The sequence below is a fragment of the Zea mays genome, chromosome 1 (assembly GCF_902167145.1).
Source record: "Zea mays cultivar B73 chromosome 1, Zm-B73-REFERENCE-NAM-5.0, whole genome shotgun sequence".
NCBI classification, from domain to species: Eukaryota; Viridiplantae; Streptophyta; class Magnoliopsida; order Poales; family Poaceae; genus Zea; species Zea mays.
Window position 1 is genome coordinate 212,895,986 of NC_050096.1, and position 72,089 is coordinate 212,968,074.

A 72,089-nucleotide genomic window follows, 5' to 3' on the forward strand; every position below is an offset into this window, starting at 1 on the left:
GATTGTTGAACTTAATCCTTGCAAACCCTCTACATCTGCCATTGAGCATGTCACTATTTGCACTAGATGTAGAGATATTAACATTGATGCTATTCATGATCATATGGCTTTAATTAAACAACAAAATGATCATATAGCAAAATTAGATGCTAAAATTAATGAGCATGACTTAGAATATGAAAAATTTAAATTTGCTAGAAGCATGCTCTATAGTGGGAGACGCCCTGGCATCAAGGATGACACTGGCTTCCAAAAGGGGGACAATGTCAAACTTAATGCCCCACCTAAAAGATTGTCCAACTTTGTTAAGGGCAAGGCTCCCATGCCTCAGGATAACGAGGGTTACATTTTATACCCCGCCGGTTATCCCGAAAGCAAAATTAGGAGAATTCATTCTAGGAAGTCTCACTCTGGCCCTAATCATGCTTTTATGTATAAGGGTGAGACATCTAATTCTAGGCAATCAACCCGTGCAAAATTGCCTGAGAAGAAAACTCCTACTGCATCAAATGATCATAACATTTCATTTAAAACTTTTGATGTGTCTTATGTTTTAACTAACAAATCCGGCAAGATAGTTGCCAAGTATGTTGAGGGCAAACACAAGGGATCAAAGACTTGTGTTTGGGTACCCAAAGTTCTTGTATCTAATGTCAAAGGACCTGTTGGGGGCCTTCGGCTTCCGAAGGTCCTCAAAAATATAATTTGACAATGTTCTCCAAGTATGCGAGCAGGTATCTTCGGAATCAGGTTGCGGGTATACAAGAGCATGGTCAAGACGAAGCTTGACTGAAATGGAAGACGATCATGACGAAGGATGAAACGATCACGAAGCTATGTGCAGAAAAGCTTTGACATGACAGCAGAAAAGGGGAACCGACTTAAAGATGAAAAGCCAAATTAGACCTCGAAGAATTACTATAGAGTTATTGATAAAAGCAAAGGGCATTAATGTAATTTTACATGGGCTGCGTCCCGTGCCTATAAATAGATGAACAGTACTCCCGTACTATTCACGCGGACTTAGCATTGGCATCACGCTTGTACCCTTACTTTCCTTCAAGCCGAAGGTACATGTGTAATTTGTTGTTGTTTATATAAGTAAAATAAATGAAAATAAACTAATAATATTGTTCAGAAGTAATCATGTTATTTTCCTGGTTTTATGTATAAATCTCTCTTATCTTTTATTATAGTTATGAAGGGGTGACCTTCATAACCTTCGTCCGAGATCCATTATATCCAAAGGGAAATAATGCTTCGAAGGACGAAGAGCTTTGATATTTAACATTTTATGTTGCCTTGTTCTTAATTCATAGCATTTGAGAACAAGTCCCCAACATTGGCACCCACCTCCGGTGAACTCACTTCCATTTCTTGAGCTTTGAACACCTTCGTAAGGCATCACCTTCGTCATGCCGCCGAAAAAAGATTCAGCGACAGGGGCTGCCACTCTGCAGCCGCTGGACCCCAATCAAGACGTCCTTTCTCTTAGGGAGGCCCGAAGCCAGAAGAGGAAGGCCATCAGTCCAACGCTTCCGGAGGACGACTTGGACCAGGAAATCCAAAACATGGAGATGCTCCATCAACAGGTGCAACGAAAAAAGGAGAAGATGGCTCGTCTAGCTGACCTTCAGAGACAGATAGATGAAGCTTCGGAAGAGGTTCGTCATCTTGCTCAGGATGACCAGAACCGAAGGCCTCCACACAGAGAGCTTCATCAGGAGGGCTTCTACAATGAGGACGACTGGTATGAAGATTTCCATCATGGAAATTTTGCTTTTGATGATGCTTCTCCTCTATCAACAGAATTGCAGGCTACACCATGGCCCCAGTCTTACAAGCCACCCCAGCTTCCCATGTACAACGGTCATTCAGATCCGAAGCAATTCTTGATGAGCTATGAAGCAACCATATCTTCGTATGGTGGCAATACTGCAGTCATGGCAAAGTCTTTTGTCATGGCCGTCAAGAGTGTCGCTCAAACCTGGTACTCCTCTCTTCGGCCAGGGACAATCACCTCATGGAAGAAGCTGAAGGATATGTTGATAACCAGCTTTTCAAGGGTTTCAGACGAAGCCAGTTACTGCTCAAGCTCTATTCCATTGTACCCAGGACCACGAAGAATACCTTCAGGCGTATGTCCGAAGGTTTCTGCGTCTGAGGGCACAGGCGCCAATAGTGCCCAATGAAATTGTCATTGAGGCCATGATTAAGGGACTTCGGCCGGGACCTTCAGCGCAATACTTTGCCAGGAAGCCACCACAAACTTTGGAGAAGCTGCTCCAGAAGATGGACGAGTATATCCGAGCTGACAATGACTTCCGCCAAAGAAGGGAGGAAGCATTCAGGTTCTCTAAAATGACCAGGGGCTTCGAAGGAAGATTTCATCCGAGGCACGTTAGGTCAATTCATAATTCCACTCAGAATGATGATAGAGGAGGCCAACAGCAAAGGCCACAATACTCCTCACAAGCTTCGGGGTAGCAGCAAAGCTCTTTTCGGCCGCCAGCGCCAAGGGGCAGAGGCGCTAGGGGCTTTGGGGGAAGATTTGGGGATCAGCCAAGAAAAATCTACTGCCTATTCTGTGGTGAAGACAAGGGCCATACCACCAGGATGTGCCATGTTACCATCCAGAAGCAAAAGGAGATAGCAGAAGCTGCAGCACAACAGAGTCAGCCGAAGCAGGTCATGCATACTGCTTCGTACCATTCGCCTTACATTCCAGAATATATAGGCAATCACTCTGCAGCTTCTGTTGCTTCGGCAAGCCAACCCCAAGCATCTTGGCAGCAGCCTCCACCGCCACCACCAACACAACGAGGTCAACAGCCAGAAGGGAGTCAGCATGCTCACCTTCAGCGGGACTTCAGAGAGGAGTCCGAAGCTCGCACAGTCAATAGCACTGTGCCAGAGTCGAAGCACATTTACTGACAGATATCCTACCTCGACAGCAGTTTTTTCGCATTTTCACATTCAGTATTACTTTTTTGTTAATAAGGAACAATTATGGAAAGTCTAAGTGTCTTTTATCGTTTTTCAATTTCTTGTAACAGTTTCGCCTTTTGCCATAATGAAAATATATCTTCTCCATAGGCTTGAGTTGCCGAAGCATAAGAATTTATGGTGGCATGAAGGACCTTTGAATTATCAAAAATTTGTTCTAAGGGACACAGTGCAATTTATTCGAAGCAGTAAAAAGTCGTTCCTAAGGGAACGCAGTGTAAGTTTTCTGAGCCTACAGCGAAAAATAAGCGCTGATTCCGCTGAAAGTAAAAGGCGAAGAAGCTCCTAAGGGAGGCTTACAGTGAAAAATAAACACTGATTCCGCTGAAAGTAAAAGGCGAAGAAGCTCCTAAGGGAGGCTTACAGCGAAAAATAAACGCTGATTCCGCTAAAGTAAAAGGCGAAGAAGCTCCTAAGGGAGGCTTACAGCGAAAAGTCAGCGCTGATATAAAAAGATTGTGTGCTCTATTGCAGGGATGTGTGTATCTTCGGCACAAATATCATTTTGCATAACATAACATCATCACATCATTTTGCATAACATAAGCATCATACAACATATTGCATGTGGAACAAGAAGGGGACACAGTATTGATCTTCGGAGAATGTTTTGGAAAAGAGAAAATCGTGCTAAGGCACAAGATAAATTAAGAAGAAGTGTAGCTTCATTAGAGAGACAACATAAAACTTTTTTATAGCTTCGGAGAATGTTTTCACGAAGCTTGGATATTCTCCATCAGAGAAGTATGGAAATTCTTGTGATATATAAAAGATTTTCTTCACGAAGCATGAAAAGAAGGGAAGGTGTTTTTTTGCCGAAGGCTCAAAAAATGGTATGTATGCAAAATTTCATGCATCGTAAAGAATTGAACCATAAATAGATTATATATTACATTCAAAGTTACAAAGTATTACACATGTTACATTTCAAATGTTTTTACAATAGCATTTAATCTTCCTTAAGAACTACTTCTGCAGCTTCGTTCAGTAGCTGATAGACAACTTTGTCCATGATGGCTTCGGCCATTTTTCTAATTTCGTCGTCCCCCTTTGGGTGGGGGCCTAGAGATGCCTCAGCAGGTTCTGAGGGAGGAGAAGATACGGCTATATTACTATTACAAACCGCGAACAAAGTTTGAAATCAAAAATTACAACAGAATAAAAACCACTAGTTAATACCTATTTGCTTTTCGGGCTCTGCGCTTTTCTCAGCAGCCTCCGCTATCTTCCTAGCATCATGGATGCCTTTTTCGCTTTTTTGAATGATTTCTTGAGCCATTTCTCGGCCGCCATTGTCCCAGATGTCGGTGAAAAATTTTCCACCGACCAGGCTTGCTTCGGTTGAGGGGTCTTTAATATCTTCAGAGGATAAAGCAGCTTCGGATTGTGCTAAAGATTTCACATGCTCGCACTCTTTCCTCTCCAAAATAGTAACAATCCCCCTAGCGCCCGAAAAAGCACAAATGTCTCCGCGACTATTCAAGATTTCCTCGAAGGCCTCAGCTTCGTGACTGATCCATTCAATCGGGCCTTCTGGATTACCCCTTGTGAAATTTTCTTCGCTAGAGAATGCGCCAACGCTGGCGAAGCTGGATTTTATTTTCTTAGTACATTCTATGGATTTGTCATAGCACCTTTTCTTGGATGCATGAAGCTCTTTAACACTTATTTCCAAATGATTTGCCCATTGATCACTAAGTTCTCGTTTTGCCTCTTCAAGTATGTGTTCTTCTTTAGCTCTGGCTAGCTGTTTCCGAAGATCTTCAATTTCGCGCTTTTGGGTTTCAGCTTGAGCCTTAGAGGTAGCTTCGTCTTCCTTTATTTTATCCACCAATGTAAGCAGAATTTTATCTTTTTCCAAAGCTTCGTTCCTCAGCTTAATAACCTCTGTTCGTAGGTTGTTGAAAGCAATATTGTAGCTCTCGTCTTCGGCATTCTTTTGCGCTCTCAAAGCGTTGCTCAGTATTAAACCCTATATGAAAAAGAATTAGTATAAGAATAAAAGAATGGTTCAAAAATTATAAATTTCCAAATATACAATTCTCACACCTTTAGACTATTATATGCAAGGCTATCCGCAAGATCGTCCTTCGTCATAGCGCAGAGTCCAGCTTCAAGCTTCGAAAACCCCATACTTCTAGCCATCTCCCGGCAGACAAATAATTCTTTGTTGTCTGGGAGACAATATAGGAAGTCATCTTCGTCTGTCCCATTGAACACTAGGGCCCCCTTCGGATACTTCAGTTCTCGGGCATAGTGATTAGCTTCAAAAATATCTTCTTCAGATAATTTCTTCCCCGAAGCATGTCGCACAATATAATCATGGATTTTGGAAGATGCTTCGGGGGCGGCAGTGTCAATTTCTTCAACCAAAATTGGCTCTGTCATTTTTGTTTTTTCGGCTTCCAAAGTTGCCTTTGTAATTTTTGTTTCTTCGGCTTCCAAAGGTTTTACCTTGGTGGGCTCTGAAGGCCCAGCTTCAGTTTCAAATTGTTGCTTCGAAGCTTCAGCAACAAAGGCTTCAGTAGACACTTCAGAAGTTTCAACAGCTTTCTTTGGAGTTATGCTTGAAGATTTAATTGTCTCCAAAACATCTAACACATTAACCATCCTTTTTCTTTTCGGGGTCACTGTTGGACCCTTCTGGTTTTTTCCTGTCTCAATTTTTGCTGAAGGACTTAAAACTTCTAATGTTTTTGCTTCTTCAGTCCTCGGTTCTTCTATCTTTTCTGTTGCTGGCACTTCGGCCAGCTCTTCGATTTTTGGTAGCAGAGTTGATTCTTTAGCTTCGGTGGCCGAAGAGGTCTCACCGGCGAACTCAGGCACTGTGGCCAGTTCAATATAACGTGGCCGGTGTGTGAGAACCTTTACCCTTTTCCTCTTCGGCGCCGGCTCACTAGGAGCGGCTGAAGTAGTTTCCTTCGCAGAGGAAGTATTCTTTCTTTTTTGTCCCCGCACTAGATAACGGTAGTCGGGGTAGACAAACCCAATTGCGTCAAATACTCGGTTGAGCCTCTTTTTCTTTCGACCTCCGAAGGCCGCTGATAATGCAGTATCTTCGACCTTTGAGTATACCCCAAGCAATTCATCACTTACAGTTTCAATGCTCTTTAGCCAGTCATTATCTGGCTCAACGAATTTATCTCCGTACTTGAATGTGTATTTTAGCCTGACTAGTCCATCTTCGTTAGGTTCTTTAACGGTTTCCTTCGGCATTTCCCAGTTATCTGCAAGTGGCCATACTCTGAAGGCAATATGTTCTTGCATTAAATCCCTTGTCCCAATAAAAGAGCACACTGCGTCGAAGGCTCTTTGGCATTCTTCGGCCGTTTCATCCATCTCCACCTTCGGCCTCCGAAGGCCGAAGCGTTGCCAAACAGGGCGCATAATGATACCTTTAATATCTTCCCGGATTTTTAAATCATTCTTCACATAAAACCATTCTGTCATCCAGTTGTCGGGCCATCTTTTCCGAAAGGTTGGCACGGGGCAACTTGACCCAGATCGGGCGCCGAAGCTGTAGCAGCCAAAATTGTTGTGATACTGCTCTTTACCCCAAGGTTTCGTCTCGTACAATAACTCATGTATGTTGCAAAAACTTTTAGCATTTGGTTCTAAACCTTGGCTCCTCACGGCCCAGACGAAGATGCCCATCCTTATGATCGATTCGGGAGTGAGTTGGTGAAGATAGACTTCAAAAACCTTCAGTACTTCCACAACAAAACTGCTTAAGGGAAATCGTAGTCCAGCTTTCAAGAAGCTTCGGAATACCACGACTTCATTTTCTTCGGGAGTAGGCACAGTTTTCTCCCCAATATCCGCCCTCACAATAGACATGTCTCGAAAATACCTTCCTTTCATGGTATCAAGATGACTCTGCTTAATGCTCGATTTGCCGAAGACTGTGTGACTTGGTCACCACGGTCGATCTTCGGAGTCTTCGCCCCCACTTTCTACATCATAACTGTCACTGTCACCAGTATCTTCAGACAAACCCTCCAAAATTTCTTTAGTAATCTTCTCTGTATTAGTCTTCGACATTGATTGAAGAAAGCCCAGATGCATCTCCTCAGAAAGACTTAGCTTCGAATCATCAACAGCTTTCTTATCTTCAGACATCCTTGTAAACACTGAGAAAGTGCTCTCGAAACCGAAGCTTAAAAATCTAAAAAGCCAAGCAAGTGTTGTTGTGCACAGGCTAAAAGTTGGGTGAGTAAAAGCAATTGGCAAGAGAGCGTGCCAAATAAACTCGTGATGAGTTCTTATTTATACACCAGTGCGTTGAAAACTAGACGGTCCCGCTTGTCAAAGACTGTTGCTATTCTAGCAAAGAGAAGGTGTTTTTTCGGACCTTCGGCTTAAGGCCTTCGTCCATATCGCAATATGAATTTATCATTACAGCAAATTAATATTGCGAGGGGCTACTGTTGGGGGCCTTCGGCTTCCGAAGGTCCTCAAAAATATAATTTGACAATGGTCTCCAAGTATGCGAGCAGGTATCTTCGGAATCAGGTTGCGGGTATACAAGAGCATGGTCAAGACGAAGCTTGACTGAAATGGAAGACGATCATGATGAAGGATGAAACGATCACAAAGCTATGTGCAGAAAAGCTTCGACATGACAGCAGAAAAGGGGAACCGACTTAAAGATGAAAAGCCAAATTAGACCTCGAAGAATTACTATAGAGTTATTGATAAAAGCAAAGGGCATTAATGTAATTTTACATGGGCTGCGTCCCGTGCCTATAAATAGATGAACAGTACTCCCGTACTATTCACGCGGACTTGGCATTGGCATCACGCTTGTACCCTTACTTTCCTTCAAGCCGAAGGTACATGTGTAATTTGTTGTTGTTTATATAAGTAAAATAAATGAAAATAAACTAATAATATTGTTCAGAAGTAATCATGTTATTTTCCTGGTTTTATGTATAAATCTCTCTTATCTTTTATTATAGTTATGAAGGGGTGACCTTCATAACCTTCGTCCGAGATCCATTATATCCAAAGGGAAATAATGCTTCGAAGGACGAAGAGCTTTGATATTTAACATTTTATGTTGCCTTGTTCTTAATTCATAGCATTTGAGAACAAGTCCCCAACAGGACCCAAAACCATTTGGGTACCTAAAGTCAAGAACTAAACTTGTTTTGTAGGTTTATGCATCCGGGGGCTCGAGTTGGATCATCGATAGCTGGTGCACAAACCATATGACAGGGGAGAAGAAAATGTTCTCCTCCTATGAGAAAAACCAAGATCCCCAAAGAGCAATCACATTCGGGGATGGAAACCAAGGTTTGGTTAAAGGATTGGGTAAAATTGCTATATCACCTGACCTTTCCATTTCCAATGTTTTTCTTGTAGATTCTTTAGATTACAACTTGCTTTCAGTTTCGCAATTATGTAAAATAGGCTACAACTGTCTTTTTACAGATGTAGGTGTTACTGTCTTTAGAAGATGTGATGATTCAATAGCATTTAAGGGAGTGTTAGAGGGTCAGCTATACTTGGTAGACTTTGATAGAGCTGAACTCGACACTTGCTTAATCGCTAAGACTAACATGGGCTGGCTCTGGCATCGTCGACTAGCACATGTTGGAATGATATTAAGGCTGCAAGAGTAGTCTGCCATTCCCGTGTTCTGCCACCATTCATGTTCTGCCATTCCCGTTCTGCCACCATTCCCATTCCCATGTCTGTCATTCTCATTCTTTGTTCTCTCTTTCTCATTCCCCCTCCCCGCAAAGCCCATTCCCATTCTCATTCCCTCGTACAGCCCACGTCTAGCTAAAATTAAAAAAACACACATGTCCTCAAGGGGATTTGAACCCGTGACCTCTCAAGCAAAGGCCAAGAGTAGCCACCGCTACACCACATGTGTGTTTATGTCTATATCTATGACAGGAAACACATCTACTACATCTCTCACCAAGCTCACTCGCTACCCTTGCACAATGCATAGTAGTAGATAAGTATCACCGAGATTCTTGAATTATATTTTTAGATGGAGGTAATATTATTTAAAAAAGAGCTTTGCATGCAATTTCTTTTTTTGAATAATGTATTATACTTAAATTCCCTTTTTTGCATGCGTGACATTTTTTCGTAATATTTTTTCCATGGATCAAACTTGTGAGTCATTTTTATAAACCAACGCCAAACATGAATCCATGTTTCTTACTTGAAACCCCGAACAAACACCATTAGCAGGAGGCACTCGCATTGGCGTCGCTCATCGATGACGAGAAGAAGCTTGGCGACTGTCAGTTCGACCACTAGAAGCAGTCCTACATGGCCGCATGTGTCGCTGTGTACGACAAGCTCCCGCGAAGCTGCCGCTTGGACGCGGTCCAGAGCAGCTACATCGTGCTATCCATCGTTAAGCAGGGGGGCCTCATGGTTGTCGCCAACATCGACGACTCTTGGGTTGTTCTGAACACCGCATCCGACGACGACGCCATCACGCCATCCAGCTCATCGTCCACCTGAAGCCCAACCTGCCACGTAAGTCGCTACTGACCGGACATGAATTCTTGTGCGCTGGGACGATGGACGTTGCTGACGTTGTGTGAGTGTCCTTGAACATGATGTATGTAGTGGAGTAGCGCATCCGGTGGTGCAACGGCCAGGGGTACTACCTCGCTGATGGGCCCAAGGTGCACTTCGTTTGGTAGCCCAACCAAGAGTCATTGGTACTCGTCATGTCGCGCGCGTTCAACGACTACTATATCGAGGATTGTGGTGTCATCTTGGCACCGTAGGTGACGTAGAGGAGGATCGACAACAGTGACCAGTTTGTCATCCTCGCCACCATCAGGGTAGCTTTTGTGTCGGTCTGCCTTTAATTCTCTTCGCAAATACACACTTATCTTTTTGTTTAAGCAAGAGCGTATGGTGATGCGTGTCTGATGACTAACGATGTACGAGAAAAATTCTTCCGGTATGTGTGGAACGTGCTCTCTAATGATGAGACCATACAAATCATGGCATATATTGAAGTCTGCATGATACTGATGGTTGCAATATATTGGTGAAACATCTCTACTACTCCCCGTACAACCCACGTCTAGCTAAAATTAAAAAAACACACATGTCCTTAAGGGGATTTGAACCCATGACCTCTCAAGCAAAGGCCAAGAGTAGCCACCGCTACACCACATGTGTGTTTATGTCTATATCTATGACAGGAAACACATCTACTACATCTCTCACCAAGCTCACTTGCTACCCTTGCACAATGCATAGTAGTAGATAAGTATCACCGAGATTCTTGAATTATATTTTTGGATGGAGGTAATATTATTTAAAAAAGAGCTTTGCATGCAATTTCTTTTGTTTGAATAATGTATTATACTTAAATTCCCTTTTTTGCATGTGTGACATTTTTTTCGTAATATTTTTTCCATGGATCAAACTTGTGAGTCATTTTCATAAACCAACGCCAAAACATGAATCCATGTTTCTTACTTGAAACCCCGAACAAACACCATTAGCAGGAGGCACTCGCGTTGGCGTCGCTCATCGATGACGAGAAGAAGCTTGGCGACTGTCTGTTCGACCACTAGAAGCAGTCCTACGTGGCCGCATGTGTCGCTGTGTACGACAAGCTCCCATGAAGCTGCCGCTTGGACACGGTCCAGAGCAGCTGCACCATGCTGTCCATCGTTAAGCAGGGGAGCCTCATGGTTGTCGCCAACATCGACGACTCTCGGGTTGTTCTGAACACCGCATCCGACGACGACGCCATCACACCATCCAGCTCATTGTCCACCTGAAGCCCAACCTGCCACGTAAGTCGCTACTGACCGGACATGAATTCTTGTGCGCTGGGACGATGGACGTTGCTGACGTTGTGTGAGTGTCCTTGAACATGATGTATGTAGTGGAGTAGCGCATCCGGTGGTGCAACGGCCAGGGGTACTACCTCGCTGATGGGCCCGGGGTGCACTTCGTTTGGCAGCCCAACCAAGAGTCATTGGTACTCGTCATGTCGCGCGCGTTCAATGACTACTATATCGAGGATTGTGGTGTCATCTTGGCACCGGAGGTGACGTAGAGGAGGATCAACAATAGTGACCAGTTTTTCATCCTCGCCACCATTAGGGTAGCTTTTGTGTCGGTCTGCCTTTAATTCTCTTTGCAAATACACACTTATCTTTTTGTTTAAGCAAGAGCGTATGGTGATGCGTGTCTGATGACTAACGATGTACGAGGAAAATTCTTCCGGTATGTGTGGAACGTGCTCTCCAATGATGAGACCATACAAATCATGGCATATATCGAAGTCTGCATGATACTGATGATTGCAATATATTGGTGAAACAACTAGATTAAAATAACAAAATTTATGTATGACTAGAATCATAAATTGATTATGAAACATTTTCTCATAACAATATAACACACATTTTGTATATAAGTTATCGTAGTATACTGTTATTATATATTTCCGTTGCAACGCACGGGCACTCAGCTAGTGTTGGAATGAAGAATCTTCACAAGCTTCTAAAGGGAGAACACATTTTGGGACTAACAAATGTTCATTTTGAGAAAGACAGGATTTGTAGCCATGTCAGGCAGGGAAGCAAGTTGGTGTTCATCATCCACACAAGAACATCATGATGACTAACAGGCCACTCGAGCTCCTACATATGGACCTATTCGGCCCGATAGCTTACATAAGCATCGGCGGGAGTAAGTACTGTCTAGTTATTGTGGATGACTATTCTCGCTTCACTTGGGTGTTCTTTTTGCAGGAAAAATCTCATACCCAAGAGACCTTAAAGGGATTCTTGAGACGGGCTCAAAATGAGTTCGGCTTAAGGATCAAGAAAATTAGAAGAGACAACGGGACGGAGTTCAAGAATCCTCAAATCGAAAGCTTCCTTGAGGAGGAGGGCATCAAGCATGAGTTCTCTTCTCCCTACACGCCACAACAAAATGGTATAGTGGAGAGGAATAATAAAACTCTATTGGACATGGCAAGAACCATGCTTTTGGGCCGAGGCGGTCAACACCGCCTGCTACGCCATCAACCGGTTATATCTACACTGAATCCTCAATAAGACATCTTATGAGCTCCTAACCGGTAAAAAGCCCAATGTTTCATATTTTAGAGTCTTTGGTAGCAAATGCTTTATTCTTGTTAAAATAGGTAGAAAATCTAAATTTGCTCCTAAGGCTGTAGAAGGCTTTTTACTAGGATATGATTCAAACACAAGGGCATATAGAGTCTTTAACAAGTCCTCTGGACTAGTTGAAGTTTCTTGTGACATTGTGTTTGATGAGACTAACAGCTCTCAAGTAGAGCAAGTTGATCTTGATGAGATAGGTGATGAAGAGGCTCCGTGCGTCGCACTAAGGAACATGTCCATTGGGGATGTGTGTCCTAAGGAATCCGAAGAGCCACCACATGCACAAGATCAACCATCTTCCTCCACACAAGCATCTCCACCAACTCAAGATGAGGATGGGGCTCAAAATGATGAAGGAGAAGATCAAGGAGTTGAGCCAACTCAAGAAGAGAGCAATGATCAAGGGGGAGATGCCCATGATCAAGATGAGGAAGATGAACAAGTTCCAAGGCCGCAACACCCAAGAGTCCACCAAGCAATCCAACGAGATCACCCAGTGAACACCATCCTAGGCGATATTGAAAAGGGGGTAACTACTCGATCTCGTGTTGCTCATTTTTGTGAACATTACTCTTTTGTTTCCTCTATTGAGGCACACAGGGTAGAGGAAGCACTACAAGATTCGGATTGGGTGGTGGCGATGCAAGAGGAGCTCAACAACTTCACTAGGAACGAGGTATGGCATCTAGTTCCACGTCCTAACCAAAATGTTGTAGGAACCAAGTGGGTCTTCCGCAACAAGCAAGATGAGCATGGTGTGGTGACAAGGAACAAAGCCCGACTTGTGGCCAAGGGGTATTCACAAGTCGAAGGTTTGGATTTCGGTGAAACCTATGCACCCGTAGCTAGGCTAGAATCAATTCGCATTTTACTTGCCTATGCTACTTACCATGGCTTTAAGCTTTACCAAATGGACGTGAAAAGTGCCTTCCTCAATGGACCAATCAAGGAGGAGGTCTATGTTGAGCAACCTCCCGGCTTTGAAGATAGTGAGTACCCTAACCATGTTTACAAACTCTCTAAGGCGCTTTATGGGCTCAAGCAAGCCCCAAGAGCATGGTATGAATGCCTAAGAGATTTTCTTATCACTAATGGCTTCAAAGTCGGAAAGGTCGATCCTACTTTATTTACTAAAACTCTTGACAATGATTTGTTTGTATGCCAAATTTATGTTGATGATATTATATTTGGGTCTACTAACGAATCTACATGTGAGGAATTTAGTAGGATCATGACACAAAAATTCGAGATGTCTATGATGGGGGAGTTGAAATACTTCTTAGGATTTCAAGTGAAGCAACTCCAAGAGGGCACCTTCATTAGCCAAACGAAGTATATTCAAGACATTCTAAACAAGTTTGGAATGAAGGATGCCAAGCCCATCAAGACACCCATGGGAACCAATGGGCATCTCGACCTCTATACGGGAGGTAAATCCGTAGATCAAAAGGTATACCGGTCGATGATAGGCTCTTTACTCTATTTATGTGCATCTCGACCGGATATAATGCTTTCCGTATGTATGTGTGCAAGATTCCAAGCCGACCCTAAGGAAGCTCACCTTACGGTCGTAAAACGAATCTTGAGATATTTAGTTCATACTCCTAAGTTTGGGCTTTGGTATCCTAGGGGATCCACATTTGATTTAATTGGTTATTCGAATGCCGATTGGGTGGGGTGTAAAATTAATAGAAAGAGTACATCGGGGACTTGCCAGTTCTTGGGAAGGTCCCTGGTGTCTTGGGCTTCAAAGAAGACCGTAGCTCTTTCTACCGCCGAAGCCGAGTATATTGCCGCAGGTCATTGTTGCGTGCAACTACTTTGGATGAGGCAAACCCTTAGGGACTATGGTTACAAATTAACCAAAGTTCCTCTTCTATGTGATAATGAGAGTGCAACCCGCATGGCGGATAATCCCGTTGAGCATAGCCGCACTAAACACGTAGCCATTCGGTATCATTTTCTAAGGGATCACCAACAAAAGGGAGATATCAAGATTGCATATATTAACACCAAGGAACAATTAGCCGATATCTTTACCAAGCCACTAGATGAACAAACTTTTAACAAACTTAGGCATGAGCTAAATATTCTTGATTCTAGGAATTTCTTCTGATGTTTTGCACACATAGCTCAGTAATATACCTTTGATCATATCTCTTTCATGTGCTATGACTAATGTGTTCTCAAGTATATTTCAAACCAAGTCATAGGTGTATTGAAAGGGAATTGGAGTCTTCGGCAAAGACAAAGGCTTCCACTCCACTCCATAACTCATCCTTCGCCGTCGCTCCGAGCAACTCTCCAACTTTGGTATAATCTTCACTCATATTGTGTTCGCCAAAGGGGGAGAAAGTAGTTAAAAGGGCTTATATTTCACTCAAGTATCCGTTTTTGGCGATTCATGCCAAAGGGGGAGAAAGTATTAGCCCAAAGCAAAAGGACCGCACCACCACCCATTTTCAAAAGGTTTTAAAATGATGAATTTTTCAATTGATATCTTATTATATTCAAAAGGGGGAGAAAGTAGCATTTTCAAAATTGGTATCTTAAAATCCTCTTGAACATTAAGAGGAGGATTTTATTGAGGGGGAGTTTTGTTTAAGTCAAAGGAAAAGCATTTTAAACAGGGGGAGAAAATTTCAAATCTTGTAAATGCTTCCCAAAATCTTATTCATATACCTTTGACTATTTGCAAAAGGACTTTGAAAAGAATTTACAAAAGAATTTGCAAAAATAAAACGTGTGGTGCAAGCATGGTCCAAAATGTTAAATATAAAGAAACAATCCATGCATATCTTATGAAAATATTTATTGGCTCAATTCTAAGTAACCTTTGCACTTACAATTATGCAAACTAGTTCAATTATGCACTTCTATATTTGCTTTGGTTTGTGTTGGCATCAATCACCAAAAAGGGGGAGATTGAAAGGGAATTAGGCTTACACCTTTTCCTAATTGATTTTGGTGGTTGAATTGCCCAACACAAATAATTGGACTAACTAGTTTGCTCTAGTCTATAAGTTCTACAGGTGCCAAAGGTTCACAATAAGCCAATAAAAAGACCAAGAAAGGGTTCAAACAAAGAGAGCAAAAGACATCCCAAAAGGCACCCTGGTCTGGCGCACCGGACCGTCCGGTGTGCCACCGGACAGTGTCCGGTTCACCAGGGCACTCGATGCTGAACTCGCCACCTTCGAGAAATCAGGAGGCCGCTCCGCTATAATTCACCGGACTGTCCGGTGATGCATCAGACTGTCCGGTGTGCCAGCGGAGCAACGACTACTTCGCGCGCAACGGTCGACTGCAACGCATTTAATGCGCGCCCGCGCGCCCAGAGGTCAGAGCACGCGCAGTTGGTGCACTGGACAGTCTATAGGACCTGTCCGGTGCACCACCGGACAGCCCAGAGGCCCCACAAGTCAGAACTCCAACGGTCGAACCCCAACAGTCTGCTGACGTGGCTGGCGCACCGGACAGTATCCGGTGGCGTACCGGCTGTCCGGTGCGCCATGCGACAGCAGCCTTCCAACGGCCATTTTTGGTGGTTGGGGCTATAAATACCCCAACCACCCCACATTCAATGGTATCCAAGTTTTCCATCTTCAACACATTACAAGATCTATAGCATTCAATTCTAGACACTCCAAAGAGATCAAATCCTCTCCCAAGTCCAAAGACAACTCCAATCAATAGTGGCTAGTGAGAGAGTGATATTTGTGTTCATTTGAGCTCTTGCGCTTGGATTGCTTCTTTTCTTTCTCATTCTTCTTGTGATCAAACTCATTTGTAATCGAGGCAAGAGACACCAATTGTGTGGTGGTCCTTGCGGGAACTTTGTGTTCCGATTGATTGAGAAGAGAAGCTCACTCGGTCTAAGTGACCGTTTGAGAGAGGGAAAGGGTTGAAAGAGACCCGGTCTTTGTGACCACCTCAACGGGGAGTAGGTTTGCAAGAACCGAACCTCAGTAAAACAAATCATCGTGTCTCACGCTTTATTTGCCCGTGATTTGTTTTTTCACCCTCTCTCTCGGACTCGTTCTTATTTCTAACGCTAACCCGGCTTGTAGTTGTTCTTAAGTTTATAAATTTCAGATTCGCCCTATTCACCCCCCCCCCTCTAGGCGACTTTCAGTAACTTTGACCTTTCTATTTGCAACCTTTCTTAGAACATAATGAGCATTGAAAGCAAATGGTCTTGAGTGCTTAGGCAAGGGAGTTGGTGGTTTGGCTTTGCAGTTGTGGGCAAAATGACCTTCATTTCCACACTCAAAGCATTTGATAGGCTTGTGAGTCTGCTTTGGCTTGTATTGGGTAGTGGCTTTCTTTTGCACAAAAGCATTGTATCCAATACCACTCTTGTTGTTTTTCATGACAGTGTTCATAAGCAACTTATTTTGGAGGTATTGGCCTTTGTTGAACTTTTGCACACTTGTTGCAAGATGTTCATTTTCACTCTTAAGTTTCTTGACCTCATTTTTAAGCCTTTCATTATCCACTGCCAACTCATTGTTGAAATCATTGTTCTCAATAGCAACCTTTCCTCTAGTAGTTGCATCAGTCAGGCATCTCTTCAATTTTTGGTTGTCTAAAGTCAAGACTTCAACTTTTTCAGTCAATTCAGCATGTAGGCTAGTTTGCTCTCCTTGACTCAAATCATCACATGAGGTTGCTACATCAATCTTAACAACAGGGTTAATAGCCTCATGTGTTTTGCAAGATAAAAGTTCATTTTCAACAAGAAGATTATCATGATCAAATTTAATCTGAGTATAGTCTTCCTTGATTTTTACTAGTCTATCTTGCAACTCCCTATTAGCTTCATTTAACTTGTCACATTTATCCTTAGCATCTTTTAGGGAGGTTGTGAGCTCATTCACAGTTGATGACATAGTTTTATTTTCTTCTTTCATTTCATCACTAGCTTTCATAACTATGTCATATTTGGCATTTAAAGATTCATTTTCATTTTTCAACCTATCACATTTAGCTTTTGACTTTCTAATGATTTGAGTATATTCTTTAAGCAAGTCAGCTAGCTCATCATATGAAGGTGAAGCAAATTCCTCATCACTATCACTATCACTATCATCAATAATATCAATATCATTTTGTACCTTCCGTTCACCTCTAACCATGAGGCATAGGTGAGAAGTCGATGATGGCGATGGTGGTGGTGAAGAGAAGTCCCCGACGATGGCGGCAACTTTTTCATCATTCTCTTCTTCACTTGAAGAAGATCCACTTGATGACTCAATGTCAGTGAGCCAGTCACCAACAATATATGCCTTTCCATTTTTCTTCTAGTGGAACCTCTTTTGCTTCCCATCCTTCCTCTTGAAGAATTTTTTTTCCTTCTTTTCATCATCGCTGTCATCTTCTTTCTTGCCCTTGAACTTGTTCTTCTTGGGCTTGTTACACTGATGAGCAAGATGACCGAGCTCTCCACAGTTGTAGCAATCCATCTCATAAATGGGCTTTCTTTTGTTGGAAAAGAATTTCTTCTTTCTTGAATCAAATTTGATGCCTTATTTGTTGAGCTTCTTCAACATCTTGGTGGTCTTCCTTACCATCAAGGCAATGTTAGCATCAAGGTCATCATCACTTGAGGATTTTTCCTCAAAACTTGTATTTTAGCTTTTCCTTTTCTTTCTTGATTTGCTTTGAGAGCCAAATCCTTTCTTTTGGAAGATGACTCATCTTTGTCGTTGATGTGCATGTACATCTCATGAGCATTGATCTTTCCCAAAATCTGTGTAGGTGTGGTAACTAAAAGATCCATTTGATGTAGCACAATGACAATGTGTCCATATTTGTCTATTGGGCTCACTGAGAATCTTCCTCACAACATCCGGTTGTGAGATTTGAGTAAGCCCCAATCCATTTACTTCCTCTACAAGAATATTGAGACGTGAGTACATAGCATTGGCATTTTCATTAGCAAGCATTTCAAAAGAATTTAACTTTCTCTTAGCAATGTGATATCTCTCCTCACGCTCACTTCTAGTTCCTTCATGTAGAGCACAAATATCCATCCACAAATCATGAGCATTTTTATGATTTCTTACTCTATTGAACACATCTTTGCAAAGCCTCTAAAAAGGGTGTTTTTGGTCTTGGCATTCCATTTTTCATAATTAAACTCATCACCTACAAGATTTGTGTGATCTCTAGGTTCGGGGAATCCTTGTGTGGCGGCTTTATAGACACCAATGTCTATAGCCTCTAAATATGCTTCCATACGAATTTTCCAATAAGGAAAATCATCACCATCAAAAACGGGAGGAGGTCCATCCCCACCGGACATCATAACTCTTAGCGGTTAAGCTAATCTAAGAGCAACAAGGCTCTGATACCAATTGAAAGGATCACGATGCCCAAGAGGGGGTGAATTGGGCTTTTCTAAAAATCAACACTAATTAAAACCTAAGCAAGAGCCCAACTTCACCCCAACAACTAGCACTAAGATAATAATACTAGAAATACAACAATGTTAAGACAATACTTCAAATACTTGCTAAACAAATACACAATGTAAAGTGCTCGAATTAAGTGCGGAATGTAAAGCAAGGTTTAGAAGACTCCTCCAATTTTTCCCGAGGTATCAAAGAGTCGGCACTCTCCACTAGTACTCGTTGGAGCACCCTGAAAGGGAATTAGGCTTACACCTTTTTCCTAATTGATTTTGGTGGTTGAATTGCCCAACACAAATAATTGGACTAACTAGTTTGCTCTAGTCTATAAGTTCTACAGGTGCCAAAGGTTCACAACAAGCCAATAAAAAGACCAAGAAAGGGTTCAAACAAAGAGAGCAAAAGACAACCCAAAGGCACCCTGGTCTGGCGCACCAGACTGTCCGGTGCACCAGGGCACTCGACGCTGAACTCGCTACCTTCGGGAAAATCAGAGGGCACTCCGCTATAATTCACCGGACTGTCCGGTGAAGCACCGGACAGTGCCCGGTGTGCCAGCGGAGCAACGGCTACTTCGCGCGCAACGGTTGACTGCAACCGCATTCAATGCGCTACAGTGCGCGCCAGAGTCAGAGCACGCGCAGTTGGCGCACCGGACAGTCTACAGGACCTGTCCGGTGCACCACCGGACACCCTAGAGGCCCCACAAGTCAGAGCTCCAACGGTCGAACCCCAACGGTCTGCTGACGTGGCTGGCGCACCGGACAGTGTCCGGTGGCGCACCGGACTGTCCGGTGCGCCATGCGACAGCAGCCTTCCAACGGCCATTTTTGGTGGTTGGGGCTATAAATACCCCAACCACCCCACATTCAATGGCATCCAAGTTTTCCACCTTCAACACATTACAAGAGCTATAGCATTCAATTCTAGACACTCCAAAGAGATCAAATCCTCTCCAAGTCTGGAATCACTCCAAATCAAATAGTGACTAGAGAGAGAGACATTTGGGTTCTTTTGAGCTCTTGCGCTTGGATCGCTTCTTTTCTTTCTCATTCTTCTAGTGATCAAAATCAATTGTAACCAAGGCAAGAGACACCAATTGTGTGGTGGTCCTTGCGGGAACTTCGTGTTCCGTTTGATTGAGAAGAGAAGCTCACTCGGTCTAAGTGACCGTTTGAGAGAGGGAAAGGGTTGAAAGAGACCCGGTCTTTGTGACCAACTCAACGGGGAGTAGGTTTGCAAGAACCGAACCTCGGTAAAACAAATCATCGTGTCCCACTCTTTATTTGTCCATGATTTGTTTTTCACCCTCTCTCTCAGACTCGTCTATATTTCTAACGCTAACCCGGCTTATAGTTGTGCTTAAGTTTATAAATTTCAGATTCGCCCTATTCACCCCCCCTCTAGGCGACTTTCAATTGGTATCAGAGCTCGGTGCTTCATTAGAGCCTAACCGCTCGAAGTGATGTCGGGAGCATCCGCCAAGAGGGAGATCGGGACAAGCGAGAAGCTCGCTACAAGCCATGGGAAGGCTCCATCCGGGGAGTCCGCCAACAAAGTGAAGGGATCCCCTTCACACAACAAGTCGCGTCAGAGCGGTGACAAGAAGAAGATGAGGAAGGTGGTCTACTACGAGACCGACTCTTCGTCGCCATCCACCTCCGGCTCTGACACACCGTCCGTAACTTCTAAGCGCCATGAGCACAAGAAGTTTAGTAAGATTCCCCTACTCTATCCTCGCATTTCCAAACGTACTCCATTACTTTCCATCCCATTAGGCAAACCACCTTTGTTTGATGGTGAAGATTATAATATGTGGAGTGATAAAATGAGGCATCATCTAACCTCACTCCACACTAGCATTTGGGATGTTGTTGAGATTGGAGTACAGGTACCATCACCGGGGGATGAAGACTATGATTCGGACGAGGTCGCCCAAATCCGGCACTTCAACTCCCAAGCCACCACTATACTCCTCGCCTCTCTAAGTTGAGAGGAGTATAACAAGGTGCAAGGACTGAAGAGCACCAAGGAGATTTGGGACATACTCAAGACCGCGCACGAAGGAGACGAGGTGACCAAAATCACCAAGCGGGAGACGATCAAGGGGGAGCGCGGTCGCTTTCGGCTTCGCCAAGGGGAGGAGCCACAAGACATGTACAACCGCTTGAAGACCTTGGTGAACCAAGTGCGCAACCTCGGGAGCACCAAATGGGATGACCATGAGATGGTCAAGGTTATTCTAAGATCCCTCGTTTTCCTTAACCCTACGCAAGTTCAATTAGTTCGAGGAAATCCTAGATATACACTAATGTCTCCCGAGGAAGTAATAGGAAATTTTGTGAGCTTTAAGTTGATGATCAAAGGCTCAAAGAAAATCATCGAGCTAGATGGCCCCTCCACGCCCGAAGCACAACTGGTCGCATTCAAGGCGACGGAGGAGAAAAAAGAGGAGTCTACATCAAGTAGACAACCCATCGACGCCTCTAAGCTCGACAATGAGGAGATGGCGCTCATCATCAAGAGCTTCCGCCAAATCCTCAAGCAAAGGAGGGGGAAGGATTACAAGCCCCGCTCCAAGAAAGTGTGCTACAAGTGTGGTAAGCCCGGTCATTTCATTGCTAAATGTCCATTATCTAGTGACAGTGACAGGGGCGATGACAAGAAGGGAAAGAGGAGAGAAAAGAAGAGGTACCACAAGAAGAGGGGCGGCGATGCCCATGTGTGTCGCGAGTGGGACTCCAACGAGAGCTCCTCCGACTCCTCATCCGACGAGGACGCCGCCAACATTGCCGTCACCAAGGGACTCCTCTTCCCCAACGTCGGCCACAAGTGCCTCATGGCAAAGGACGATAAAAGGAAGAAGGTAAAATCAAGATCCTCCACTAAATATGCTTCCTCTAGTGATGCATATAATTCTAGTGAAATTGAGGAGGATAACTTGTGCATCCTTTTTGCCAACCTAAACATGCAACAAAAAGAAAAAATAAATGAATTAATTAGTGCTATTCATGAGAAGGATGAACTCCTGGACACCCAAGAGGACTTCCTAATTAAGGAAAATAAGAAGCATGTTAAGGTTCAAATGCTTACGCTCTAGAAGTAGAAAAATGTGAAAAACTATCTAGTGAGCTAAGCACTTGCCATGATGTTATTACCAACCATAGAAATGAGAATGCTAATTTAATTGCTAAGGTTGATTCAAATGTTTGTGATGTTTCAACTCCCAATCTTAGAGATGATAGTGTAAACTTGCTTGCTAAGATTGAAGAATTGAATGTCTCTCTTGCTAGCCTTAAAATTGAAAATGAAAAATTAATTGCTAAGGCTAAAGAAATAGATGTTTGCAATTCTTCCATTTCCAATCTTAGAGATAACAATGATATTTTATGTGCTAAGATTGTTGAACTTAATTCTTGCAAACCCTCTACATCTACCAGTGAGCATGTCACTATTTGCACTAGATGTAGAGATATTAACATTGATGCTATTCATGATCATATGGCTTTAATTAAACAACAAAATGATCATATAGCAAAATTAGATGCTAAAATTAATGAGCATGACTTAGAAAATGAAAAATTTAAATTTGCTAGAAGCATGCTCTATAGTGGGAGACGCCCTGGCATCAAGCATGGCATTGGCTTCCAAAAGGGGGACAATGTCAAACTTAATGCCCCTCCTAAAAGATTGTCAAACTTGTTAAGGGCAAGACTCCCATGCCTCAGGATAACGAGGGTTACATTTTGTACCCTGCCGGTTATCCCGAGAGCAAAATTAGGAAAATTCATTTTAGGAAGTCTCAATCTGGCCCTAATCATGCTTTTATGTATAAGGGTGAGACATCTAGCTCTAGGCAATCAACCCGTGCAAAATTGCCTAAGAGGAAAACTCCTATTGCATCAAATGATCATAACATTTCATTTAAAACTTTTGATGCATCTTATGTTTTAACTAACAAATCCGGCAAGATAGTTGCCAAGTATGTTGGGGGCAAACACAAGGGATCAAAGACTTGTGTTTGGGTACCCAAAGTTCTTGTATCTAACGTCAAAGGACCCAAAACCATTTGGGTACCTAAAATCAAGAACTAAACTTGTTTTGTAGGTTTATGCATACGGGGGCTCAAGTTGGATCATCGATAGCGGGTGCACAAACCACATGACAGGGGAGAAGAAAATGTTATCCTCCTATGAGAAAAACCAAGATTCCCAAAGAGCGATCACATTCGGGGATGGAAACCAAGGGTTGGTCAAAGGTTTGGGTAAAATTGCTATATCATCTGACCATTCCATTTCTAATGTTTTTCTTGTAGATTCTTTAGACTATAACTTGCTTTCAGTTTCTCAATTATGTAAAATGGGCTACAACTGTCTTTTTACGGATATTGGTGTTACTGTCTTTAGAAGAAGTGATGATTCAATAGCATTTAAGGGAGTGTTAGAGAGTCAGCTATACTTAGTAGATTTTAATAGAGCTGAACTCGACACTTGCTTAATTGCTAAGACTAACATGGGCTGCCTCTGGCATCGCCGACTAGCACATGTTGGAATGAAGAATCTTCACAAACTTCTAAAGGGAGAACACATTTTAGGACTAACAAATGTTCATTTTGAGAAAGACAGGATTTGTAGCGCATGTCAGGCAGGGAAGCAAGTTGGTGTTCATCATCCACACAAGAACATTGTGACGACTGACAGGCCACTCGAGCTCCTACACATGGACCTATTTGGCCTGATTGCTTACATAAGCATCAGCAGGAGTAAGTACTGTCTAGTTATTGTGGATGATTACTCTCGCTTCACTTGGGTGTTCTTTTTGCAGGAAAAATCTCATACCCAAGAGACCTTAAAGGGATTCTTGAGACGGGCTCAAAACGAGTTCGGCTTAAGGATCAAGAAAATAAGAAGCGACAACGGGACGGAGTTCAAGAACTCTCAAATCGAAGGCTTTCTTGAGGAGGAGGGCATCAAGCATGAGTTCTCCTCTCCCTACACGCCACAACAAAATGGTGTAGTGGAGAGGAAGAATAGAACTCTGTTGGACATGGCAAGAACCATGCTTGATGAGTACAAGACTTCGGATCGGTTTTGGGCCGAGGCGGTCAACATCGCCTGCTACGCCATCAACTGGTTGTATCTACACCGAATCCTCAAGAAGACATCATATGAACTCCTTATCGGTAAAAAGCCCAACGTTTCATATTTTAGAGTCTTTGGTAGCAAATGTTTCATTCTTATTAAAAGAGGTAGAAAATCTAAATTTGCTCCTAAGGCTGTAGAAGGCTTTTTACTAGGATATGATTCAAACACAAGGGCATATAGAGTCTTTAACAAGTCCTCTGGACTAGTTGAAGTTTCTTGTGACGTTGTGTTTGATGAGACTAACGGCTCTCAAGTAGAGCAAGTTGATCTTGATGAGATAGTTGATGAAGAGGCTCCATGTGTCACGCTAAGGAACATGTCCATTGGGGATGTGTATCCTAAGGAATCCGAAGAGCCAACAAATGCACAAGATCAACCATCTTCCTGAATACAAGCATCTCCACCGACTCAAGATGAGGATGAGGCTCAAAATGATGAAGGAGAAGAACAAGGATTTGAGCCACCTCAAAAGGAGAGCAATGATCAAGGGGGAGATGCCCAAGATCAAGATAAGGAAGATGAACAAGTTCCAAGACCGCCACACCCAAGAGTCCACCAAGCAATCCAACGAGATCACCCCGTCGACACCATCCTCGGCGACATTCAAAAGGGGGTAACCACTAGATCTCGTATTGCACATTTTTGTGAGCATTACTCTTTTGTTTCCTCTATTGAGCCACACAGGGTAGAGGAAGCACTACAAGATTCGGATTGGGTGGTGGCGATGCAAGAGGAGCTCAACAATTTCACAAGGAATGAGGTATGGCATTTAGTTCCACGTCCTAACCAAAATGTTGTAGGAACCAAGTGGGTCTTCCGCAACAAGCAAGATGAGCATGGTGTGGTGACAAGGAACAAAGCCCGACTTGTGGCCAAGGGATACTCACAAGTCGAAGGTTTGGATTTCGGTGAAACCTATGCACCCGTAGCTAGGCTTGAATCAATTCGCATATTACTTGCCTATGCTACTTACCATGGCTTCAAGCTTTATCAAATGGACGTGAAAAATGCCTTCCTCAACGGACCAATCAAGGAAGAGGTCTATGTTGAGCAACCTCCCGGCTTTGAAGATAGTGAGTACCCTAATCATGTACATAAACTCTCTAAGGTGCTTTATGGGCTCAAGCAAGTCCCAAGAGCATGGTATGAATGCCTAAGAGATTTTCTTATCACTAATGGTTTCAAAGTTGGAAAGGCCGATCCTACTTTATTTACTAAAACTCTTGACAATGATTTGTTTGTATGCCAAATTTATGTTGATGATATTATATTTGGGTCTACTAACGAATCTACTTGTGAGGAATTTAGTAGGATCATGACACAGAAATTCGAGATGTCTATGATGGGAGAGTTGAAGTACTTCTTGGGATTTCAAGTGAAGCAACTCCAAGAGGGCACCTTCATTAGCCAAACGAAGTATATTCAAGACATTCTAAACAAGTTTGGAATGAAGGATGCAAAGCCCATCAAGACACCCATGGGAACCAATGGGCATCTCGACCTCGACACGGGAGGTAAATCCGTCGATCAAAAGGTATACCGATCGATGATAGGCCCTTTACTCTATTTATGTGCATCTCGACCGGATATTATCCTTTCCGTATGCATGTGTGCAAGATTCCAAGCCGACTCTAAGGAAGATCACCTTACGGTCGTCAAACAAATCTTGAGATATTTAGTTTATACTCCTAAGTTTGGGCTTTGGTACCCTCGGGGATCCACATTTGATTTAATTGGTTATTCGGATGTCGATTTGGCGGGGTGTAAGATTAATAGAAAGAGCACATCAGGGACTTCCCAGTTCTTGGGAAGATCCTTGGTGTCTTGGGCTTCAAAGAAGCAAAATTCCGTAGCTCTTTCTACCGCCGAAGCCGAGTACATTGCCGCAGGCCATTGTTGCGCGCAATTGCTTTGGATGAGGCGAACTCTTAGGGACTATGGTTACAAATTAACCAAAGTTCATCTTCTATGTGATAATGAGAGTGCAATCCGCATGGCGGATAATCCCGTTGAGCATAGCCGCACTAAACACATAGCCATTCGGTATCATTTCTTAAGGGATCACCAACAAAAGGGAGATATCGAGATTGCATACATTAACACTAAGGAACAATTAGCCGATATCTTTACCAAGCCACTAGATGAACAAACTTTTAACAAACTTAGGCATGAGCTAAATATTCTTGACTCTAGGAATTTCTTTTGATGTTTTGCACACGTAGCTCATAAGTATACCTTTGATCATATCTCTTTCATGTGCTATGACTAATGTGTTCTCAAGTATATTTCAAACCAAGTCATAGGTGTATTGAAAGGGAATTGGAGTCTTCGGCAAAGACAAAGGCTTCCACTCCATAACTCATCCTTCGCCGTCGCTCCGAGCAACTCTCCAACTTTGGTATAATCTTCACTCATATTTTGATTGTCAAAGGGGAGAAAGTAGTGAAAAGGGCTTATATTTCACTCAAAGCATCCGTTTTTGGCGATTCATGCCAAAGGGGGAGAAAGTATTAGCCCAAAGCAAAAGGACCGCACCACCACCAATTTTCAAAATTGAAATTGAGAGAAAGTCTTGAAATGGAAAAAAAATTCAATTGATATCTTATTATATTCAAAAGGGGGAGAAGGTAGTATTTTCAAAATTGGTATCTTAAAACCCTCTTGAACACTAAGAGGAGGATTTTATTGAGGTGGAGTTTTGTTTAGTCAAAGGAAAAGCATTTGAAACAGGGGAGAAAATCTTAAAATCTTGAAAATGCTTCTCAAAATCTTATTCATTTACCTTTGACTATTTGCAAAAGGACTTTGAAAAGAATTTACAAAAGAATTTGCAAAAACAAAACATGTGGTGCAAACGTGGTCCAAAATGATGAAAATATAAAGAAACAATCCATGCATATCTTATGAGAATTTTTATTGGTTCAATTCTAAGTAATCTTTGCACTTACAATTATGCAAACTAGTTCAATTATGCACTTTTATATTTGCTTTGGTTTGTGTTGGCATCAATCACCAAAAAGGGGGAGATTAAAAGGGAATTAGGCTTACACCTTTTTCCTAATTGATTTTGGTGGTTGAATTGCCCAACACAAATAATTGGACTAACTAGTTTGCTCTAGTCTCTAAGTTCTACAGGTGCCAAAGGTTCACAACAAGCCAATAAAAAACCAAGAAAGGGTTCAAACAAAGAGAGCAAAAGACAACCCAAAGGCACCCTGGTCTGGCGCACCGGACTGTCCTGTGCACCAGGGCACTCGACGCTGAACTCGCTACCTTCGGGAAAATCAGAGGGCGCTCCGCTATAATTCACCGGACTATCCGGTGAAGCACCGGACAGTGTCCGGTGTCACACCGGACTGTCCGGTGTGCCAGCGGAGCAACGGCTACTTCGCGTGCAACGGTCGACTGCAACCGCATTCAATGCGCTACAGTGCGCGCCAGAGTCAGAGCGCGCGCAGTTGGCGCACCAGACAGTCTACAGGACCTATCCGGTGCACCACCGGACAGCCCAGAGGCCCCACAAGTCAGAGCTCCAACGATCGAACCCCAACGGTCTGCTGACGTGGCTGGCGCACCGGACAGTGTCCGGTGGCGCACCGGATTGTCCGGTGCGCCATGCGACAACAGCCTTCCAACGACCATTTTTGGTGGTTGGGGCTATAAATACCCCAACCACCCCACATTCAATGGCATCCAAGTTTTCCACCTTCAACACATTACAAGAGCTATAGCATTCAATTCTAGACACTCCAAAGAGATCAAATCCTCTCCCAAGTCCGGAATCACTCCAAATCAAATAGTGACTAAAGAGAGAGACATTTGTGTTCTTTTGAGCTCTTGCGCTTGGATCGCTTCTTTTCTTTCTCATTCTTCTAGTGATCAAACTCAATTGTAACCAAGGCAAGAGACACCAATTGTGTGGTGGTCCTTGCGGGAACTTCGTGTTCCGTTTGATTGAGAAGAGAAGCTCACTCGGTCTAAGTGACCGTTTGAGAGAGGGAAAGGGTTGAAAGAGACCCGGTCTTTGTGACCACCTCAACGAGGAGTAGGTTTGCAAGAACCGAACCTCGGTAAAACAAATCATCGTGTCTCACTCTTTATTTGCCCACGATTTGTTTTTCACCCTCTCTCTCGGACTCGTCTATATTTCTAACGCTAACCCGGCTTGTAGTTGTGCTTAAGTTTATAAATTTCAGATTCGCCCTATTCACCCCCCCCTCTAGGCGACTTTCACACCCGCGCAAGGGTATCGCTCCCCCTTGGTCCTCGCAAGAACCAAGTGCTCACTACGAGATGATCCTTTGCCACTCCGGCACGGTGGATCCCTCGAGACCGCTTACAAACTTGAGTTGGGTCACCAACAAGATCTTCACGGTGATCACCGAGCTCCCAACGCCACCAAGCCGTCTAGGTGATGCCGATCACCAAGAGTAACAAGCCGTAGACTTTTGCTTGACCAAGAGAAGCCTAATGCAAGTGGTGTGTGCTCTAGGTGGCTCTCGCTAGCGCTAATGAGGAACAAATGCGGGATTAAGATTCTCTAATCTCCTCACTAGGCTTTTGGTGCTTGCAATGCTCTAGCAATATGCTAGAATAAATGTGGGGTGCAAGACATTGAATATGGTGGGTGGAGGGGTATAAATAGCCCTCACCCACCAACTAGCCGTTACAGGCATTTTACTGCGCACGGGCGCACCGGACAGTCCGGTGCGCCACCGGTGCGCCAACGGTCATTTCCAACGGCTAGTTCTGACAGTTAGCCGTTGGACTCATGGCACACCGGACAGTGAACAGTCACTGTCCGGTGCACACCGGACAGTCCGGTGCACTGTCCGGTGCACTGTCCGGTGCGCCACTATAATTCACTTCTGAAACAGTCGCGCTCAAGTTTTGCTGCCCGGGGAGGCCTTCCCCTGGGCCAGCCTAGCCCACCTGGCAGATGGTGCACCGGACAGTCCGGTGCACACCGGACAGTCCGGTGCCCCAGGGCCAGAAACCCTACCTCTTGTTTTTCAGCTGATTTTCAAATCGGTTTTCGTTCTAACTTGTGAGTGAGTTCTAGAGTGACACCTAGCACTGTATGTGAGTGTGATTGTGCACCTACACTACACTAGAACTCTCTTGGTCAAACTACTCATTGATAACCCCTCTTTATAGTATGGCTAAAAGAGAATAAAAGACCTAACTAAATCACGAGTGTCCACATCTCCTTGACACTCGGACTCCGTAGTCCTTCACCTTTTGTTTCGTCGTTTTATCCGTCGCTTCGAGTTCTTATCTCCGGGATTGTTTTCACCGTTGTAGTACTCCTACCTGTAATGCGACCTAACTTACCATTTGTCTCTGCAAAACACACGTTAGTCACATATAACATTACGTTGTCATTAATCACTAAAACCAACCAGGGGCCCAGATGCTTTCAGCGCAGAACACCGTCCACCAAAGAGAAGCTAGGAACCGATGAAGGGGCGAGCAGCAAATGAGCCTTGAGACGAGCAGCGAAATCATCCTGATCATAGCCAGACTCCACCTCTAGCAACCAGTGACCCAGTGTGGTGTTGCTGAAGAAATTGCAGCACAAGACGCATCATGAGAAGGTTCGCGGAAGAGTGCGTCGGCCACCCGATTGTCCGTTCCACGCTTGTACACAATACGGTAATTGAGGCCCAACAACATGGAAAACACCAGTTGCTGCCAAGCAGTATGAAGGCGTTGTTCCGACAATTGTACCAAACTGCGTTGGTCGGTATGGATGATGAATTCCTTGAGCTGAAGATATGCACGCCACTAAGACAAAGCCATAAGGATTGTAAAGATCCTCTCGCACCAAGATTGAAGTAGTAGAAATGGAGGCACCAGATGCACTATTACCCTAGGCGGCTCGATTATTGGAGCCAAATCTAAAAATTATAGCCATCGTCTTCAAACCTTTCCAAAGTAGAGTTCAGATGGTTAATATCTTGCGCATTGAAATAAACAAGCAGTGATACACAGTAATCCAAACAACATCATTACCATTTGATTTGTGTCTCGTCGAAGATGAGGAGGGATCGTCGTCGTCGAGGGCGAGGTTGCAGAGGCGGTGGACGATGCGGTCGATGGACTTGGTCGGGGACGGGATGGGGGCCAGAGCTGCCGTAGGATGGGAGGGGTCGAGGTCGTAGGGCGCCCACCTCTGTAGCCACAAAACATCGGTCTTGGGGGCCGCGCGATTGCGCGTCGGGGGGGAGGAGGCTCGGGAGAGCAGGCGCGATGTGCGCAGGGGAAGCGGCGTCGGGTCCGGCAATCCGGTCTGTCCTCCTCTTGGCCCCATCCTCCTCGCCCTCACCGCCCCCGTCGGCTCGTCGTCTCTCTCCCACAGGAGGACGGCATCGTCGAATCCGGCTGCCGTGAACTGGCGGTCGGGACGCGCCCAGCCGTGGTCGAGCAGGTCGCCAAGGCGTTTAGTGCCGTGGTGGTGGGGAGGGTAACGGACGTGGCAGCGGAGGTGGAGGGCGGGTGCTGGGGGCGCACTACTGCTGCTGCTGAGGGCGTATAGTGCCTTGCAGGGGTTTGGGGCGGCGGGCCGGGTTTGCGGCAGGTCGTGGCACGCGCGCAGGCTGTTTGCGGAGCGGTCGGGCGTTCGCGCCTTGCGGCTGGCGAGGGTCGTGGCAGGCGGTTGGCGGGGGTCGCGGCGGGCAGTTGTTAGGCGGGGCAGTCTACAGTCCAGTCTTAATAGTTAGTACAGATATATCATTTAGACGGAAAAAAGACTAAAAAAACTATATTTTGGAACAGATGGAGTATTTAGTTAGATATATGTGGACGAGAAGGTACGATAACGTTGGTTCATATTTTCCTGCTTATTTACATGGTGTGGAAGAGAAGCCACAATCAACACAGTTGTCGCGTCCTGATTAGAGCGCGGAAGAGGTCGGACTTGATCCAGTCCAAATGAAACATTGAAACCAAACCAAAAGCGTACAAGGACACAAGTACTTCATGTTTCTCATGAATCTTCGGAGGAACTTGGCCACATTTCAACTTGTAAAAAGCGTTACACACAGCAGCGTCCTGGATCAAACCCCGCACCATTAGCCAATTCAGTTGGGGGGTTTGTTCATCTGGGATTTCTCTGCTGCAAGGATTAGTTCGTATTTACAGGTGTATTGTACAGCAGCAGGTTAACATGGCGACGATGGTGTCAGCTTCTAGGGGTGGTGGCGAGCGCAAACCCTCCCCGCTCATACATGCGCTGGATCTCCTCCCGGTACTCGGACAGCGACTTGTCAGGGAGCGCAGGCGTCAGCTCCACCACGTCGCCCATGCTGAGCTTCCTATTTGGGTCGCTTATGGGCTTGTGGTTAACCCTCGGTCGCAGCTCCTCTTTCAGTGGGAAGCTGCAAGGGCTCCATCTCGGACTGTTGGCCCCGACTCGCTCCATTAGATCAACTACAGTCGAGTTGGCTGGGAGCTCTTGGACAGACATCTGAGTTATCAGATATAATTTTGTCAGATGATACAAGTAACCATGGCTTTACCATCACAAATAAGTTCAAATGAATTCACAAGATGGGGACCTACCTTGTCATGTTCAAGCATGATGACAAATATAGGGCCTTCATAGTTGCACTGTCGGCTGTAAGAGTAGGAGCAATCTTCCGAATGCAGGGGAAAAGGGCATGGTGGCCTTATGCCAACAGAACTGCTCAAAGACGAGGGACGCTCTTTGCTCAATGTCTCGCATTGCCATGTGAGCACCCACCTCGCCCATTCCACCATTTGGAGCACAAAGGAATGCCTGCAGCCACCTTCTTTGTACCTCCAGTGCGCTGCGAATCCATATTCAGCCTGTAGGTGCATTTCCTTTGTTCGGATCTGGATTTCAAATGGATGGACACCCTCACACATGATGACAGTGTGCAGCGACCGATACCTGCAGATAGTAAATTAGCAACGATTTCAGTAGAGATCTTTAAAAGACTCGGCCTTTTCTGATGCATACCCATTCAACTTCGGATGACAAATATAGTCTTTAAATCTTCCGGTAACTCGGGGCCACAGCTTGTGCACTATGTCAAGTGCTCGATAACAATCTTCCTCTGTTTCAACCACAAGCCGTAGACCATGGATGTCATGGACATCGTCCATTGTTAAGTTCTTCCTGTAAGCAATCATAAGCACAGTTAAGAGCATGGATTGTGAATGCCAACTATATATACTGACATTTTACTGAACTGCAGATAATGTAAACAAAAAAAAAGACATACTTTATCATCTTGGAGTATATACTGTACAAACTCTTGTGCCTTCCAGAAAGACTGTGATATGAAATGCCTTCATCTCTAAGGCTTTTATCCAAGTTATGAAGCGTAGATGTAAGAAGTGCTTCATCAAAAGACATCAGAAGTTTAGAGGAAAGCTCCTTGTGCTCCTCTGGGTTCAAGTGTTTGAAGCAAATATTCTCCAAGTGGTCTTTCCAGCTAGCAATTCCTAATCGGTTGGCCAATGGCACAAATATTTCCATAGTCTCTTTAGCAAACCTTTGTTGTTTAACCAAAGGCAAAGCTTCTATCGTATTCATGTTGTGCAGACGATCTGCTAACTTTATAAGAACAGCTCGTGCATCAGCCATTGCAAGAAACATTGTATGCAGGCGATCAGCTTCAACAGTCCTACTTGCAGTATTGTTGTCCCGAGCAAGTTTGCTCAAATGGCTTAACTTCGAAACCTGAACAGATAATTATTTATTCTTGAGCTTGCAGTACCAACAACATGATTTTTGAGAATAGGATGTTTAAAAAAAAAGATTTTGTATTCATGAAGAAAAAGGAGTCAAAGATTGCTTCGATGGCTTTTATCCACTTTTATGGCAAAGATAGCATATAAAACAGGAAAAAGAATTTGTTTCAAATAGTTATCAGGAAAGAAGCAACTCCATATGTGCATTTTTCAACTTCTGCAGATATGGAGGCCAAAACAGTTGAGCTGTGGCTGGTCAAAGATGCTGACTATTTTGGTGACCATTCCAAAGACAAACAAGAAAGTGTTAAAGAATGTATTTCGTGTCTCTGTTCTTGGTAATGAGTTCAGGAAGTATGTCTAATTTCCGATGTCAGAACTAATATTATCAACAAAGCAAAGGCTAAAGAACGGACTAACTGAATTTGGTAACAAAGAAACTTCATCGCAAGTTGATTGCTACTGCCTATAGTTTATAAACAAATCAGTAGCTCAGAATAGAAGCTTCCACCGGTCAATACATTAGAATTTGTGTCACTGCGGAATAAGGACTTTGTTTACTTAGGGGGTGTTTGGTTACACCCCGCTAAAATTTAGCCCCTGTCCCATCGAATGTTTGAACCTCCGTTCCGGGTATTAAATATAGTCGGATTATAAAACTAATTTGTCAGCCGAAGATTAGAAGACGAGACGAATCTAGTCCAGTTGGTTGGGTCTATATTTCATACTCCTATTTAAAAATCAAACGCTTGATGTGACCCGAGCTAAACTTTAGCAGGAGCAACCAAACACCCCCTTAGTAGTAAGGCTATCCATATGTTACGCAAAAAGAGCACATGGCCCATTGACTTCAAAAGTTAAACACGCAATCTAGATAACTTGAAAAACTATCAGCGTATCCAGCCAAAAACTTTAGTAAACTATGGAAGAAATTATCCAATTCCAATTTGAAATAACGATCAAGATAGAGTGAATAAAATGTGCCTACCCCTTCAACAAGATCGGCCACACCAGCACCAAACATCCTGAAGATATGATCATAGTCCATGAACGAATCATCAATTGTGTCATGGAGAAGGCCAGCAGACACAACGGTTGCGTTTGCACCAATATTGGCCAGATGAACCGCAGTCTCCACACAATGCTGCAAGTATGGATCACCACTAGCCCGCTTCTGAGCACACAACCAATACACAAACGACATGAGGTTTAACAACAGCACAAGATGGCTTGCAAATGAAAAGCGAGAAGATTGGGATTCCGTACATCTCCTTGGGGATCAACATTTTACCTGGCCACGGTGTGCCCGCTCGGCCTCCTTGAAGGCCTTGACGACAAGCTCGTCGCGGAAGATGTGGTGGCGAGCCTGGGCGCCGGCGAGGAGTTCATGAGCATCAGGTTCGCAGGACGGCTCCGCCTCAGAGAGGTTTTCGTCAAGCTCGAAGGCCAGCTCCGCGGCGTCGACACCAGTGGCCGCGGGGCGCACACCCAGCGGGAAGCTGGTGACCGGTGCGTAGTCAATGCAGGAGCCAAGCGCGTTGCGCACGAAGCTAGAGAAGAGGCGCTCGCGCTCACGGCCAGCGAGCCAGGAAACCGAGGGGCTCCTGGACGCCGGGGAGGAGGCAGGGGTGTGGAACAGAGACACCGGGCTGCGGTGGAGGTGGTCCCGCAGCTTGAGCGGCGACGGCGACGACTGGGGGTACGAGTAGCCCCCGCCGCCGAAGCCCCCGGCGACGGAGGGCGGCTCATCGGATCTGTCGTGCCAGAGCGCGCCGAGCTCCTCGTGCGCCGTTGCCCGCGGGGCCGCGGACGGGGACGAAAATAGGCAGGACAAGCCGCCCGCGACGGCCGCGTGGCGGTGGGAGCTCGGCGCTGACGGGGACGCCGCGGCCGCGCACGGCGCCGAGCCGCGCGAGCTGGACTCGAGCTCCGGCGGCGCGTAGACGGCGCCGGGCGGGCTGGTGTACACGGCTATCGCCGGCACGGACATGGTCGGCGGAAGCCGAGCAGCCTCTCAACCACCACAAAAGAAGCGTACTCCAATCAGCGGCACCAAGCAGGAAACCAAAACCCGCTGCTCCAATTCTGATCTTGGGGGGGCTCAATTCAATCCCACGAGCTCGGAGCTTCGGAATCAAGCAACCCACTAAACTCTCTCGAGCTAGAAACGAAGCAGCAGCGGGCGGTGGTGGGGTCAATTGAACCTACAGAGCACGAATTCGGCGTCAAAGCACGGCCGTGGCGAGATTACCCCGGCGAATCCGTGGGATTGAGAGGATGAGGGGGGCGCGCACAAGGGGATGCTTCCTCGCCTTCCTCCTGCCGCGCGTGTTTTTTGTGGGTCGCCTCCGCTGCGTGGTTTGTGAGGTGTGGATTTCGGGTGCGTGGCCAGAAGAATCTGGGGTTGGGGGCATCCACGCCAACAATAGCCGCGCGCGGCTGGTATGGCGAAACTGCCCCACCGCCAGACAGCCAGGATGTACAGCCGGAATTCAGCTTTTACCTCATCCGCTTGACCGCTTCTGGCTACTTTCGGGATAAGATTTGCTCCTTCACGTACGTGGTCATCCAAATCCGCAGCTTCTTTGTATCGCACGTGTCGGGTTCAGGTCGTGGAGCATTCAGTACGCCTTTTATACTGTCGCGTCGGATCGGATTGACTCGTCTTTGATTTTGATATGTTAGGTTAGTTTTTTTCTCTTTTGGGTCAAATTTTTTAGTTTTAGATCAGATTTTTTTTGAATTGGGTCCGGTTTTTTGTCAAAAATTATGCTTGTACCCAGCCAGTGAATTATTATGGGTCAAAAAAATGATCTGTATCCACCCGTTGTATTGGTCGGATCGGATCGGTCAGGTTGGGTTTTTTCGAACGGGTTGGGTTGGATTGATTAGGTAGGGTGGCCCATGATCAGATCTACCCATGTGGTTAACAACTCAATAACTAGCTATAAATAGCTAAACGCTAGTAAGCATGTATCCCTGATGTTATGGTGCGATTTTTGAGTAAAAATATAGCTAAGACACATAGGGTGGATCTGTAAGGGCTGAGGGCTCTAACCCCTCTATAAAACTCCTTTAAATTGGGTTATAGATGATAAACTCCTGCTTCCTTGAAGAAGAGGTGGAGGATAGAGGGGAAAGGAGAGGGAAGGCGAAAAATAAGTCCTCCTACTAGCTTGTGTTGCCTTTGTTATTATTCATTATAAAATTAGTCTCCCTTAGTCCGTTTCTCGATACGTCATTAAATATACATGTAGATACAATAAGATGTTTGTAAACCTTGTAGACGACTTATTTATGTAGATTATACTAGTGAAATTGTATCTTGTGCTTAAAAGGCTGAACCATAGGTGTATCTTAATTAAGACATGTTTTCTTTGTTTTTTTACAGTTACATCCCTACACACCTCAAGATAGGATGCAACAATATGTATTGTACATGCCCTAAGAGCCAACTCCAGAAGGCTCTCTATATTCTTTTTAATTAATATGAATAGATATTTTTGAACAATATCATCCAATAGTTTATTTAAATGGCTATCCAAAGCAACTCTACGAGACTCTGTATTATTCTTAACTAATATGAATATAGATTTTTTGAAAAAAAACTCAAATATTTTATTTAGATGGTTATTCAAATATAGACATCTTCTATTCTGGTGCCATAAGTTGAAAAGAGGGGAGGTGTTGTCCAATTTTCTCGAATAGTTTGTGGAAGAGTTCACTCGTTAAAGTATGAAAAAGGTTAGCAAGTTCATCATCTCATATAGTATAGTTAAAATAGTTGTTTCTTTATGTAAATTTCTTCATATTTGTGGCTGATTTGTATAATTTAGAGAAAAGTTAGTAAGTTTATCCTCTAATAATATGTAATTCAATATTTATGAATGTAGATAAATTATTAATAGAAAAAAATCTAGCTTTTTGTTTCAATATTTATTGGTTTTTTAGTTAATCATCTTATATGTTGTGTATTATGTTTGAAGGTAATATAATACTTTATAAGAGGGCAGGTGTTGTCTAGATTTTTTGAAGATTTGTTAAACATTTCACTCATTTAACTATGAAAAAAGGTTAGTAAGTTCATCCTCTCATATAGCATAGTTGAAATAGTTTTTGTCAATATGTCTTTAATTTTTGTGGCTGATTGTGTCATATATTTATTACAAAGATTGAATCATCAATGTTTTATATAAATATAGCAGATGGAATGCCAATGGATTTACAACATGGATGAACACTCTAAAAGATATATTAAAGGCGTTCACTATTTTCTGAAGACGGACAAGAGACACAAGCTTACAGGTTTTATGTGTTGTCCATGTCGAGACTATAAGAATGAGAGAAAATACTCGTCATAGGCACCGGTTCAACTCCACTTGCTGCAAAAGTGATTTCATGCCTAACAGTATTTTTTGGACCAGGCATGGAGAAATATGGATTCTAGAGGACAAAGAAGAGGAGTACGATGACACAATTGTTCACCCCGAAGGCACTCCTTAATTCTTTCTTGAATTACTCTAGGCTCAAGAATAACTACCTCAAGTCGTACATTTATCCAACCAATGTTTCTTCTGATAAGATGCTTCATCTCACCAGGACCTTCAACTGTCAGGCTGGATCATTTCGTTCACGTACCTGGGTCTGTCTTTGAGCTTGGCTACGTCTAAAGTGGTGGGCTTCTTCCCTCTCATTCAAAGAGTTGAGAGGCAGCTAGCAGCCACATCTATGTATCTCTCTCTAGCTAGTCGGCTAAAGCTCGTTAACTTCTACATCTCGTCCCTCCCAACCCTTTTATGTGCTCTCTCATGCTTCCAATTGAAGTGATCACGCAGATTTATAAGTACAGGCGACACTATTTGTGGAGAAGTGTTGAGCTAATTTCTAAGAAGCCTCCTCTTGTCGCCTGGGACTTAGTGTCTAGACCAAAGCATACCAATAGACTTGGTGTCATCAACCTGCAACATTATAATCAGGCATTACTTATGAAGTTTCTTCACAAATTCTTTAACAGGCTCGATCAGTCCTGGGTGGACCTCGTCTAGAATAATCACTACTGCCAAGGAAGGCTTGCCAATGTAGAGAGGAAAGGCTCCTTCTAGTAGCGTGATGTGCTCAAAGCACTTCCTGATTTTTGCTTATACCAAGATTAAAGTTGTGGTTGGTTGATTGGTATCCCTTTGGTTTGATAACTAGGGACATGGTAGGCTGGCTGACGCATTCTTAGAGATTTAGACATTTGCGACCAATAATAGGGTGACTATTCTTAGGACTTAGAACATGGAGCACCTATCTAACTTATTATGCCTGACGTTGTCCCCACATGCCTTTCACTAGTTCCTCCTATTACATTAGGACTTACAACTTCTTGATATTCTCTCCTTTGTTAATGACACTTGGATTTACCCTTGGGGACCTCATCCTCTTGTAATGATACTACCTCCTCCGTTGACTTCTCGCTCCACCGTTACCTGGACGTGGTCCTCAAAATGTCAGCCTAAGCACAACAAGGTTTTATTTTATATGCTTTTGCATCACAAGCTCAACACTAAGCAAAGACTGATGGCTAAGAATATGGCCCTAGACTCTAATACCTATGAAAATTGTATCCTTCAAAAGATTAAGACCTTGGGGCACTAATTCTTCGATTGTAACTTTGCACGAAATTGTTGGCCATGGGCAGGTGCTCAACTTTCGATCAACTTACATCCTCAGGAGACAATTGAATGCTTGAAAAGTCAATTCTTGACTCCTTCTTCTATCGATATCATCATCATCCTGACCTAGAGCATTTAGATGGCTCAAAACAAATGGCTCTTTGAATGAGCTCCTCCTATTGCTGTTGAATGTATTAAATCTTTCAAGATAGAGGTGAAGAGACTTATCTATATCTATACTACCTATTAAGGCTCTAAGGGGTAGGCTGCCTCCCCTGGTTCTGCCTTCAGCCAATCTGCACCGTCCATCAATATGCGTCAAATCATCATCGTCCGACACCGCCGCCACGCCTAGCTCCCCCTCCTCCTCGCCCCACTCCCCCTGACGCACGCCACGGTGTCCCTGCCCCGCTCGCGATGCATCCCCGAAACCCTAGGCCTTCCGCGATGAGGAGTCGCCTCCTCCTCCATCCGTCGTGGCGTTCTCGGGCGCCGCCTCCGCGAGCAAGACGCCTCTTCCGCTCCCGCCGGCATCGCGACGTCTCGACGACCCCGTCCCCGGTGAAGCATCACGACGCAGCTTCGGCGGCGGCATGTTTAGTGGCTTCAAGATGTTCAGTGGCTGCGACAGCATGGAGGTGATGTACGTGTCGAGGATCCGGCTGAGCAGCTGCAGCGGCGACGACCACCGCGGCGCGATGGCACGGCAGCGGCGTAGCCGGACGAACCTCCAGCCTCCCGAGCCGAGGACCGCTCGCCGTTCGAGCCTGCAGGTGCCTCTGCCCGGAGTCGGTGGCGGCGGTGCCCGCAGCCGCTGGTAGCCGTTGCAGCTCCTCCTGCGCGCCCCGATGAACCCCTCCTCCATCTTGTTTGCAACAGACCGCAGCAACCGCTCCGCCCACACGTCGGCACGCCAGCCCCCGCGAATCCATGCTCTTAGCGCACTCCCTCCCTCCGCGACGCCCAGATCCGACCGCACTGCACCCCCGATGCCTAGATCCGCGTTTCAGGAGACCGCCGCCGGTGGAGACTGCTACATGGAATGTAGGTGGCCGCTTGAGGGAAGCAGCTGGCGGTGGTTGGGCGGGAGCGGAGCCCGCGTCACATGTCGTACGCCGTGCAGGGGCGGTTCCTCCGCGCGCTCGCGGCTGCCGCCGGGGCGGTCGTCGTCGCGCCGTCGCCATCACGGTCGCCTCTGCCGGCTGCTGGGGCGGACGACGGCGCTCCGAGGATAGCAGCGGCCGGGCTCTTCTCCCGCGGCCGAGCTCTTCCAGTTGAGCTGGCCGGGCTCTTCTCCCGCGGCGCCGTGCAGCAGCGGAAGCGCACGCTGGTGGCCGGCGGCCAAGAAGCAGAGGCAGTTGTCATCGCTCGAATGGCCGGCTCGTCTGGCACCATATCCCCTGGCTCGGCGCCCACGCCGCCAAAGGTCCCGTCGGATGAAGCAGTCCGTGGACAGGCCGGGGACGTTGAACGCCACCTCCTCGATGCTCCATGCCTCCTCCATCCGCGTCTTGGTGTGGCTCATGGCGGCCTCGCCGAACCGGAACAGGGTCGCCGCGGAGCGCCCCGAGTGCGCGATCATGACGCCCTCCACGTCGCGGTAGTCCTCCAGGGCGGAGCTGGTGGTGGTCTCCCAGTACACGGCGTCCCCGACGGCGTGCGGCTGGATGCGGGTCAGGTGCGAGTCCTCGATGTGCACCATCAGGCCCACGCGGGTTTAGGGTCAGCTGCAGGCATGGAGAAGTTTGCTTCAGTGCCATGCGGCGGTGGCGGTGGCGGTATGGCTGTCGCAGCAGCTACCCCTGCTGCTGGCGGAGTTGCTCCTGCAGCTGCTGCCTCTCTGCTGAGGACTTGATGGCCATTCTGGAGTCAGGTAATTTCACCCAGCTGCAACCCATCCAACTGACAGCTCTTGTTACTATTCCCTCCATTCCAAATTATAATTTCATAATTTGGAACGTATGGGTACCAAATATTAACCCTCTAGCTGGCTTTGTGGAAAAGACCCAATACTGCCAATAACAATACCTGTTTCTTGAGTGTAGGGATTCATGGGGGTTGTCTGTTGAACTACATGTTAATAATTTTTTGACACAGTTGGTTTGATTTGCATTGGTGGTTTATTCATCCCAATAGTGATTCTGTAATTACTGATTTATTGCTCTTACTGTGCTTTTTTCACACGAATCATGTAGCAGTACATCTGGTCTTATCATTCCTACTTAATTCATGTCACAGTTGGCTGTGAACTACAATGATAATAGTTTAGTAACACAGTTGGTTTGGTTTGCAGTGGTGATGTATTCATCACAATAGTGGCCCTATATTTACTAATTTCTTGCTGTGCTTGTACCTTGGCACACTGCTCAAGTAGCAGAAGCATCTGATGTTATCATTCCTACTTAATGCATGTTATAGTTGGCTGTGAGGTTGACAATGAAAAGATGGAGCTCCTGCTATCCCAACTGAGCAGTAAGGACATTACCGAGCTCATTCCTGCGGGCAGGGAGAAGTTTGCTTTAGTCCCATGCGGCGGTGGCGGTATGGCTGTCGCAGCAGCTGCCCCTGCTGCTGGTGGAGCTGCTCCTGCAACATCAGCCTCGCCAGCTTCAGGATGAAGCACTCCTCGCCGTTCACCTTTTTCTCGCCCACGCACCGCGAACAGCCCCGCCGTGGTCAGCTAATTCCTTATTTGCGGCAGCTAATGACTAAATCAACTCCATATCAGCGTTTGTCCGTCGTCTGCATCTCCAAAATGTCGAAGCCCTCGCCTAAGCCTCCATTTCGTCAAAACCAGTTATGTCGTGTTTCATAATCTCAATAATCTCTGTCTAGCCTGTTTGGCAAGAAAAATCATCTTAGTCGTAACTTTTTTTCCATTTTGTGGTTAGACCATTAGAGGATTCCTGCACTATGTCCTTTTGTTTAACCAAATTTGTTCGGAAATTGAGGTAGTGCATTTCGCCTCTCTTTCTAATGTTCAGGAAGACTGCTTCTTGATAGACCAAGATCTATGCCTCTTAGCTGTTGGGATTTCCGTGTGTTCCGTTAGCTGTTCATTGGCTGAGTTTCTGTTTAGAAAAAATGGTTTTGGGTTGCTTTATTGTTCTTCTAGGAATGACTATGATCTCGCCCGACTTGTTCAGTAATAATTTGGTTGCCAGCAAAACTCACGCCTTCTTCTTTTCCATAGGAATATGGAGAATACAGGTGTGCCCCAGTGATAGCAGCTGTTGGCTTCCTTTGGGCCAATTGCGTAACCTTGGCATTTGGGAATAGAGATAAGCGAAGCAGCAGCATGAATGTATGCTCCATCAGGTGCTGTTTTGACCTTCCTGTGTTATGGTCTCCCCTGATGCCTCTATGGAGCGGATCCACAAGTCCATATAGTGTGTATTTTGACTGTATACTGAATATTCATGCAAAAGAAAGCCTTGGTTTCTTTGAAAAGCAATAAATTCTAGCACAAATGAATCAACATATTTGTTATCCTCATATTCGTCTTATTACATGTAAATGAGTTCATCAGTTTTTCTCTTAAGCATTATAAAGCTCGTGGTTTGCAACAAGAGCATGGCCATGATTATGATCATTTGGGGTTGTGGGTGGGTTGGTTGGATAGATGGCTATGCATCTAACACTTTCATGTTTGAATTATTCTAGCATGATCTAGACCCTGACGAGTACGTACAAAAACTCGGAGGTGACTGTTTTTCCCCAAAATGACGCATACCATACTAATTATTTTTGGCCTTGCTGTTGGCAATACAAAGTTAGGGGTCTGAACTTTTGATGTTAGTGCTTTGAAGTATATCTTGTATATGTTAATTTATTTTCTTTGCAAACTTTTCATTTTCAATATGAAGTCTCACTTAGCATCCTGGATCTACCGACCTAGCATGCGCCATCTTTTTTCAAAAACAGTAACTTGGTAGTGTTTGCAGGTGGCTCTTTTCTGCATGTGCATGGGAGGAATCATGTATTTTCTGGAGTACGAGCCAGACACAATGGCTCCATTCCTCAGAGGGCTCATCAGGCGCTTCCTGGCAAGCAAGATCAGCAATCCAAGCCCCCTGCCTCCCAATCGGAATGCCTCCTACTCGTACCTTCAGACGCTGAATGCTCTAGAGCAATCAAGAACCCAACCAGGGGTGGATAACGGACTGACGACATCGGAGAAATACAACCTCGAATCAATTCCTAGACTTTAGAGACCTCATCTGTGGTAGTAGTAAATTGGGTCTTGTAGCTTGGGAAGATCACGAAAACTCGAACACCCATTACATGTGCCATCCTGTGATGGGTTTATACTCTGTTATACGTGTTTGTCTTGAGTGCAAAATAAATGGATAAGCAGAGGTGGTTTGTGCGGGAGTATGGACTGATACGAAGCAATTTGCTCGTACTTGTTGAATATGGGCCTCACCCTCCCCCAGGAAAGACCGGTGCAAAATACATTATCAGGGGAGATGGTCAGGGCTTGATCTTCGGTATGTGAAGAAAAGCAGCGATCAACATCTGGAGCTTGGTTACAAGGTAAATATCAACTTTCACTATGATTATAGTTGCTACTGACTATAGAAGTTGTTGCTTTTGTAAAGTTTATGTTTTTACTCATTTTGGATTCTCCCAGGTGGAGAGGCATCTCAATGATGGGGATTTTGTTCTTTTCAATCGACAACCAAGTATTCATAAAATGTCTATCATGGTTTTCAGCATGGCATTCAGTGTTCTCTCCGATGGCGCAAGGATACGGAAATGCTCCGCGCATGGAAGAATGCAACGGATCAGCCTGTGGCTGCAGCCATTGTCAATTTGATCATGCCTTCTTTACTAGAAAATACAGTTCGACTTCACAATATATAATTGAACTTTTCAAATCATGTTTGTAAAACTAAGTTCATTTTTTTGTTTGTTTAATTTCCATGACTAGGTACTGTCTGGTTGCAAGCAATCAGATGGTTGGATTGTTCCTAATGATTTGGGCTCTGAAAGAGATGAAGAATGACATTACAAAATCTGAAGGTGTCCTGTGCTGGGAGGGGATTTGTCGGGGACCATAATTAGGGGTACCCTCAAGACGCCTAATTCTCAGCTGGTAACCCCCATCAGCATAAAGCTGCAAAGGCCTGATGGGTACGATTAAGTCAGGGATCAGTCCACACGAGTGACTCGATCACGCTTCGCCCGAGCCTAGCCTTGGCCAAGGGCAGCCGACCTCGAGAGACTTCCGTCTCGCCCGAGGCCCCCCTTTTTACGGCGGACACACCTCCGGCTCGCCCAAGGCCCCGGCTTCGCTTAGAAGCAACCCTGACTAAATCGCCGTGTCGACTGACTAGGTTGCAGGAGCATTTAACGCAAAGGTGGCCTGACACCTTTATCCTGACACGCGCCCCCCGGTAGAGCCGAAGTGACCGCCGTCACTCCACCGCTCTACTGACCAGTCTGACAGAAGGACAGCGCCGCCTGCGCCCCTCCGACTGCAGTGCCACTCGACAGAGTGAGTCTGACAGGCAGTCAGGCCTTGCCAAAGGCGCCATAGCAAACTCCGCTCCGCCCGACCCCAGGGCTCGGACTCGGGCTAAGACCCGGAAGACGGCGAACTCCGCTCCGCCCGACCCCAGGGCTCGGACTCGGGCTAAGACCCGGAAGACAGCGAACTCCGCTCCGCCCGACCCCAGGGCTCGGACTCGGGCTAAGACCCGGAAGACGGCGAACTCCGCTCCGCCCGACCCCAGGGCTCGGACTCGGGCTAAGACCCGGAAGACGGCGAACTCCGCTCCGCCCGACCCCAGGGCTCGGACTCGGGCTCAGCCCCAGAAGACGACGAAACTCCGCCTCGCCCGACCCAGGGCTCGGACTCCGCCATGGCCTCGGCCGAACGACCTCCGCCTCTCCCGACCCGAGGGCTCGGACTCGGGCTCAGCCCCAGAAGACGACGAAACTCCGCCTCGCCCGACCCAGGGCTCGGACTCCGCCCTGGCCTCGGCCGAACGACCTCTGCCTCGCCCGACCCGATGGCTCGGACTCGGCCTCGGCAACAGAAGACAGACTCAACCTCGGCTTCGGAGGAGCCCCCACGTCGCCCGACCTAGGGCGCAGGCCCGCCACGTCAACAAGGAGCGCCATCATCATCCTACCCCGAGCCGACTCGGGTCACGGAGAACAAGACCGGCGTCCCATCTGGCCAGCTCCGCCAGATGGACAATGATGGCGCCCCACAAGCTCTGTGACGACGGCGGCTCTCAGCTCTCTTACGGAAGCAGGGCGACGTCAGCAAGGACTCGACCGCTCCAACAGCTGTCCCTCCGCCAGGCTCCGTCGCTCCTCCGACAGCCACGACATCACGCCAGCAAGGTGCCAAGACCTCTCCGGCTGCCACATTGGCATGTACCTAGGGCGCTAGCTCTCTCTCTCCGCTAGACACGTAGCACTCTGCTACACCCCCCATTGTACACCTGGATCCTCTCCTTACGACTATAAAAGGAAGGACCAGGGCCTTCTTAGAGAAGGTTGGCCGCGCGGGGACGAGGACGAGACAGGCGCTCTCTTGGGGCCGCTCGCTTCCCTCACCCGCGTGGACGCTTGTAACCCCCCTACTGCAAGCGCACCCGACCTGGGCGCGGGACGAACACGAAGGCCGCGGGATCTCCACCTCTCTCACGCCCGTCTCCGGCCACCTCGCCTCTCCCCCCTTCGCGCTCGCCCACGCGCTCGACCCATCTGGGCTGGGGCACGCAGCACACTCACTCGTCGGCTCGGGGACCCCCCGGTCTCGAAACGCCGACAGTTGGCGCGCCAGGTAGGGGCCTGCTGCGTGCTGACGAACAGCTTCCCGTCAAGCTCCAGATGGGCAGTCTCCAGCAACCTCTCCGGCCCGGGACGGTGCTCCGTTTCGGGAGCCTTGAGTTCATGTCCTTCGACGGCAGCTACGACATGATACTCCTTCCTCCGCCGCGCGACAACGACAATGGCGGCCGACAACCCGCCCGCCGGCGGCGGAATCGGCGACATCTTCCCCGCGTGGCGGAAGAACAACATTCGAGCTCGCTCTGTCCTCTCCCCCGCCAGCGGAGGAGGAGGCGAGGCAACCAAGACCAAGCGGGAGGCCGCGCTTCGTCGGCTGTCGAGCAAATCGACGTCCCCAGCGCCTCGACGGAAGGCACGCCGGGCGTCGACCTCGCGTTCGAGACGGAGGCAGGCGCCGTCCCCCCGCGACACGCTGATCCCGAGCAAGAAGACGAGGCCAGCGCGCTCGCGGAAAGCCTGCAGGACGTCGCCCTCGTACCTGAGATGACGGTGCAACCAGTCCCCGATGTGACTACGTCGCTCCTCGTCGACCAAAAGGTACCGACTAACTCCCATCTTATGTCATTTCGACTCGGCCTCGACCCGCCAAGCGACCTCGCTTTGGCGGGCGCTCTCATTGAGGCGAGTGCAACCCCACTGGGGTTTCGTATGCGGTCGCCTTGGGACCGGTTGACGGACGTCTCAACCTACGGGCCCTCTGGGTCCGAGGAAGATGACGATCCCAGCATCTGTTGGGATTTCTCTGGACTTGGCAACCCCAGTGCCATGCGGGACTTCATGACCGCATGTGACTACTGCCTCTCCGACTGTTCCGACGGAAGCCGCAGCCTTAACGACGAGGGCTGCGGCCCAAGCCGCGAATGTTTCCACATCGAGCTAGGGGATCCCTCCGAAGGCAACCATCTCGGCATGCCGGAGGACGGTGATCTTCCTAGGCCGGTGCCTCGCGCCGACATCCCGCGGGAGCTAGCTGTGGTCCCCGTTCCGGCGGGGGGTTACGACCCACAACTCCAGCAAGTCCGCGAGGCGCAGGCCAGGCTCAACGAGGGAACAGGAGCGCTTGAGCCGATCCGTCGGGACGTCGGGCAGGCATGGGCGGGCCAACCCCCGGCTGGAGAAATACGTCACCTGCCCCAGGGTCTTTAGCACCGCGTCGCCAACGATGTCAGGGTCAGGCCGCCGCCCGCATCCAGCGGAGTTGGTCAGAACCTGGCAGCCGCAGCTATGCTCCTCCGCGCGATGCCGGAGCCATCAACCACCGAGGGTCGGCGAATCCAGGGAGAGCTCAAGAATCTCCTAGAAGGCGCTGCGGCCCGACGGGCCGAGAGCACTGCCTCCCGAAGGCAGGGATATCCCTCGGAACCTCATGCCGCGACTTCCCGATTTATGCGGGAAGCCTCGGTCTACACCGGGCGCACGCGTAACACCGCGCCTGCGGCCCCGGGCCACCTCTGCAACGAGCACCATCGACGCGACCGTCGGGCCCACCTCGACGAAAGGGTGCGCCGAGGCTACCACCCCAGGCGTGGGGGATGCTACGACAGCGGGGAGGATCGGAGTCCCTCGCCCGAACCACCCGGTCCGCAGACCTTCAGTCGGGCCATCCGACGGGCGCCGTTCCCGACCCGTTTCCGACCCCCGACTACTATCACGAAGTACTCGGGGGAAACGAGACCGGAACTGTGGCTCGCGGACTACCGCCTGGCCTGCCAACTGGGTGGGACGGACGACGACAACCTCATCATCCGTAACCTCCCCCTGTTCCTCTCCGACACTGCTCGCGCCTGGTTGGAGCACCTGCCTCCGGGGCAGATCTCCAACTGGGACGACTTGGTCCAAGCCTTCGCCGGCAATTTCTAGGGCACATACGTGCGCCCCGGGAATTCCTGGGACCTTCGAAGCTGCCGGCAACAGCCAGGAGAGTCTCTCCGGGACTACATCCGGCGATTCTCGAAGCAGCGCACCGAGCTGCCCAACATCACCGACTCGGATGCCATCGACGCGTTCCTCGCCGGCACCACTTGCCGCGACCTGGTGAGCAAGCTGGGTCGCAAGACCCCCACCAGGGCGAGCGAGCTGATGGACATCGCCACCAAGTTCGCCTCTGGCCAGGAGGCGGTCGAGGCTATCTTCCGAAAGGACAAGCAGCCCCAGGGCCGCCCGTCGGAAGAGGCTCCCGAGGCGTCTACTCCGCGCGGCGCCAAGAAGAAAGGCAAGAAGAAGTCGCAATCGAAACGCGACGCCGCTGACGCGGACCTTGTCGCCGCCGCCGAGTACAAGAACCCTCGGAAGCCCCCCGGAGGTGCTAACCTCTTCGACAAGATGCTCAAGGAGCCGTGCCCCTACCATCAGGGGCCCGTCAAGCACACCCTCGAGGAGTGCATCATGCTTCGGCGTCACTTCCACAGGGCCGGGCCACCCGCCGAGGGTGGCAGGGCCCGCGACGACGACAAGAACGAGGATCGCCAAGCAGGAGAGTTCCCCGAGGTCCGCGACTGCTTCATGATCTATGGAGGGCATGCGGCGAATGCCTCGGCTCGGCATCGCAAGCAAGAGCGCCGGAAGGTCTGCTCGGTGAAGGTGGCGGCGCCAGTCTACCTAGACTGGTCCGACAAGCCCATCACCTTCGACCAGGCTGACCACCCCGACCATGTGCCGAGCCCGGGGAAATACCCGCTCGTCGTCGACCCTGTCATCGGCAACGTCAGGCTCACCAAGGTCCTGATGGATGGGGGCAGCTGCCTCAACATCATCTACGCCGAGACCCTCAAGCTCCTGCGCGTCGATCTGTCCTCCGTCCGGGCAGGCGCTGCGCCTTTCCACGGGATCGTCCCTGGGAAGCGCGTCCAGCCCCTCGGGCGACTCGACCTGCCCGTCTGCTTCGGAACGCCCTCCAACTTCCGAAGGGAGACCCTGACGTTCGAGGTGGTTGGGTTCCGAGGAACCTACCACGCGGTACTGGGGAGGCCATGCTACGCGAAGTTCATGGCCGTCCCCAACTACACCTACTTGAAGCTCAAGATGCCGGGCCCCAACGGGGTCATCACCGTCGGCCCCACGTACAAACACGCGTTCGAATGCGACGTGGAGTGCGTGGAGTACGCCGAGGCCCTCGCCGAGTCCGAGGCCCTCATCACCGACCTGGAGAACCTCTCCAAGGAGGTGCCAGACGTGAAGCGTCACGCCGGCAACTTCGGGCCAGCGGAGACGGTTAAGGTCGTCCCTCTCGACCCCAGCGGTGACACCTCCAAGCAGATCCGGATTGGGTCCGGGCTCGACCCCAAATAGGAAGCAGTGCTCGTCGACTTTCTCCGCGCAAACGCCGACGTCTTTGCGTGGAGTCCCTCGGACATGCCCGGCATACCGAGGGATGTCGCCGAGCACTCGCTGGATATTCGGGCCGGAGCCCGACCCGTCAGGCAGCCTCTGCGCCGATTCGACGAGGAGAAGCGCAGAGTGATAGGCGAGGAGATCCACAAGCTAATAGCAGCAGGGTTCATCAAAGAGGTATTCCATCCTGAATGGCTTGCCAACCCTGTGCTTGTGAGGAAGAAAGGGGGGAAATGGCGGATGTGTGTAGACTACACTGGTCTCAACAAAGCATGTCCGAAGGTTCCCTACCCTCTGCCTCGCATCGATCAAATCGTGGATTCCACCGCTGGGTGCGAAACCCTGTCCTTCCTCGATGCCTACTCAGGGTATCACCAGATCCGGATGAAAGAGTCCGACCAGCTCGCGACTTCTTTCATCACGCCGTTCGGCATGTACTGCTATGTCACCATGCCGTTCGGATTGAGGAACGCGGGCGTGACGTACCAGCGGTGCATGAACCATGTGTTCGGCGAACACATCGGTCGCACAGTCGAGGCCTACGTCGATGACATCGTAGTCAAGACAAGGAAGGCTTCTGACCTCCTCTCCGACCTTGAAGTGACATTCCGATGTCTCAAGGCAAAAGGGGTCAAGCTCAATCTTGAGAAGTGTGTCTTCGGGGTGCCCCGGGGCATGCTCCTGGGGTTCATCGTCTCCGAGCGAGGCATCGAAGCCAACCCGGAGAAGATCGCAGCCATCACCAGCATGGGACCTATCAAGGACTTAAAAGGCGTACAGAGGGTCATGGGATGCCTCGCGGCCCTGAGCCGCTTCATCTCACGCATCGGCGAAAGAGGTCTGCCTCTGTACCGCCTCTTAAGGAAGACCGAGTGTTTCGCTTGGACCCGTGAAGCCGAGGAAGCCCTCGAGAACCTGAAGGCGCTCCTTACGAAGGCGCCTGTCTTGGTGCCCCCAGCTGACGGAGAAGCCCTCTTGGTCTACGTCGCCGCCACCACTCAGGTGGTTAGCGTCGCGATTGTGGTCGAGAGGCAAGAGGAAGGGCACGCGCTGCCCGTTCAGAGGCCAGTCTACTTCGTCAGCGAGGTACTATCCGAGACCAAGATCCGCTACCCGCAAGTTCAGAAGCTGTTGTACGCTGTGATCCTGACGAGGCAGAAGTTACGACACTACTTCGAGTCTCATCCGGTAACTGTGGTGTCATCCTTCCCCCTGGGGGAGATCATCCAGTGCTGAGAGGCCTCGGGCAGGATCGCAAAGTGGGCGGTGGAAATCATGGGCGAAACGATCTCGTTCGCCCCTCGGAAAGCCATCAAGTCCCAGGTGTTGGCAGACTTCGTGGCCGAATGGGTCGACACCCAGCTGCCGACGGCTCCGATCCAACCGGAGCTCTGGACCATGTTTTTCGATGGGTCGCTGATGAAGACAGGAGCCGGCGCGGGCCTGCTCTTCATCTCGCCCCTTGGAAAGCACCTGCGCTACGTGCTGCGCCTCCATTTCCCGGCGTCCAACAATGTGGCCGAGTACGAGGCTCTGGTCAACGGGTTGCGGATCGCCATCGAGCTAGGGGTCAGACGCCTCGACGCCCGCGGTGATTCGCAGCTCGTCATCGACCAAGTCATGAAGAACTCCCACTGCCGCGACCCGAAGATGGAGGCCTACTGCGATGAGGTTCGACGCCTCGAAGACAAGTTCTTCGGGCTCGAGCTCAACCACATCGCTCGGCGCTACAACGAAACCGCAGACGAGCTGGCTAAAATAGCCTCGGGGCAAACGACGGTCCCCCCGGACGTCTTCTCCCGGGATCTGCATCGACCCTCTGTCAAGATCGACGACGCGCCCGAGCCCGAGGCACCCTCGGCTAAGGCCGAGGCGCCCTCGGCTCGGCCCGAGGCACCCTCGGCTCGGCCCGAGGCACCCTCGGCTCGGCCCGAGGTACCCTCGGCCCCCGAGGCCGAGGTACTGAACGTCGAGGAGGAGCAGAGCGGGGCCGCGCCTGATCGAAACTGGCAGGCCCCGTACCTGCGATATCTCCGCCAGGGAGAGCTACCCCTCGACCAAGCCGAGGCTCGGCGGGTAGCACGACGCGCCAAGTCGTTCGTCTTGCTGGGCGACGAGGAGGAGCTCTACCACCGGAGCCCCTCGGGCATCCTCCAGCGATGCGTCTCCATCGCCGAAGGTCAGGAACTCCTGCGAGAGATACACTCGGGGGCTTGCGGCCATCATGCAGCGCCTCGAGCCCTTGTCGGGAATGCTTTCCGGCAAGGCTTCTACTGGCCAACGGCGGTGGCTGACGCCACTAGAATTGTCCGCACCTGCGAAGGGTGCCAATTCTATGCGAAGTAGACCCACCTGCCCGCTCAGGCTCTGCAGACGATACCCATCACCTGGCCCTTCGCTGTATGGGATCTGGACCTCGTCGGTCCATTGCATAAGGCACCCGGGGGCTACACGCACCTGCTGGTCGCCATCGACAAATTCTCCAAGTGGATCGAGGTCCGACCCCTGAACAGCATCAGGTCCGAGCAGGCGGTGGCGTTCTTCACCAACATCATCCATCGCTTCGGGGTCCCAAACTCCATCATCATCGACAACGGTACCCAGTTCACCGGCAAAAAATTCTTGGATTTTTGCGAGGATCACCATATCCGGGTGGACTGGGCCACCGTGGCTCATCCCATGTCGAATGGGCAAGTAGAGCGTGCCAACGGCATGATTCTACAAGGGCTCAAGCCTCGGATCTACAACGGCCTCAACAAGTTCGGCAAGCGATGGATGAAGGAACTCCCCTCGGTGGTCTGGAGCCTAAGGACGACGCCGAGTCGCGCCACGGGTTTCACGCCGTTTTTCCTGGTCTACGGGGCCGAAGCTATCTTGCCCACTGACCTGGAATACGGCTCCCCGAGGACGAGGGCCTACACCGATCAAAGCAACCAAGCTAGCCGGGAAGAACCGCTGGACCAGCTGGAGGAGGCTCGGGACAGGGCCTTACTACACTCGGCGCGGTACCAGCAGTCCCTGCGACGCTACCACGCCCGAGGGGTCCGACCCCGAGACTTCCAGGTGGGCGACCTGGTGCTTCGGCTACGGCAAGACGCCCGGGGTAGGCACAAACTCACGCCCCCCTGGGAGGGGCCATTCGTCATCGCCAAAGTTCTGAAGCCCGGAACATACAAGCTGGCGAACAACCAAGGCGAGATCTACGGCAACGCTTGGAACATCAAACAGCTACGTCGCTTCTACCCTTAAGATGTTTTCAAGTTGTTCATATACCTCGCACCCACGCAAAGTTTAGTCATCAAGGAAGGGTCGGCCTCGCCTCGGCAAAGCCCGACCCTCCCTCGGGGGCTAAAAGGGGGGAGACCCCCTCTGCGTCGAATTTTTCCTCGAAAAAGGATCCCTTTTTAGCAGAATTTCTTTCGTGCTTTTTGACTACTTCGAAAAGCGGATCCTGGAAACGACGGAGTACACGTAAGCAGCCAAGGCCGACCGAGCCGAGGGACTCCTACGCCTCCGGGATACGGATACCTCACTCATCACCTTCTGCGATAAGTAACTCGCGCTCGGATAAAGTGATTCCGCAGACCGAACAAGTCTTCACGTTCGGAAGCTCTTCTGCCGAGACGGTTCCTCAAGCCTTCTCGACTAAATCGGTGATAGGGCCTCATGGACGGGCGAAAGTACGCGTAAGCGGCAAGGCCGACCGAGCCGAGGGACTCCCACGCCTCTGGGATACGGATACCTCACTCATCACCTTCCGCGAGAAGCAACTCTCGCCCACACAAACATCCCTGTTACCGACGGAAGGTCCAGATGCTCGAAATAAGAGGAAAAGGAGACGCGGCTTTACAACGAAGCGAGGGTGTGTTTTCTGGCCTCGGCAGCCGCAGAAGGCACACGCTACAAGACAATCTGATCCTGCAGGCTCGGGTCTTCACGCCGAAGGGGGCCGTACCACCCTCGGCATCGACGACGCCTTCAGCAAGGCCCGACCCAGCCTCGGACGGCGACGCGGTCCGGGGACTTCTCCGGGAATCTGGCCCGAGCAGGCGGCTCGGCCGGTTACCCCTGGGGCCTCGGCCAAGCATCTTCCAAGGGCGCCAGCCCGACCCGAGGCCTCGGGTCGTCGACTCCGACGTCAAGCCCCGCTGATGGGCAACCCGGCTAGGCTCCGGCCAACCAGGTTCCCATTTTCGAGCCAACTCCGCCTCTGTTCGTACTGATATCGCTACCCCTGGCCTCGGCTCATCGAAGAGCGGCCGAGGGGTCCCTTTAACTAAGCTAGAGGAGCCTCAGACAACAAGGTCGATCGAGCCGAGGGATTCCTACGCCTCCGGGATATGGATACCTCACTCGTCACCTTGACACGGGGCGACTCACGCTTGGTGAAGCGGTTCAGATAATCAACAGGCGAGGCTTAGTGCTCGAAAATGAGGAAAAAACACGGCTCCGTGCCGAAATTACATACATGTTCAGGCCTCGACAGCCACAATGAACAAAAACACACTGGCATTCGAAGTGCCATTACAAACGGAACTCCGGTTCCCCTCCGCAGGTACGAACAACCCCACTCCGAGGGGGAAGGCCTGCGGAGCAACGGAAGGCCGACGAACGGCGCGCCGTTACCTGCTCCAGCAGCGGCGACGACGACGACTTCTGCTCCGGGGGGTCGAACAGCGGCAGCACTGACCTCGGGGCGGGTGCTGCTGCCAGAAGGCCCTCGCCCACGCCAAAACTCGTGAGGCAAGGACGGGCAGAAGGCCGTAGAGTTGGAGGTCAGTCCGTGGCCGGCCCGGGCTGTCACGCCGGCGGAAGAACCTCTTCCAGCTGCCGTGGCGGACGCCGGCGCCGCGAGCGGCTCCGAAGCCACTCGCGTCTGAAGACCGGGCACGCTGCAGCTGCCAGCGCCGCGGACAACAACCGCTCTTCCCCCCATCACTGAGTGAAGGAGCGGACCACCGCCCGCGCAGGGGCTGACCCCAACTCGGCACTCTCCCCTCCCCAGCCTCGGTGATGAAAATCCTTGAGGCTGAGGGAGGGGCAGAGGCCGCAGCCCGGCTCGCTTTCCCCCACCATCAAGCCGGAGGTCACCATCCTGGGTGACCGCCGGTGGAGGGGCGCGACCGGGCTGCATAATGAAAATCCTTGAAGCCGAACGATGGCTGAAAGGTACCAACTCCCACGGAGTTGCGTTCCTCCAACGAGGAGGCGGAAAGACGGCGGGTACCCCCCATCCGGGGGCTTGGAAGATGGAAAGACGCGACGCATAAGGGAGGGAGAAGACATGGTTGCCTTCCGAAAGGGGTCGCCCTCCTTTTAAAGGCGACTATCCCTACGTGCGCCCCCAAACGCCACGGGCCGAGTCTTCTCCAACACGCTCCAAGGCCCTCCCCTGCGGCGCGGGGGCTGGGTCCCGCATGTCATGCAAACCGACTCAGAAGCAGAAGAAGCCAAACCGCCGCGCGCGGTGCACACAACCGCCCAGCGGTTACAGGCGATTCCCCACCTTCGCCCAGACCAACGGGCGGGAGGGGCGGGCAGCCATGCAGGCGGCATGCAACCGCGCCAGGTGGACGCGCTTCTCCGACTTCTGACGCGCCGGCTTGGAGGCCCAGGCCCACGCGTCGCACAACCAGCGCGCCAGTTGCTGCATGCAAGCAACCGCACCGCCACTTGTGCCACCGTCGCACCTCTTCGGTTGCGGAGACTATGCCGCGACTCGAGGCGACCCAGCACACGACCCAGCAGCGCTAGCCTGGCGCGTTGGTCAAAAGCGGCCGAAAGTGGGCCGGCAGTAATGGCGGTGGCAGGCGGGCGGGCGCAGCAGTCACGTCGTCAGCCAGGCTCACGTCCCATCCTGGGACAGCAAGAGAGCCTCCTCCCACGGCGTGAAGACGGTGCACCCGTGATCCGTTCCTCGAACGGCTCGCGCACGCGCGACGGCCGCCCCGCCAGCCACTTGGCCCGTCGCATTAACTCCGCGGCGGGACACGCGGCGCCTCTGGCAGGAGAAGCGGACGACGCTTCGCCTTCGCCGTAATAACCGCGTCAAAAAAAATGTACGCCACGCCGTTCGATTTCGTATCCTTTTTTCCTCTTTCTCTATCTCTTGCAACAGGGACCGGGAAAGGGGGATACCCCGAAAAGGATCCTTCTCTGTGAAGGAACCGGGCTCCGAGCCCCCCCTACTGATCAGAGGTTCGAAGGCTGGCCCTCCGAGGGGTTCAACAGTCGCCTCAGATCGCGTGGGCCCGACACCCACTACTGGTCAGGGGATCGAAGTCCAGCCCCCCGAAGGGCTCCATGGCCGCCTCAGGCTATTCGGGCTCCGTGCCCATTACTGATCAGGGGTTCGAAGGCTGGCCCCCGAAGGGTTCACAGTCGCCTCAGACGCCGAGCGAGGGATGACCAGGGGTACGTTCGATACATAACCGAGGCTCGGGCTGCGCTCCCGAGGTACCCTAGGACATTTCCGAGACCAGCGGGAACGATCTTGTAACGGAATCCCATCAGAGGGAGGCATCGAGCCCTCGGACCCCGTCGCCAGGGGACCGGGTCCGGCAAATCACCCGCATGTACTTTTGGGCGTGCCTCTGGGCCCCTAGCCGACCCCCAACGAACGGGGCACGGACTTCCACTCGGATTACCCGCTTGCAGCTCACCGGAGACACCATGTTCGGTGCCCATCGAGGGTAACATGGCGCTCTCCCCCCCTCCTCCTTGTGGAAAGGCGACGTAGGGGCGTATGTAAAAAAGCCGAGTTTGTCCCTGATCGTCCTCTCGCCCTGTGCGGAGGCTCGGGGGCTGCTCTCGCAAACCCGGCTCCGGCCAAACCGTTGACAGCGTCAACATACCAGCCCGAGAGCTTGGGCCCCGACCGTGCACCCGGGCTACGGCCAGTTCGCATGAGGGAACGACCAGACCAGCCGAAGCATTACGCAAGGCATTAAGACCTCGAAGGAGTGTAACCACTCCTCCGAGGCCTCGGGGGCTACACCCGGCGGGTGCGCTCGCGCGCACCCACCGGAACAAAATGCAACCGAGAAAGGCTGGTCCCCTTGCAAAAAAGTGCGACGAAAGCCTCCAAGCGAGTGCTAACACTCCCTTCGAGGCTCGGGGGCTACTGTCGGGGACCATAATTAGGGGTACCCTCAAGACACCTAATTCTCAGCTGGTAACCCCCATCAGCATAAAGCTGCAAAGGCCTGATGGGTACGATTAAGTCAGGGATCAGTCCACACGAGTGACTCGATCACGCTTCGCCCGAGCCTAGCCTCGGCCAAGGGCAGCCGACCTCGAGAGACTTCCGTCTCGCCCGAGGCCCCCCTTTTTACGGCGGACACACCTCCGGCTCGCCCAAGGCCCCGGCTTCGCTTAGAAGCAACCCTGACTAAATCACCGTGCCGACTGACTAGGTTGCAGGAGCATTTAACGCAAAGGTGGCCTGACACCTTTATCCTGACACGCGCCCCCCGGCAGAGCCGAAGTGACCGCCGTCACTCCACCGCTCTACTGACCAGTCTGACAGAAGGACAGCGCCGCCTGCGCCCCTCCGACTGCAGTGCCACTCGACAGAGTGAGTCTGACAGGCAGTCAGGCCTTGCCAAAGGCGCCATAGCAAACTCCGCTCCGCCCGACCCCAGGGATCGGACTCGGGCTAAGACCCGGAAGACGGCGAACTCCGCTCCGCCCGACCCCAGGGCTCGGACTCGGGCTAAGACCCGGAAGACGGCGAACTCCGCTCCGCCCGACCCAGGGCTCGGACTCGGGCTAAGACCCGGAAGACGGCGAACTCCGCTCCGCCCGACCCCAGGGCTCGGACTCGGGCTAAGACCCGGAAGACGGCGAACTCCGCTCCGCCCGACCCCAGGGCTCGGACTCGGGCTAAGACCCGGAAGACAGCGAACTCCGCTCCGCCCGACCCCAGAGCTCGGACTCGGGCTCAGCCCCAGAAGACGACGAAACTCCGCCTCGTCCGACCCAGGGCTCGGACTCCGCCCTGGCCTCGGCCGAACGACCTCCGCCTCGCCCGACCCAGGGCTCGGACTCCGCCCTGGCCTCGGCCGAACGACCTCCGCCTCGCCCGACCCGATGGCTCGGACTCGGCCTCGGCAACAGAAGACAGACTGAACCTCGGCTTCGGAGGAGCCCCCACGTCGCCCGACCTAGGGCGCAGGCCCGCCACGTCAACAAGGAGCGCCATCATCATCCTACCCCGAGCCGACTCGGGTCACGGAGAACAAGACCGGCGTCCCATCTGGCCAGCTCCGCCAGATGGACAATGATGGCGCCCCACAAGCTCTGTGACGACGGCGGCTCTCAGCTCTCTTACGGAAGCAGGGCGACGTCAGCAAGGACTCGACCGCTCCAACAGTTGTCCCTCCGCCAGGCTCCGTCGCTCCTCCGACAGCCACGACATCACGCCAGCAAGGTGCCAAGACCTCTCCGGCTGCCACATTGGCATGTACCCAGGGCGCTAGCTCTCTCTCCGCTAGACACGTAGCACTCTGCTACACCCCCCATTGTACACCTGGATCCTCTCCTTACGACTATAAAAGGAAGGACCAGGGCCTTCTTAGAGAAGGTTGGTCGCGCGGGGACGAGGACGAGACAGGCGCTCTCTTGGGGCCGCTCGCTTCCCTCACCCGCGTGGACGCTTGTAACCCCCCTACTGCAAGCGCACCCGACCTGGGCGCGGGACGAACACGAAGGCCGCGGGATCTCCACCTCTCTCACGCCCGTCTCCGGCCACCTCGCCTCTCCCCCCTTCGCGCTCGCCCACGCGCTCGACCCATCTGGGCTGGGGCACGCAACACACTCACTCGTCGGCTCGGGGACCCCCCGGTCTCGAAACGCCGACAGGATTAATGGGCTGCCTTGGAAATAAGGTGAATTTTACTCTATCGTGATCAATCTTGAACAATGCATGCAACCTACACAAGAAATCAACAAGAAACATTTAATTTGATTTAAACATATTTGGAATCCAGTGGTAAAGAAGGTATTTATTTCAAAGCTTTTCACTGTGATTCTTATTGGCCTTTGCGCTGTTTCTACAGGATGATCTGACTCATCAGTTAGCTATGATAATACGACATAATGAGAATTTGTAGACAGTATGAGGGATCGTCGGAAACCATCTTGGAGGATGAGTAAGCAGCCACCTTGTTTATGCACTAGCTTTCACGGTTTAGTTCCCATCACCATGCCATTGCACTGACGCCTTGCAATTGTTCATCTTGTGCAATTCTCTTTTGTTATGAGGCACACATGGATTGTGTATTTCTAGGAGTATTGAATTAATTGTACCAGCAATCGTCTTTTGTGTGTATTAGTTAGGTTGTGCATTTGTTGGGAAATGCCATAATTCTTTGGAGTTTCTATGTATCACCATATCAAATTTGTTTTTCCCTAATCAGGGAACTCAATTGGTAAGCTTTTTTATTATTATTAGCTCAACGTTAGTTATTAATGGGATATTGTATGATGTTTTCTTTCTTTTCTTTTGCAGTTGTACTGCTCATCTCTTTCGAGAAGATCACATTGTCGCATTTCTAATGTTTGGAGCTTTCTTCACAGTGCGAGTAATAGCAGGAGATCTTCCGATATTGGAATGGCTTTGATGTCTCATTCCTTTTATGTGGTGTTCTTTTTTTGGCAATGAGCACAAAAACAAGGATATTGACCAGAAGGACATTGTCAATGTCATGCCATGTTGCATGCCAACAAATTTGAAGTATGCAAAAATGTTATGCAATGTCATGCTTTTTCGCCTGACTTGTTTTTTTTGTTACTTGTCAGATTTCATCATGATCATATGGAAAAATGTTATGAAGATTACTGAGCAGCTCAGCAAAACAGGTGACTAAACATAGACACTCAAGAGTGGGCTCTCCTCTCGTGCGACCGCAGCAGCCAGCCACAGCCTGGCCCCGGCAGCTATAGCAGGCAACAGTCCCCACCCGACTTTCCTGGCACCCAGCCCCAGTAGTTGTAGGCAGCGGCAGCGCAGTCGCCTGCCAGTGCCCTCTGCTCTCCCAGCCACCCTCCAGACAAGTACGCTTATATGTTCTTAAAAAACTCTTCACTATATCACAAAGCTCCAAAACACCACATTGTTATTGATCTTCCAATCAGTCTTATCATATACTAGCTTAAATTTTCTGTGTTTTCCTGATTGAATACCCATTTGGTCCCTTGCTGCACTTTTTCAGCCAGTAATTGCTACATTTCTTTCCACTCAGTAAGTTCTCATTATATTCATCAAGTGATATTTTACCCTCTTCATATGGAACATGATAATATCTATTCAATGTCGCTGAGGCAACAGTTACAAGATCCTGGAAGATAACCCGTGGAAGCTCTACACTACAATAAGGGTGATAAAGATGTCTCGCCCAATGGAAGGTATGCTTGAAAGTTCCATTATTAATTTGAATGGCACATCTGATACATATGGTCTTTTCAATTTATCGACGTTGTTCATAAATATTTAGATTACATGTTTGTTTATATTACTGCTCTGTGATTTAGATATCATATTTAGACATGATCAAGGTAGCATAGGTACATGTAATATGGATACATGAACCCATTATTATTATGTTATTATTATTTAGAACTGAAGGAAGACTTGGATGCAATGTTTCCCATGTGAATACATACAGTGGAATTGCAGAAAAATCAATGGATAAGTTTGCTGCATTGATATCATCTTTCAGATACCCCGGTCCCCGTGCCAGTGGCCTTCATGCTCCTTTAAAGGATGTGAAAAACACACTTTCTGTGAGGTATGCAGCTCTAGAACCTTTTTTCAGACTTGAAACTTCTAAGGAAATTAAGTATGATTGGTTTACTTACTGGCGACAGTACAGTCTTGTTATGATTATGTATCTATTTTTTATGCCATTCTTATTTCTGCTGCAGATCTATTCTTAAAGCTCCAGAAAAAGGCACATTCAGACACACAGCAAAGAAAACAGGTCTAGGCCCAGAACTTGAATTTTGATTGATGTCTTTTTTGAAATCTAATGATTCCATTGAGAGTTCATTTTCCTCTCCAAGATTCAACCTTATAGCATTGCTGTCGTCTGGTGATAGATATGCATTACCGAGCTTCAACGAACTGAACTCGAGCTTTGTTGTTTCATCTATGATCGTTATTTCCATAACCGAGTCCGCCACCGAGAAGGAGAAGTCTCTGGTCGAGAAGAAAAGTCCATCGAGAGCCGCAAGCTCATCTTCACCCGCGCAAAGCAGTACGCCGAGGAATACGATGCCCTGGTCAGATCGCCGCTCCTAACCTGCCTGTAGACTATCCATTATACTAGAATTTGGTTTTAAAGAAAAATTACCATTAGCCACACCTAGGGCTGGAAAAAAGCTCAGTTGCAGTTGTGATATTATTTCGTCTTTTTAAACCTGTCAGGAAAATGTGATATTATTAAGTCTTTTTATTTCAAGTTGCAGTTGTCTCAGTTCCGAAGTAAACTTTATTGGTGTGGTAGGCTTGCAGTTGCAGTACTGTTAATTAACTTCTTCAATAAATCTGCATTTGGTCCTGCCACCACATTAGAATGTATTACCTTCCATTAAATCTGCATTTGGTCAGCGACAGGAAATAGGTATTTAGATATTCGTTTTATTTCCTGTCGCTACTCGTGCACCTGCTATCTTTAAATATTTTGTTCTCACAAACTGACTGGAAATTGTTTGTCACTGACAGTGCTAGATGGGGCTGATACTCCCTCTGTCCCAAATTAAAATTTGTTTGATCTTTTTAATAGATTCATACAATAGTTAATGTATGTGTTTTTTATATGTATCTAGATTTATTGTCATCTATGTGAGTATAGACATAAAAATCTAGAGCTAAAACGTATACTATTTTGAAACGGTGGGAGTAATTTACTGCATATATACTTCTTCCTTTATTATAACCGATGTTAATTCTTACATACAACAGGAAAGGGCATCCAAATTCTACAATGGCAAAACCTACTTGACTGCAAGATTCCTGAACAGACCCCTTCTCATGCCAAGCTTGAGTGCTTCTCTCTTCTACAAAGAGGTTGACTTGCTGCAGCCTATCAGTTTTGACAAAGTGTTTGACTTTAACAAGTTCAATGCGCGTTGCCATGGCTTCGTAAGGTTAGCTCAGTATTGAGAAGTTTCAAATCGAACTGAGCCCTTCAAACTCCAAAAGGGGACCGGTAGAAGGTGGACGGCAGACAGAGATTTGGATCAACTACAGCAATCCATAGGGAGCAATGCGGATGACTCTGAAGTCATTGAAATCGTTGGGGAAAATCCATTTCTGTGGCCTGACCACTGGCCAGTCAAAGACTATGCCAAAATCTTCGATTGCCTTGTCTTAGTTCCTGAGATAGAAACTGAAGTGGTCAAGGTGATATCCAAGATTAGAGAGGCAGGCCAAAGAGCAAGACATGAAGCTGGGGGTTCTCATAGTAAGCAGAGGAGAGATAGCTCAACAAATCCGCCTGTATCGTATGTCGCTGTTCACATGAGAGTAGAAAAAGATTGGATGATACATTGCAAGAAGTGGGAGCAGCGGTCCAAATCACATGAAATCTGCAGTAGCAAAGAAGAGATCATTCATAAGGTCTCACAGATCACTGACCTACGTCGGCCAGTTGTTGTTTATCTTGCGGTAGCTGACAGCCTTCTTGAAGACGATTCAATAACCAGTGGGTGGAGAGTGGGTATGGTTGCTTACGAGAAGAAGAAGCTTGGCGTTACTGACATCTACGATCGGCAGCCATATCTTATAAAGTCTGCCATTGACTTTGAGGTGTGCTCGAGAGCAGACGTGTTTGTCGGCAACAGCTTCTCAACATTCTCCAACCTCGTAGTGCTGTCCAGGACAGAAAGGCTGTATAACCTAGGAAAGGCGAGCTTGTGTGGCGAGAACATCGGGCTTTCGTCATATGCGTACAATGTCATGGGCGACGATGGTGAACCGCAGAGATGGATGACAGATATGTCGGACACAAGCCTACAGAGGTTAAGTTACGGAACAAATAACGTCTCATGCCACTGACTTTGACGCATAGCAAACTTGACTGAACATGATGTATACCTGAGGAAGAGTCCTTGTCCGACTTCGCTTTTTATCGGCAAAGGAAGCAAGCAAGTATGTGCAGCTGATTTGACGTGCTTCTGTGTTCGAAACTAGTGTTGGATTAATGTGGGCTTGGCCCAAATTAATATTCAATAATAGTCAATGCTAATGGCCCACTTTAATGCTATGGTGTACTAATTATTTAGTACCATATTGGAAGTTCAAAGGACAAATCAATCAACTTAAATAGGTGGACCATTGGTGCATCTATTGAGAAGTTGAGAAAAGGATGAAGGACTGCCACACGCGCGCGCGCGCGCCGCCGCCGCCGCCGGCCGGGCCGTGGCCGTGGCGGCCGTGGCTCGTGGTAGATCGGACCTTGGTCCGAATATTCCTTTCAAACGGTTGCGCATTTTGCCTGGAGTGATGACCGTCATGATAACCGTTCGTTTCCTGTCTTATGGCTAGTAACGGACGTCAGTTACTGTCGTCAGTTTCCAGCTCTAATGCGCGACCGTTTCTGTCCGTTGTTCTTCTCCCTTCTTCTGACCGCCTATAAGAATGGAGAGGGAGGGCTCTTCCAGTCACGCGAATTGCAAACAACACATTCCCGTCCCATCTTCTGCGAGCACAGAGAGTGGGAGAGCAGGCCTCCGAAATCACCGACCGCAGAGATACACTTGCACGGGTGTGCGGGCGATCAGATTTTTGGGGAGCGTCTTCGCGACTGCTCGCGTGATCTGTTTGTCCAGCTGCTTCGTTCTCAGCTTGCTGTTCGTCGCCTTCCCGAGTTGACGCGTGCTGCTGTTCTTCTTCCCGGCGACCGTTCGAGGGACTGCACAGCGTACATCTTCCTGCACCGACTTCGTACGGCTACATCGAACAAACACACGAGATGTCTCGTGTGAATGGAACCACTGGTGCCTTGAGCATCGGTCCCTCCGCTGGGTACACTCTGTTCTTCGTATTTGTGCATGTTTCATTGCTGTTTACTGCTTATGCGAGTAGTTATACACACATGCACATACATGTCATCACATATATCGCACTGATTTTCTGGATTAAATTAAAACTAAAAATGCCTAACTTTAAAACAATCCAAAAATCTGATATTAGGCATTTTTCTGTTAGTGGTTTTGCTGCTGCGTTAAAACCAAGTGAACCTTTTGATGGGACGTTTTACAAGAGATGGCGTAGTAAGATGATACTGTGGTTGACCGCAATGAACTGCTATCACGCCGCACAGGGGAAACCCGAACAGTTCACTCCTGAAGAGGAGAGAATGTTCGACGTTGCCGATAACCTGTTTCGAGGCGCCGTGATTGGCGCTCTTGCCAACAAGTATGTTGATTCTTATCTAACGTGCACATCTGCAAAAGAGTTATGGGATGCATTAGATGAGAAGTTTGGTGTTTCTGATGCTGGTAGCGAGCTGTACATCATGGAGCAGCTATTTGACTATAAGATGGTGGAAAACCGTCCTGTAGTTGAACAGGCTCATGAAATACAGGCACTGGCTAAAGAACTCGAACAATTCCCATGTGTCTTGCCTGACAAGTTCATGGCCGACGGTATTATCGCTAAACTGCCACCTTCTTGGACGGACTTTGCTACCACTCTAAAACATAAGAGACAAGAGTTTAGCGTGGCTGAGCTTATTGGTTCTCTTGATGTTGAGGAGAGGGCGAGAGCAAAAGACACTCGTGGAAAAGGAGTTGAGACTTCTAGTGCCAATATGGTACAAAAGAAGAACTCCAATGCATCACATAATAATAAAAAGAAGAACAAGCAACAGAATGCCACGAAGCCCAAGCAGGCAGCCTCGTTCAAAAAGAAGAACAAAGGAGCTGGTTGCTTTGTTTGCGGGAGTACTGATCATTGGGCAAGCGCTTGTCCAGACCGCAAATTTAAGCAAGAGAAAAAACCAGCTCAAGAGAAGAAAACAGTAAACATGGTTGTTAGCGAGACTGGAGAAGGAACATCGGGGTATGGTAATCTTTTACCTACTGTTCTTTCAGTGTGTCAATCCCCTGAGTGGTGGGCTGATACCGGTGCTAATATTCATGTGTGTGCTGATATTTCTTTATTTTCTTCTTATCAGTGCAAAGGGACTGGAGCCTTGCTGATGGGGAACGGATCACATGCGCGTGTTCTTGGTGTTGGTACAGTCATTCTGAAGTTTACTTCGGGAAAGACGGTGCTATTGAAGAACGTGCAGCATGTCCCCTCCATCAAAAAGAATCTAGTTAGTGGCTCTCAATTGTGTCGAGATGGCTACAAAATTGTGTTTGAGTCTAATAAATGTATACTGTCTAAGTATGGAACGTTTGTTGGAAAAGGCTATGACAGCGGAGGCTTGTTCCGCTTATCTTTGCATGATGTGTGTAATAAGTCTGTGAACAATGTTGTTTCGAATGAGTCGTATATTTGGCATTCACGACTTTGTCATATCAATTTTGGTTGTGTCTCGCGGTTAGCAGATTTAAATTTAATCCCGAAATTTGATTTAGTCAAAGGTTCTAAGTGCCAGGTGTGCGTGCAATCTAAGCAACCTCGCAAGCCTCACAAGGCTGCGGAGGCGAGGAATTTGGCACCACTAGACTTAATACATTCCGATTTATGTGAGATGAACGGAATATTGACTAAAGGAGGCAAGCGATATTTTATTACTTTTATCGATGACTCTACTAGATTTTGTTATGTGTATCTCTTAAAATCAAAAGATGAAGCTTTGCATTATTTTAAGACCTACAAAGCTGAAGTTGAAAATCAACTCGAGAGGAAAATTAAACGGTTAAGGTCTGATCGTGGTGGAGAATATTTTTCGGGTGATTTTTCTGATTTTTGTGTGGAACATGGTATTATTCATGAGAGGACACCGTCATACTCACCACAATCCAATGGGGTTGCTGAAAGAAAGAACCGTACTCTAACTGATTTGGTTAACGCCATGTTAGAGACTTCAGGGCTATCTAAGGAATGGTGGGGTGAGGCGATCTTGACGGCGTGTCATGTCCTGAATAAAGTTCCCACAAAGAACAAAGAAATCACACCATTCGAGGAATGGGAAAAGAAGAAATTAAATATCTCCTATTTGCGCACCTGGGGTTGTTTGGCTAAAGTGAATGTGCCAATTAACAAGAAGCGCAAATTAGGACCGAAAACTGTTGATTGTGTTTTCCTTGGGTATGCTTTCCACAGCATTGGATATAGGTTTTTAATTATAAACTCTGGAGTACCGGACATGTTGGTTGGTACAATTATGGAGTCCAGAGATGCTACGTTTTTTGAGGACGAATTTCCCATGAAAGCTACACATGATACGTCTAATGATGAACCAACGATACCCCATGAGCATTTTATTCCGGTAGAACACACTGAGGAATCCCATATACATAATCATGTGGAAAATGACAATGTATCAACTCGAAAGAGTGATGACCGTCATGATAACCGTCCGTCAGTTTCCAGCTCTAATGCGCGACCGTTTCTGTCCGTTGTTCTTCTCCCTTCTTCTGACCGCCTATAAGAATGGAGAGGGAGGGCTCTTCCAGTCACGCGAATTGCAAACAACACATTCCCGTCCCATCTTCTGCGAGCACAGAGAGTGGAAGAGCAGGCCTCCGAAATCACCGACCGCAGAGATACACTTGCACGGGTGTGCGGGCGATCAGATTTTTGGGGAGCGTCTTCGCGACTGCTCGCGTGATCTGTTTGTCCAGCTGCTTCGTTCTCAGCTTGCTGTTCGTCGCCTTCCCGAGTTGACGCGTGCTGCTGTTCTTCTTCCCGGCGACCGTTCGAGGGACTGCACAGAGTACATCTTCCTGCACCGACTTCGTACGGCTACATCGAACAAACACACGAGATGTCTCGTGTGAATGGAGCCACTGGTGCCTTGAGCATCGGTCCCTCCGCTGGGTACACTCTGTTCTTCGTATTTGTGCATGTTTCATTGCTGTTTACTGCTTATGCGAGTAGTTATACACACATGCACATACATGTCATCACATATATCGCACTGATTTTCTGGATTAAATTAAAACTAAAAATGCCTAACTTTCTAACAACTAGAGCCCACATGTCGGACTTGTGAAAGACTATGGCCAAGAGTTTAGATGTGCTTAAAAGCGTTGACAGTGTTGGGCAGTTTGTAGTTTGTATAACGCTGAATGATGCGCGATGGCTTTTACCTGGGACCCTTTTGTTTTTTATGGCTTCAGAATCAGACCTACACATTCAAGTGTATTTTGTTCACTTGCAGCGTGTGTGTTTTTAAGATGGTTTGCTATGTTCTGACTTTTTTTATTTCAGTCGCCCGCAATGCAGTAAACCTCCTTGCAAAAAGGACCAGATGCTTGCTATTTCTCCAGGTTTGGAACTGTGTGAGAAATAGGGGTTGGTGGGAAGATTATTTGGCGATTTTGTTTTTAGATTTATTGTCATCTATGTGAGTATAGACATAAAAATCTAGAGCTAAAACGTATACTATTTTGAAACGGTGGGAGTAATTTACTGCATATATACTTCTTCCTTTATTATAACCGATGTTAATTCTTACATACAACAGGAAAGGGGCATCCAAATTCTACAATGGCAAAACGAATTCTGTGGCAGATGCTGCTCAACCGGCAAAAGGCACTGCTGATCCTGTGAACCCATCCCCTAAGAAGTGCAAGGGCTTCCTTTCATTCGGCTTCAGCTGGACCAAGTCTTGGAGCAGACGTGGTGCAACCAGCAGCTCAGAGAACTTCGGGAAGACGCTGTCTGCAGCCCTTACAGGCAGTGCTCAAGGCAACAACAGGGGCGGTGGCAATGAGCACCAGGGCTGTCAAGACCCTGCTGCCCACTGCCTGCATCTGCACAGGAGGTCCAACACGCCTGGCGTCTCTGCTTCCCCGTCTGGACCTGGTGCCCTTCGGCCTCAGCTGATCTCAGTGCAGATGCAGTCGGTGTCTGTGGCTGGTGTGGAGGACGTGGCGGAGTCCACCGCCTCAGTTTCTCCCAGAGAGAAGCGCAGGAGGAGCTTGCAATAGTGACAGTTTCGTCTGTCCAGTTAGTTGCTCCACCCACTGGTGCCCGTTTTAAGAACGCGGAATCCAGTTGCCGGTGCTCCCAGATTCTCAGTGCAATGGATGCTTTATAATGCAAGGTTGAATGTAATTGTGTATAGTGGTGCTATAGCTGCTAAGTTTCTGTTGCATATATAAAACTAGGTGAGTGCCCATGTGTTGCAACGAGGACATATAATATCACGGTAACTTATGTATTATATGTCTCTGTTGCAACGCACGGGCACTCACCTAGTGAATCACAATATGTTTGCAACTTCTGTACCCATCTGGATCAACGCTAGTGAGGGCAATTAGGACTTAGTTTTAAAACCTCCCCTATAACTTTTTACCTACTTCCGCTCTCTAATAAATATTTAACAGTAGGTGGAACCCTCTTTCTGTTTTTCCTAAAAAAAGCCAAGCTACTAAGAAGGAGATTTGATTGAGTGGCAATCAGCCTGAAGATGAAGAGTCTAGAACCGAGAATGATGCCAAAGATGATAAAAGTGCACTTAGGCCCCAGAAATCAAGATACTTCGACAGATATGAATTATAGTTAGTGGCGATGAGTATTGGAAGGACATTTTCGCTATAACAACAACAACAACAAATAAAGACGTTTAATCCTAAACAAGTGAGGGTATCTATATTTTTTATAATAAATTTAGCCAAAAATAAAGTCAACACATAAAATAAATTGTAGTGATCGTTTAGATGCTATTCTGTATTTTCTATATACTAAACTATGAGATGGGTTTTTGGTACTTTGCTAAATAAGTAGATCCGCTACGTACGTACTACTACGTCACGCAAGCCCAGCACTCGCGCTCCGTGCATGACTGGGCGCGCGGGGCCGCTGGTCCGTCGACTCGAGGCTTCTCGTCGCTGTCGCTGCAGCTTCTCAAGGCTTCACTTGCGTCGTCATCGTGTTAGCTCGCGGTAGAGGTTTCGGCACGCGAAGCGGCATCTCTATCGCGGGACTCGGAATGCCGCCCTCCACGTGTGGACTGTGGAGCGGAGGATGCTTGGTCGTTCTGGATCTGGCAGTTGCCATCGCTAGCTTGATAGCGTAGCCGTAGCGGATAAGCATGCATCGAGCGAGCTTAACGTGCATGACGGTAGCAGCATTATATTAGCACAGGGCACCCGACCGTCAGCGGCCAGCAAACTTGCTACGTGTTAGGGCTCGTTTGGCAAAGCTCCAGCTCCAGCTTCTTTAGCTCCAGATCCTGATCCTCGTGAGGAGTTGATCCTCCTGCTTCTCCTAGAGAATCAGAATCATTTTTAAAACCGTTTGGCAAGTAAACTGATTCTTGTCTTCTGAAAGTTGGTGGTCCGTGGCGATTGTCTGTTTTATCCTTTGCAGTTTAACTTTGTTACAAACCAATAAGTAGGATGCATATACGGAAAAAAAATATGAAACAATAACATATAAAATATTCTCATCATAGTAGTACATAAAATGGTCTCAAATGTTTAATCCATAAATTGGCTCGTTATGTTTTTGTCCAATGGCAATTACGGGTAATTTCGATCAAAATTTAAGGGGAGGTCCATATTTGGTTGGTTGAGGAGCTATTTTAAGTGAGGGTGGAGCAGGTTTTTTTAGATCCCACCTTTCTTCACAAAAACGACTCCCGATCTTTCGGCTCCACACGAGAATCAGTTAAAAAAAATACCTGTTTGGCACGACTCCTCTAGATCCTCGCTTAGAATCAGGAGCTGGAGCTGTGCCAAACGGGCCCTTAGTAAGCGGCCGACTACTGCCTTTGTGGATCGTCCATGCACCCTACCATATAGTCTTTATGACTATACGTGTTAGTAAGCGGCCGACTACAGCATTGTATTCAGTCAGCTTTTTCTATAGTTTCCCCTTAAATCTCTCAGAACATTCTCTTAATCTCTCAAATAGAGAGGATCAAACAGATCTTTTTTCGGACTATATCTTCAGCAGCCATATCCTCGTACCGAAATAGACGAACGAGCTCACGAGCCGGGCACGCCGGGTGGGTGAGTCATGGCTCGTGAGCACAGGCCGGGCGTGCAAACTCGCGAGCCGACCGCGCCTCTCGCCACGTGCTGGGGGCCCGAAAAGCGAGCTCACACGCCTGTCTTGTAATGTTTGAGAGAAGACAGAGAGAGCCAAACATTAGCATTTCACACATTTATAGGGTACTTTATAGAATGTTTCACACATTTGATTCATCACATGTTGCTTCAAGCTAGCCTTCCATGATCTTATTGGTCCACATTAGCATTTCCTAGCAATTGCATAAACAAAATAAGGGCAAATAATAATTTCTCTTTTCTTTGAGCAAAGAAAACTATGCCTGTATCCTTAATAACATGTTAGCTAGCTTGTATATTTTTTTCGCTGAAGTCTGTCTATTCTTAACATGTTAGCCTGTAAATCCAGGAAGTAAGTCGATGTTTATATTTTCTATCCGTTTGAAGCATGTGCATCTTGTTCTGCAAGGTAAGGGTAAAAACATACCTTGGATAAAAAGTTAACTAAAAGGTAGGCAAGACATATACCAGAAACGTTTGGTAGCAGGAATAGGCTCCAGCTAGATACCATCAAGCACAAAGGCACATTGTAGGTTTGGTGATATATATAAGGCTACAAGTAGTTTGGATTCGGTTAAACTTTATATGCTGGATGACTCGATCGTTAAAGTACGTACTAGTTCATGTAATTTGGGATTTTAGTATCCTGATGAGTGATGAAGGATGCTGAGGTGTGAAATGGTTTTTTATTTTGAGTTCAGTATCAGTCTGATTGGATACCTGCACAGGAGCGCGCAGGCTCCGGCGAGGGTGGCTGTGTGGATACACCAGTTTTGAGCGTTTCTACGGATGCAAGTGAAATGACTTATGTTGCATCTGTTCATGCAAGCCACGTCTCCTACGTATAGGTAATCAAACAGTGGCTCACATAAAATCAACGCACACGTTGACACAGAATAAAATGATACGGGCAACCAATCAAGCAGTATCTGTCTCCTCTCTGTCCTCTATTGGATTATTTATTTCCTCCCTAGCTTGGTGCATAAAATGACTCTCGACTCTCGTCCACATCATGCATATCTGACAGAAAAGGTTGTAGGTTTATCTGTCTTTCATGTTGTTTACAGGCCTTCGAAGTATATAAGCAACTGACTATCCTTTTGTTTGGTTACTCACCTTGATCTAAAAAGGATGAAAAATTGATCTGTGAGATAAGTTTACCATTTTAGTCATATTTTTATGAAATATATTAGTCAATAATAACATATTATGGTGGGAATTTTCAGTTCATGTTGCCGCATGGACACTCCGATATTTTGTTACAGTTATTATGGCCCCGTTTGGTTCTATTAATCATAGAACTAAAGTTTAGTTTAGAGACTAAACTTTAGTCTCTACCATGTTTCGTTGTACATACTAATTATATTTTAAATACATTAAATGTAAGACATAAATACCAAAATACTCATTTTCTTGTTTTACGCCAGTATTATAGAGAAGGGCAATTAGAGTAAATGTTGTCCTTTAGTCTTTTTAGCACTCATACGAGGGACTAGAGACTAAAGCCAATTAGTTCCTATTTTAGTCCTTTCGTTTGACAAAATAGAGACTAAACGAGACTAAAAACCAGAGACTAAAGATTAGTCTCTCTAACCAAACGGGGCCTATATGACGTTGTGAAGTTTATTTTACATCTGAGGTATAGTTAAATGCCAATAAGAGGGCCTCACTAGAGTTCAATGCATAGTGCTTGTTGAATCCTATATACTAGTGGACTGGAGCGCGCCATCGCGCGCGTTTGAATTTAGCAATACAAAATTTTGAAATAACGATTAGTATTAAATACAAAGTTTTGAAATAACGATTAGTATTAGTAGAGAGCATACAACATAACATTTAAATTGTAATTATTTTAAGTTATTAACTTGATTCAGAGGTAATTGGATCATCAGCAATGCACACACTTTTTTCCCTGTAGTCAATGCATAAAATACATGCAAGCCATAAGAACCAGGCACTGCATATAAGAATCAGAAGACAATGTTTGATGGCAGTACCTAAATCCATGAGTAGCAATGTCTAAGTGCTCCTTTACTACATCGACATAACATTTAAATTGCAATTATTTTAAGTTATTAACTTGATTAAGAGGTAATTGGATCATCAGCAGTGCACACACTTTTTTCCCTATAGTCAATGCATAAAATACATGCAAGCCATAAGAACCATGCACTGCATATAAGAATCAGAAGACGATGTGATAGTCGCCTAGAGGGGGGGTGAATAGGGCAAAACTGAAATTTACAAATATAAACACAACTACAAGCCGGTTTAGCGTTAGAAATATAATCGAGTCCGAGAGAGGGGGTGAAAACAAATCACAAGCAAATAATGAAGTGAGACACGCGGATTTGTTTTACCGAGGTTCGGTTCTCTCAAACCTACTCCCCGTTGAGGAGGCCACAAAGGCCGGGTCTCTTTCAACCCTTCCCTCTCTCAAACGGTCCTTTCGACCGAGTGAGCTTCTCTTCTCAAATCAAAGCCGGGAACAAAACTTCCCCCGCAAGGGCCACCACACAATTGGTGCCTCTTGCCTTGATTACAATGGAGTTTTGATCACAAGAACAAGTGAGAAAGAAAAGAAGCAATCCAAGCGCAAGAGCTCAAAAGAACACGGCAAATCTCTCTCTCTATTCACTAAAGACTTGTGTGGAGGTGGAGAGGATTTGATCTCTTTGGTGTGTCTAGAATTGAATGCCTAGCTCTTGTAAGTGGTTGAGAAGTGGAAAACTTGGATGCCTTGAATGTGGGGGTGGTTGGGGTATTTATAGCCCCAACCATCAAACTTGACCGTTGGTGAAGGCTGTCTGTCGATGGCGCACCGGACAGTCCGGTGCACACCGGACATGTCCGGTGCCCCAGCCACGTCACCAGTGCCGTTGGATTCTGACCGTTGGAGCTTCTGACTTGTGGGCCCGCCTGGATGTCCGGTGCACACCGGACATGCACTGTGCCTTGTCCGATGCGCCAGTATGGGCGCGCCTGACTTCTGCGCGCGATGCGCGCGCATTAATTGCGTCGCAGGTAGCCATTGGTGCCGAATAGCCGTTGCTCCGGAGTTGCACCGGACAGTCCGGTGCACACCGGACATGTCCGGTGAATTATAGCGGACTAGCCGTTGGAGATTCCCGAAGCTGGCGAGTTCCTGAGGCCGCTCTTCCTTGGCGCACCGGACACTGTCCGGTGTACACCGGACAGTCCGGTGAATTATAGCGCGAGTGCCTCCGGAAATTCCCGAAGGTGGCGAGTTCAAGTTGGAGTCCTCTGGTGCACCGGACATGTCCGGTGGTGCACCGGACACTGTCCGGTGGCACACCGGACAGTCCGGTGTGCCAGACCAGAGATGCCTTCGGTTGGCCCTTTGCTCTTTTGTTGAACCCAACTCTTGGTCTTTTTATTGGCTAGGTGTGAACCTTTAGCACCTGTATAACTTATACACTAGAACAAACTAGTTAGTCCAATTATTTGTGTTGGGCAATTCAACCACCAAAATTATTTGGGAACTAGGTGTAAGCCTAATTCCCTTTCAATCTCCCCCTTTTTGGTGATTGATGCCAACACAAACCAAAGCAAGTATAGAGATGCGTAATTGAACTAGTTTGCATAATGTAAGTGCAAAGGTTGCTTGAAATTGAGCCAATATAAATACTTACAAGATATGCATGGATTGTTTCT

General features: G+C 48.1%; 2 protein-coding genes and 1 pseudogene across 2 annotated transcripts; 2 read left to right on the plus strand and 1 right to left on the minus strand.

Moving 5' to 3' along the window:
* Positions 1 to 30,603: 30,603 nt before the first annotated feature.
* Positions 30,604 to 35,025, minus strand: LOC103643236 (putative GTP diphosphokinase RSH2 chloroplastic). The gene is made up of 7 exons (XM_008666392.4): positions 34,713 to 35,025; positions 33,710 to 34,622; positions 33,407 to 33,592; positions 31,947 to 32,407; positions 31,682 to 31,840; positions 31,261 to 31,612; positions 30,604 to 31,165 (listed from the first exon to the last, which is right to left on the minus strand). Exons 2-7 carry the CDS (start codon positions 34,406 to 34,408, stop codon positions 30,881 to 30,883), a joined length of 2,142 nt encoding a protein of 713 aa, XP_008664614.1. The 5' UTR covers positions 34,409 to 34,622; positions 34,713 to 35,025; the 3' UTR covers positions 30,604 to 30,880.
* On the plus strand, positions 58,600 to 61,211 carry LOC103645255 (O-fucosyltransferase pseudogene; annotated as a pseudogene).
* Positions 65,841 to 66,424, plus strand: LOC103645256 (uncharacterized). Its single transcript, XM_008668341.1, has one exon. It carries the CDS (start codon positions 65,841 to 65,843, stop codon positions 66,327 to 66,329), a length of 489 nt encoding a protein of 162 aa, XP_008666563.1. The 3' UTR covers positions 66,330 to 66,424.
* Positions 66,425 to 72,089: the final 5,665 nt, after the last annotated feature.

What these genes read in the sequence shown, in the direction of transcription:
- LOC103645256 (XM_008668341.1), top strand. Translation starts at nt 65,841, where the DNA reads ATGTTAATTCTTACATACAACAGGAAAGGGGCATCCAAATTCTACAAT.
- LOC103643236 (XM_008666392.4), bottom strand. Translation starts at nt 34,408, where the DNA reads ATGTCCGTGCCGGCGATAGCCGTGTACACCAGCCCGCCCGGCGCCGTC. An exon ending in TGGCCGATCTTGTTGAAGGG is followed by an intron (nt 32,408 to 33,406) that starts GTAGGCACATTT and finishes TTATCTGTTCAG; the next exon opens with GTTTCGAAGTTAAGCCATTT. An exon ending in ATATACTCCAAGATGATAAA is followed by an intron (nt 31,841 to 31,946) that starts GTATGTCTTTTT and finishes GATTGCTTACAG; the next exon opens with GAAGAACTTAACAATGGACG.